A 72089-nucleotide genomic window follows, 5' to 3' on the forward strand; every position below is an offset into this window, starting at 1 on the left:
AGAAGTCAGAGAGATGTAGTAGAGGGCTTGCCTCTCTGACAGGAAGCTTGTGACTAGTGACTAGTGGTATCCCACAGGGAACAGTGCTGAATCAGCAAATTTGCAGATAACACCAAGATTGGGGGGTGTAGTGGACAGTGAGGAAGGCTATCATGGCTTGCAGTGTTATCTGCGTCAGCTGGAAAAAGGAGTTCAGAAATGGCTGATGGAATTTAACACAGACAAGTGTGAGGTCTTGCACTTTGGTAGGACCAACCAGGATAGGTCTTAGACAGTGAACAGAAGGGCACAGAGGAGTGTGGTAGAACAAAGAGATCTGGGAATACATGTCCATAATTCATTGACAGTTGGTAGGGTTATAAAGAAAGTTTAGGCACACAGGCTTTCATAAATCAATGCATTGAGTACAGGAGATGGGATGTTATGTTGAAATTGTAAAAGATGTTGATCTGGCTTACTTTGCAGTACTGTATGTAGTTTTGGTCACAAACATACAGGAAAGATGTAAATAAGTTGAAAGGGTACAGAGAAAATTTACAAGGATGTTGCCAGGTTGGAGTTAGGAGGAAAAATTGAATAGATCAGGACTACATTCTTCAGAACATAGAAGACTGAGAGGAGCTTTGAGTGAGGTATACAAAATTATGAGAGGTATAGATAGGGTAAATGCAAGCAGGCTTTTCCCACTGAGGTTGCATCAAACAATACAGTAAAATGTGTCTTTATCATCATTGCCCTGAGATGAAGTAGCCTGAAGGACAGAATTAGGCACCAGCTCAGGGCAAAGTAAAAGAATCAGAATCAGGTTTAATATCATTGGCATTTGTTGTAAAATCTGTTGTTTTGCAGCAGCAATCCACTGCAATCCCTAATAATAAAAAATATATAAATCACAGTAAGAAATATACATAAAATTAAATAAAGTAACTAGTGCAGAAAGAGAGCAATAAAAGTATGGTACTGTTTATGCAGTATTACGTCTTAATACTCCATACCAAAAGTCCTGGATGCATACTGTATATAAAGCTAGGATGCATAAAACTTTTGCACAGTGCTGCATTTGTCAACATGGAGCAGAGAGTGAGGTTGTAAACCAGGTAGGAGCAGAGGATGTTGGGAATAGTGGGGTTGAAGGACTATGGAGGGGTTGGAGGTTTGGGTCAGGTAGCAGAGAAGGAGTGCCAGGGTTGGGAAGTAGCACAGATGCAGACACACCCAACACGGAGACTCCAGGCTAGGTCAATTGGTTTATTGATTGTTACAGAACGTCCCTCTGATGCTTGCTGTCCCCTCTCTCTCCCCTCCCCTTTTCCAAACTAAGTACGTTATCCTTTCAGAAATCTGATGGAGGGGAAAATGCTGTTCCTGAAACACTAAGTGGTTGTCTTCAGGCTTCTGTACCTCATCCTTGATGGTAGCAATGAGAAGAGGACATGAACTGAGTGATGGGCATCACTAGTGATGAATGCGGACTTTTTGAGGCATCGTCTTTTGAAGGTGCCCTTGATGCTGGGGAGGCTAGTGCCCTTGATGGAACTGGCTGAGTTTACAACCTTCTGCAGTTGTTTCCAATCTTGTGCAGTCCCTCCATACCAGACAGTAAGAACGCTTTTGACTGTACATCTGTAGAAATCTGAGAGAACGATCTTTCAGAACCACACAAGATGCTGTTGAAGATTATGATTAATCTACAACAATGGCTCAAATCTAATTCAAAATATTAACATGGTGCCAAAAGCAACTGAATTACCTTAATGGAGCTGAACACGCAGTTGTCATGCCAACTCTGTGCAGATTAAACCATGATGAAAAGCGGATTAATTTTTCGAAGAACTGATTATACTAGTTAAGTTTGATAAACTGATTTGCCTTGAAAACCCACATGTTGAAACATGGGAAATTTGGACAAGCTGGGTAGGCACTGTTGTTAGCACAGCCTGATGGGCCGAATGCCAAGTAGCCCTGATGCATTACTCTATGACCCACACAAAATGCTGAAGGAACTCAACAGGTCAGGCAACATCTATGGAAAAGAGCAGACAGTCGACAGTTCAGGCTGAGGCTCTTTGTCAGGACCTGATGAAACATCAACTCTTTATTCCTCTCCACAGATACTGTCTGACCTGCTGGGTTCCTCCAGCAATTTGTGTGTGTCACTCTGGATTTCCAGAATCTGCAGCATCTCTTGCGTTTTTGATTTGCTCCGCAGTATGAGTTGACGTTTAAGCAACTTTACCAATCCAGCAGCAACCGAAACGTGTGTTACAGGTGATCTTTGGAAAACCACAGAGTCTTCTGTGCTAGAACCTAAAATATGGAACAGTACATCACAAGGACAACTCCTTCAACCTGCGATGAGCTTTTAACATGCTGTAAGGTTTCACTGATAACGTAATGGTTTCTCTGTAGCAGCAAGGTTCAGGTTATGACTGGAGATAACGGGACTTGGAATGCTGGGGGCCTTTCTTATGAGTCTGGGAGAGAGATTTTTGCAGTCTTTTGCTGCGGAGAGATGAGGAGAGAAGACGCAAATGGAGAGAGTTGGTAGACCGCTGGACAGAGAGGACGGAGTGAGGGTCCGAAGGGCTGTGACAATCGAAGGAGGTTGACGGTGGACGAACGGCTTATCAGTGAGCTCCAACATTGCACAATAAGTTGTTTCACAAGAGTGGGCCCTTTTTCTTATTTTTTGTTTTCTTTCCTAACCATATAGTCAAAGTAAGAATTATAAAGCTTAATCTCTTAACTGCATATTGTGTACTGTTTGTTAATTCGGAGTACTGATTTGTAACAGGGAACACATCACGTAGCATCCAACCAAACAAGATTTCTTAAGTTTGGCTGGGCTGGGGGCTATCACCCATTAGATTAAGCCACTAGCCAAAACGAGAGTTAACATGTTCAATGGATTAAACCAGCGATACCTTATCTCTTCTGTATGCTGGAGACCATATCCTTCCAAAGCAACACACACAAAAAGCTAGAGTTACTCAGCAGTGCAGGCAGCATTCATGGAAATGAATAAACAGCCGGCCTTTTAGGCCAAGACCCTTCTTCAGGACTGAGAAGGAAGAGGAATGATGCCAGAATAAAAAGGTTGGTGGAGGGGAAGGAGACTAACAGGAAGGTGATAGCTGAAACCATGTGGGTGGGAAAAGACAAGGGCTGGAGAAGAAGGAATCTGGTGGAAGAGAAGAGTGGACCATGGGAGGTAAGAAAGGAGGGAGTGACAGGCAGAAGAAGTAAATGGTCAGTGGGGATTAGAGGAAGTTGGGGGTGGTGGTGGTGGTGGAGTTTGTTTATCAGAAGGAGAAATCAATATTTACGCCATCAGGTTGGATGGTACCCAGACAGGATATAAGGTGCTTCTCCTCCACTCTGAGGGTAACCTCATCTTGGCACACGAGGAGGCCACGGATCGACACTCTGGAGCGAGAATGAAAATCAGAAATAGGTTGTTTGGAGGTGGAAATCCCTCCATTGCTTTTCACAGGGATGCATGGGGAGTACATGGAATGAGCTGCCAGAGTAAGTGGTTGATGCAGGTATCATTGTAACCAGCAGTTAGTGTGAAACTTTACATCCCAACTGTAAGATCAGTGATCAATTCCCAATGATGTCTGTAAAGAGTTGTATGTTCTCCAAACTTGGATTACTACTTGGATTTCCTCTGGGTCCTGAGCTTTTCTCCCATATCCCAAAGACATACAGCTTAGGATTAGGGTCCTCCTTCCCTTTATCCTATGATACACTCTTGTCTCCCTTCAGATTCCTTCTTCTCCAGCCCTTTACCCTTCCAACTCAGCTGGCTTCACATTATCACCTTCTATTTATCCTGCTTCCCCTCCCCCCACCATTTTATTCTGGTGTCTTCCCCTTCCTTTTCAGTCCTGATGAAGGGTCTGGACCCAAAACATTGAATGTTTATTAATTTCCATGGATGTTGAGTTCCTCCCATACTTTGTGTTAGGGTTGATGTGATATGATGGAATCAATGCATTTCACTATATTTTTTGATGTGCCTGTGACAAATAAAGCTGATCTGTTATCAGTTAAGAAATATCTGGGTAGAGAGATGGGGGTGGGTGGGGTGGGGGAGGGAGGCTGAGGAGGGATATTCTCCAAGCACAGGAAATTGATTCTAGCTGGGTGGGCACAGTGGTCAGCATGGTCTGGTTGGGCCAAAGGGCCTGTATCTATGCTGCATTGATCTATTACCAACCTGACAGAATGTATGTGAAGCATGTAAGCTAAAGGATGCTCTAAGAGTCTCTTGACATCTCTTGTTTTGTTTGAAATTTATTTGCTAAAGGATTCAAGATTCAAGATTGTTTGTCATTTCCTGTACACAAGGATAAAGGAGAATGAAATAATTGTTAATCTGGATCCAATGCAGCACAAATAAACAAAACACAATAAGACAAAGAACAATAATAAAGAAACCATATTATATACTGTTACGTACTCGTGACACATGACAGTGGTGCCCTTGTCATGTGACTGGGGTTGAAGCTGTACTGGACTTGAGGTGATGGTCTTGTGATGGTGGAATGACGTCATTTTCCCGCCAGTAGAGATCATGTGACGGGTTTTTTTTACAGGTTATAAAAGGTAGACCCCACCCTGTGAGGGGGGGCAGTTCGTGGCTGGATTTGCCAAGTTGACTTCATGCCACTGCGTGTTTGAAGTGATGACGCAGTTTAGTTGAAGGATGAAGTTTTTATTTAATGCCTAAAGTTTAAAAGGTTAATGCCAACAGGTTCTTTATGATTCTGTTAGTTTGAGAATTAAAGGAGAGTGAAGATTCAAGGTTGGAAGTTAAAGATCGAGGAGAATCGCTTTCTACGGTGAAACGGGGGCGACCTTTGTTTGATCCTTATTTGGAAGGATTTCGTTGACTATCTTCGTGTTAATCCCTAGGTTTACCTAGAAAGGATTGAAGGTAGTGGAGAAGGAAAGGTCAGTGCCTTTAAGCCGTTCTGTTTCGTAAATTCTTCGGGGGAATTTCGACGTCGGGGATCGAAGCAAGCGACGTGAAAGAGAATTTAAATCGTCCTGTAAAGTCTCTCCTTTTAAATGGACTGTGAGCATATCGAACTTTTGGCAATATCACTTTAAGAACTGTTTTGGAATATCACTTTACGAACTGTTTGAACAGCCGCTCAGCAGCTGTTTCCGGTTACGGTAGTGTTTGTTTACTTTTGGGGGGGTTTGTTTTCTGTGTTTAATAAACGTGTTGTTTTATTATAAGAAACCCTTGCCGAACTCATATATTTATTGTTGCCTGAATACGTAACAATACAATTTGGATGCTGTTGTGGGAGATGACCTCGCAGGGGAATGCCACAGAGACCAGGTTACTGGCACTGATCGTGGGTCCGTGGTGCAGAAGGGAAGGAGAGAGAAGAAGGGAGCGGTAGCGATAGGGGGCTCAATAGTCTGGGGAACAGACAGGAGATTCTGGAGAATGAACGGGACACCCAGGTGGTATGTTGCCTCCCAGGTGCCAGGGTCAGGGATATCTCAGATCGTGTCCACAGCATTTTGGAGAGGGGTGGGAGAGCAGCCAGATGCCTTGGTACATACTGGTACCAATGACATAGAAATGAAAAGCAAAAAGGTCCTAAGGAGAAAATTTAGAGGCTAGGTAGAAAGCTGTGAAGCAGGACCTCTCAGGTAGTAATTTATAGATTCCTAGCTGTGCCACACGGCAGTGAGGGTAGAAACAGGATGATTTGGCAGGTAAATGCATGGCTAAGAAGCTGGTGCAGGGGGCAGGGCTTCTTGGATCATTGGGATCTCTTCTGGAGAAGGTATGACCTGTTCAAAAGTGATGGGTTGCACCTGAACTTGAGGGGGATAAATATTCTCGTGGGCAGATTTGTTAGAGATGTTGGGTAGGGTTTAAAATAATTTGGCAGGGGAGTAGGAAATGGAGTGAAGGGCCTCAGGTAGGATGGATGCTTGAAAAACCAAGATAATATGCAGTCAGGTTGTCAGGAAGGACAGGCAGATGACAGAACAAAAATTGCAGCCAGCAGGGTGAGTATCAGTGCATTATGGATGCAGAATCAAAACGGGTAGCAAATACTGTACTCAAAGTGTCATATCTCAATGCACAGAGCATAAGAAATAAGGTGGTTGACCTTGTTGAACTTTTACAGATTGTCAGGTATGATGCTACGGCCATCACTGATTCGTGGCTGAAGGATGGTTGTAGTTGGGAGCTGAATGTCCCAGGTTACAGATGGACAGGAAGGTCGGCAGAGGGGGTGGCATGGCTCTGCTGCTAGAGAATGGCATCAAATCATTAGAAAGATGTGACATAGGATGTTGAATCTTTGTGGATTGAGTTCAGAAACTGCAAGGGTAAGATGGCAGTTATATACAGGCCTCCCAACAGTAGCTGGGAGGGGTAACAATGATTACAACAGGAAATAGAAAATGTGTGTCAAAAGAGCAATGTTATGTTAGTTATGGGAGATTTTAACATGCACGTAGATTGAGAAAATCAGATTGGTAATGGATCTCAAAAGAGATTGGTGAGTGCCTTTGACAAGGCTTTTTAGAGCCGTTTGTCATTGAGCCTATTGGGGGATCAGCTATAATAGATAGGGGATTATGTAATGAACCAAAGGCAATTAAGGAGCTTAAGGTAAAAGAACCTAAGGAGTCAGTGATCACAATATGATTGAGTTCAACTTGAAATTTGATGGGGAGAAAGTAAAGGCTGACATAGCAATATTTCTGTGAAGTAAATGAAATTACAGTGGTACGAGAGTGGAGTTGGCCAAAGTAAGGAGATGCTGTCAGGGATGACAGCAGAGCAGCAATGGCCTGAGTTTCTGGGAAACTGAGGAAGGTGCTGGATAGATGTACTCCAAAAACAAAGAAAAACTCAAATGGTAAAATAGTACAACCGTGGCTGACGAGGGAAAACAAAGCTTAATGTGAAAGCACCCCTCTATCACGGGAATATCGAGGATGGGAAACTTCTTAAAACCTGCAGAGGACAACTAACAGAATCATTAGGAGGGAAAAGATGAAATATGAAACCATATGAGCAAACAATATCAAAGTGGATAGTAAAATTTTTTAGTATGTAAAAAATAAAAGAGAGATGAAAGTGGATATAAGACTGCATGAGAATGAGGCTGGAGTAATAATAACAGGGGACAAGGAGATGGAAGATGAACTAAATGAGTACTTTGCATCAGTCTTCACTGTGGAAGACACTAGCAGTGTGCCAGATGTTGAAGGATGTGACTGAAGAGAAGTGGGTGCAGTTACTATTACAAGGGAGAAGCTGCTCAAAAAGCTGAAAGACCTAAAGGTACATATTTTACTCTGATGCAATGAACAGCATCCTGGGGTTCTAAAAGAGGTAGCGTTAGAGATTGTGGTGGTATTAGTAACGATCTTTCAAAAATCATTGGACTCTGGCATGTTCCCAGAGAACTGGAAATTTGCAAATTTTACTCAATTCTTTAAGAAAAGAAGAAGGCAGCAGAAAGGAAATTATAGACCAGTTAGCCTGACCTCAGTGGTTGGGAAGACATTGGAGTCAATTGTTAAGGATGAGGTCATGTTATACTTGGTGACACAGGACAAGATAGGACAAAGTTAGCATGGTTTCCTTAATGGAAAATCTTGCCCGCCTAACCTGTTAAAATTCTTTGAGGAGATTACGAATATCATCAATAAAGGGGATGCAGTGGTATTATATACTTGGACTTTCAAAATGCCTTTGACAAGGTGCCACATATGAGGCTGCTTACCAATTTAAGAGCCCATGGTTTACAGTAAAGTTACTGACATGGTTAGAGCATTGGTAGGAGACAACGAGTGGAAATAGAAACATAGAAAACATAGAAAACCCACTGCACAATACAGGCCCTTCAGCCCCCAAAGTTGTGCCGAATATGTCCTTACCTTAGAAGTTACTTGGGGTAATAAAAAAATCCTTGCCTTAGAAATTACCTAGAGTAATAAAAGGATCCTTTTCTGCCAGTGACTAGTGTATTCCGCAGGAGTTGCTGGCCGGACCACTTCTTTTCATTTTATGCTGTATGTCTCTGATGATGGGATAGACGTTTGCAGCTGATATGTGGATTGGTGGAGGGGAAGGTGGTGTTGAGGAAACATTCAGGCTGCAAAAGGCTGTAGACAGATTAGGAGAATGGACAAGAAACTGACAAATGAAATACAATGTTGGAAAATGCATGTTTATGCATTTTGTTAGTAGAAATAAATGTACAGACTATTTTTTAAACAGGGAGAAAATCCAACATTTGAGATGCAAAGTTCAGCCTGCAGGTTGAGTCAGTTGTGAGGAAGGCAAATGCAATGTTAGCATTCATTTCAAGAGGTCTAGAATACAAGAGCAGGGATGTGACGCTGAGGCTTTACAAGGCACTGGTGAGGACTTGCCTTGAGTATTGTGAATAGTTTTGGGCTCCTCATCTGAGAAAAGATATGTTGACATTGGAGAGGATCCAGAGGTGGTTCACAAGGCTGATTCCAGGAATAAAAGGGTTATCATAGGAGGAACGTTTGATGGCTCTGGGTCTGTAGTTGTTGGGATTTAGAAGGATGAGGGGGATCTCATTGAAACCTTTTGAATGATGAAAGTCCTAGACAGAGTGGATGTGGAAAGGATGTTTCCCATGGTGGGGGAGTCTAGGACAAGAGGGCACAGCCTCCGGATTGAGGGACGTCCATTTAATACAGAGATGCTGAGAAATTTCTTTAGCCAGAAGGTGGTGAATTTGTGGAATTTTTTATCACAGGCATTTGTGGAGGCCAGGTCATTTAAGGCAGAGCTTGATAGGTTCTTGACTGGACTTCATGCCGTCAAAGGTTATGGGTAGAAGGCCAGGGAGTGGAATGGAGAAAAGGACTAGCATGATTGAATGGTGGAGCAGACTTACTGGGTCAAATAGCTTAATTCTGCTTCTATGTCTTATGGTCTTATAAATACTTTAGATAACTCATATACATAGAATGATTTTGCATCCTTAAAGTGACACTAGGCACAGGAGTGTCTGTACATAAGGTGACAGCCAGGAAATGATAAAGTAGTGCTGGTGAGATTGTGAAGGGGTGGGTTAGTAGGTGGAAGTGTTTATCAACTTTACTACTTGGGGAAAGTAATTGTGTTTGTGTCTGGTGCTCCTGATGTGGTTTGTACCTGGACTCCTCCCAGATGGGAGTGGTATGAACAGACCATGAGCAGGGTGGGTGTAATTTTTCACGATGTTACTAGCCCTTTTCCAGCACCTTTGTGTATATATACCTTTATGACTAATAGGTTGGTGCCCAGTGATATATTAGTTAAAAACGACAATAGCATAATAAGAAACTTAAAGAAAATGGAGTAAACTACCAATTTATCTCAGTGGCTTCAAGGTTGAAAGTTCAAAGTAAATTCATTATGTAAGTACATATATGTTATGACACGCTACCCTGGGATTCATTTTCTTGTGGGCATTCAGAGTAAATACAAAAAAACCCACAATAGAATCAATGAAAGATTGCACCCAGCAGAAGAGATGAACAATCAATTTGCAAAATACAGCAAGCTGTGCAAATAAAAAAGAAAGAAAAAGAAATAATAATAATACCAGAAATAAGATGAATTAAAAGAGGAAATTGAAAGACTATGGAACATGAACAGGGTATACATGATCCCAAGAGTAATATCTACAACTGGAATCATCCCAAAGGCATGAAACAATTAGGGATACACAGTAATATCTGTGTAAATCTTCAGACAGCCACAATACTAAACACAACTAGAATAATCCAAAAGTTCCTAGCAATTAAGAAATGAGTATGCTTGGCTATGCCCACACCTCGTTTTACCAGCATAAGCTGAGAAAAATAATGATGATGATGATGATGATAATAATAATAATAATAATAATAATAATAAACAAATAGGAAATAAATATCAAACGCATGAGATGAAGTGCCGATGAAAGTGAGTTCATAGGCATTGGGAACAGTTCAGTGTGGGGGTGAATGAAGCTGAGTGAAGTTCTGGTTCAAGAGTCTGAGGAGTAATAACTGTCCCTGAACCTGATGGTGTGGGTCCTGAGACCCCTGTACCTCTTTCCTTATGGTAGCAGTGAGAAGAGAGCATGGCCTGGATGTTTTTTTTTCACAAAATTTCCTTTATTACAAATTTGGTGCTATACAATATATACAAAACAGTGACTAACACAATTACTCCATTACAAATACACATTAAACCAAAATGTTTCCATCTCTATCAATGATGGCAATTACACCCCATGGAGCCCAACTGTCTCAGAACGCCCCTAAGGTTGCCGTGGACTACACGTGTTCCTTTTCAATACGGTGGGTGCACTTGATGATGGATGCTGCTTTCTTGTGACAATGCTCCATATTGATGTACTCAATGATGGGGAGGGCTTTAGTTGTGATGGACTGGGCTGTATCAGTTACTTTTTGTAGGCTCTCTGTTGGAGCGCATTGGTGTTTTCATGCCAGACAGTGATGGTGCCAGACAATGTACTCTCCATTGCACATTTACAGAGTTCTGTCAAGGTTTTAGATGACATGCCAAATCTTCACAAATTTGTAAGAAAGTAGAGGTGCTGCGTACTTTTTTCATAATGGCACTTACGTGCTGGGGCTAGGACTTGTCCTCTGAAATGGTAACATCAAGGAATTTAAAGTTGCTGACCCTCTCTTCCTCTGATCCTCTCATCCTCTGAAGAGGACTGGCTCATGGACCTCCAGTTTCCTTTCCCTGATGTTAATAATCAGCTCCCTGGTTTTGCTGATAGTCAGTAAAATGATGTCGTTGTAGCACCCCTCTGGTATGTTTTCAATCTTCCTTTTATATGCCGATTCATCACAACCTTTGATTCAGCCAATGGCAGTGGTGCATCAACAAACTTAAATATGACTTCAGGCAATTAGAAAATTGAAATCTCATTCAATAACATGACTAGATAATGCAAGATGATACCTGAATTAATCAATTTTATAGCCCAGAGTGTCAGCACTGGCAACGTAATGGAGTAACAAGATACTAATCATTCTGCCCAAATAATCCCTTTCTTCCTTTTGGATACTCTCTCGCCTCAAACATGCAGAAGGTTTGCAGGAAGGTTAGCTCGTGCTGCACAGGGATAGGGTTGGTGTTTAAACTAGAATTGCAGGGTGATGGAGGGAGATGGGAACTAGAGCACCAGAACAGATAGTGCGGTGGTTTTGGGGAAAGATGTTTTAAATTGTTTTAAACTGTACGTACAAATTTAATAATCAAAAGGTTGAACATGGTGGGACGAATGTTCTGAGCTACGTACAAAGTTTGTATAATTCAATGCAAGGAGTATTGTAGGAAAGGCAGATAAGCTTAGGGCATGGATCAGCAGTGTAGCCATTAGTGAGACTTGACTGTAGGAGCAGTAGGACTGACAGTTCAACAGTCTGGAGTTCCATTGTTTTAGATGTGACACAGCAGGAGGGATTAAAGGGGAAGGGTTGGCATTACCAGTCAGGGAGAATGTCATAGTAATGCTCAGTCAGGACAGACTGGAGAGCTCATCTAGTGAGGCATTAGGCATGGAACTGAGAAATAAGAAAGGTGTGACCACATTAATGGGCTATATTACAGACCAGTCAACAACATAAGGTTGTTATAGTGGGTGATTTTTAACTTTCCACATATTGACTGGGACTCCCATGCTGTAAAAAGGCTGGATGGGAATGAGCTTGTCAGATGTGTTCAGAGAAGTTTCCTTCATCAGTGCGTAGAAGTCTCAACTAGAGTGTGTGTGATACTCGATCTACTATTAAGGAATGAGACAGGGCAAGTGACAGAGTTTGTGTAAGGGAACACTTTGCATCTAGTGATCATAATATCATTAATGTCAAAGCAATTATGGAAAAGGATATGGCTAGTCCTCAGGCTGAGATTCTGAACCAATTTAGAAAGGCCAATTTTGATGTTATCAGACCGAGTCCGACAAGTGTGGATTGGGACAAGTTCTTTTCTGGTGAAGGTGTTCTTGGAAAGTGGGAGGCCTTCAAAAGTGAAATTTTGAGAGTACAAAGCTCATATATGCCTGTCAGAATAAAAAGAAAGGATAACAGGTTTAGAAAATGTGGATTTCAAGAGATATTGAAGTCCTGATTAAGAGAAAGGAGACACATAGCAAGTATAGGCAGGCAGGAACAGAAGAGGCATTTGAGGAATATAACAGAAGCAAAAGAACATTTAAGAAGGAAACCAGGAAAGTTGATTTTGCTTACACGGACTTTAGCAAGGCCTTTGACAAGATCCTGCTTGGGAGTTGGACAGGATAGGTCAATAAAATTGATAGGTCAAGATTTTATTGCCTAGAGCGTAGAAGATTGAGAGGAGATTTGACAGAGGTATACAAAATTATTAGGGTATAGAAAGGCTAAATACAGGTGGGCTCTAGAGGTCACGAGTTAACAGGGAAAGGTGAGGGAAAACATGAGGGAAACTCCTCCACTCCTCCACTCAGCGGATCATGGGAGTGCGGAATGAGCTGTCAGCACACGTGGTGAATGTAGGGTTGATTTCACCATGTAAGGGAAATTTAGATAGGTACACAGAGGGAAAAGTATAGAGGGCTAGGGGCCTGGTGCTGGTCGACGTGGCTAAACAGATTAATGTTTTGGCACAGGCGAGATGGGCTAATGGGACCATTTTTATGCAGCAATGTGACTCTAAATGGGCCCGTAGGATCACTGGGGATCCAAGTCATCCCAACCACAATCTATTCCAGCTGCTAACATCGGGAAGCGGTACTGCAGCATAAAAGCCATACAGGCTCCTGGACAGCTTCTTCCACCAGACCATCAGACTGATTAACTCATGCTGACTTGAGTGCACTTCTATGTTACATTGACTGTTCTATTTATTATAAATTTCTATGATTGCATATTGCACATTTAGATGGAGATGTAATGTAAAGATTTTTACTCCTCGCATGTGAAGGATATAAGAAATAAAGTAAATTCAATTCAGTTATGTAGATGAGAGGCTTATAGTCTATTCTAAACAATAATTTAAGATAGATAGATTAGATACTTTATTGATCCCTGAGGAAATTACAGTGTCACAGTAGAATTACAAGTTCACAGATACTTAACATAAAATACTAGAAGAGAAGTAAGAACGAAAATAAAAAGTTACCTCAAACAGTCTACAGGAAGGGGTCATCACTTCCCTGGTTGTAGGTTGACTCATTATAGAGCCTAACAGCCGAGGGTAAGAATGATCTCATATAGCGCTATTTGGAGCAGTTGCTTATTCTGTTGCTAAAAGTGCTCCTCTGTTTAGCCAAGGTAGCATGCAGAGGGTGAACAACATTGTCCAGAATTGCCAGGATTTTCTGATGGGTCCTTTGTTCTACCACAGCCTCCAGTGTGTTTAGTTTGATTCATATAACAGAATCAGCCTTTCCAATCAATTTATTGAGCCTGTTAGCATCTCCCATGTTGATGCCATAGGCCCAGCATACCACCGCATAGAAGACTGTACTGGCAACAACAGATTGGTGGAACATGTGAAGGAGAGGCCTGCACACTCCAAAGGGCCTCAGTCTCCTCAGGAAGTAGAGGCAACTCTGGTCCTTCTTGTACACAGGGTCTGTGTTGACGCTCCACTCAAGTCTGTCATCCTGGTGCACCCCCAGGTACTTGATGGTCCTCAGCACATCCACATCCTCACCATCAGTAGTAACAGGTAACAGTGCAGGCTGAGTCTTCCCAAAGTCCATCACCATCTCCTTTATCTTACTGATGTTGAGCTGCAGATGATTCATCTTGCACCATTTGACAAAGTCCTCCCTCCACCAGGGCCCAGTATTCATTCTCCCGTCCTCCCTTTATACACCCAAGTTGCTGAGTCATCAGAGAATTTCTGCAGATGATATGACTCAGTGTTGTATCTAAAGTCTGACTTTATCTTGTACTAAATCAGATATTATCCCCGTGTAGTTTGATCAGCTGCCAAAATTTACATTCAAAGTTCAAATGTCTTGATGAAGGGGCTCAACCCGAAACATCAACTGTTCATTTCCCTCCAGTGATGTTACTTGTCTTTTTGAGTTCCTCTAGCATTTTGTCTGTGTTGCCTAGTTTTTCAGTATCTCCAGAATCTCTTGTATCTTTAAAAAGAAAACCGATTTTTTCCCCATGAAGTGGGTTAATAACGTTATTAGCAGATCACATGGAGGTTGGTGTGGATAATGTACGAAGTTGTTGTAGGTTACAAAGGGACATTGACAGGATGCAGGACAGGGCTAAGAAGCAGCAGATGGAGTTCACTTGCTTAGATTTCAGTGTGCACAGACACAGAGGCCTTTCCGGAGACAATCAAAGGTGTTTTTATCCGTTATGAACGTCTTCTTTTATGATTACAACACACTGCTGGACATTAAGTCTTTCAATTACTGCAGGTCTACCACATTAGTGAGTTGCTTGGTAGCAGAGTTGTAACAGGAGCTGGACTTGGTGCAGACCAAGTTACTATCTGCTACAGGGAGACATCAGAGTTGGTGCATGCAGGCAGTGTGCAATCTAACAGTGAGTGATTGTCTTGGACAGTTTTCTTGTAATCACAAGACCCTGTTAGATAGTGGCCACACAGAAGTCCAGTTGACTGGTTTATTGGAAAGAGTGACAACGGGGCGTGTATCGGCTCAGTTGTAGCCTACTGCAGCAGTCCAGGACATGGTGGCATTGGAGGTGGTGTGCCACTGCATCATGCTGAGTTGGGGGCTGCCCTCCAGTGTTTTCTCAGTGAGCTGGCCTCCACAGTCATCTGTGACAATGAATTCTACAGATTCATTGACCTGTGGCATAAGACATTCCTCCTTATCTCTGTTCTAAAGGGACATCCTTCTAGTGTGATGCTGCACTTTCTGTTCTTAGACTCTCCCACTACAGAAAACCTCCTCTCCACATCCATTCTATCTAGGACTTCCAATGTTCAGTTGACATCCAGGCCTTTCATTCTTCCAAAATGTCCAGATCCAGAAACAAGTCGGAAGAATTCATTGGATTTCATTTCTGTACTAGAAATGCCTAGTTTTTGGAGGTTGGTGTGGATAATGTACGAAGTTGTTGTAGGTTCCCAACTTTGATCTAGTATCAAGTCTCAACCTTGCCAGTGCCCAGTGCAAAGCACTTGTTTCTGGTAAATCTGAGGACAAAGCCACTGATTAGTCCAAGTATTGGTAGTTTCCAAATATTTGGAGATTTAGGAACAGTTATTTCTCTTCAACCATCAGGCTTCTGAACCAGCATGGATAACTTCACTTACCTCAACCCTAACTGATCCCACAACCCATGAACTCATTTACAATGACTCGACAACTCTTCTTAAAATTAACTATTACTTACTGTATTTATTAACGGTCATTATTATTATTTGTATTTACACAGTTTGTCCTTTTTGAACATTGGTTGTTTGTCAATTTTTGTGTCATTTTTCATTGTGTTTCTTTGTATCTACTGCAGATGCCCATAAGAAAAAGAATCTCATGCTCTCTCTCTCTCTCTCACACACACACACACACACACACACACACACACACACAGGTAATAAATTTACTTTGAACTTCGAACCTTAATTTTCCAGGTTTCCTGGCAATTTCTGAATAACGACATTAATTAAGTTCTAACTTGAATTTCTCATTCAATTTACGGTTGTAAGTCAAACCAATGTCAAGTGTGATCAGGGTGTGTAGCACTCCAACCAGTAGATGTGGTCAATGAATGAATCCAAGCAATGAGACATGACCATAGGAATAATATGAATACTAACAGTAGAACTGGAGTGTGGAGTAATATAAATCAAACCAATGGACATTGCGGACAATGCCATAGAAAACTGAAAAGAGCTTGTTTTGCTGTTGTTTGTGTTTTCTGTGGAACATAGTGGGCATGTTGGCTCCAGAATGTTGGGCAACACCTGCGGGTTGACCCCATCACATCCTTGGGTTTTGTTGGTTGTTAACACAAATGACATATCAATGTACGTGATAAATTCATCTGAATCTGAATCTCAGGGTAACAGAATCATAATTACAGCAGCCAGACCATTCTGTGGATGTCTCTATACAGGCTGGAGGTGAAACAGCTCATTTTCCATCTAGGTAGTCTCTAACCTGATTTCTCCAAATTCTGCTAATGTTTTCTCTTCCACCCTTGCCTCTTCTTCAAACCTACACTCTGGCCTCTTATTTCTTCTCCTCCTCACATGCCTATCACCTCTCCCTGGTGCCTTTCCTCCTTTCCTTTCTCCCATGGTCTTCTCCTATCAGATTCCTTCTCCTCCAGCCCTTTACCATTTCCACCCATCACCTTCCAGCTTCTAACTTCATCCCCTGCCCCATCCTCCTGGCTTTATCTATCATCTCCTAGCTTATACTCCTTCTCCTCCTCCCAACTTTTTATTCTGGACCCTTTCCAGTCCTGATGAAGGGACTCGGCCCTAGACATTGACTGTTTATTCCTCTCCACAAATGCTGCCCAACTTGCTAATTTCCTCCAGCATTTTGTGTGTGCCATTCTGCAGATTGCCATTTGTCAGTGTGCTACATCAGGCTCTCTCTCCTTCATCTCCATCTTGCAAATACTTCATGGCCATGCAGGAAGGCTGAACCACAGGACTGTCATGCTGAAAGCCCTTACTAGAAGCAAACAGAGGAACTGAGGCTGTTCACTTTCACACGTCAACTCTGTCGTGGTCTGTGCAATATCTGAGGGCAGAAAAAGACAGAACTCTAAGTAAATTTATTATCTAAGTTCCTATATGTTATCAACTACTGTACGTATTTCTCGCAGGCAAATTTTATTGCAGGAAAATAAAGAAATGCAATAGAATTGTTGAAAAACTACACGTAAATAAGTGCAAAAGTGAATAACCAACGTGCAAAAGAAGAAAAATTATGCAATTAAACAGTAATTAAATAAATAAAACAGAGAACACAACTTGTAGAGTCCTTGAGAGTGAGCCTGTGGGTTATGGAATCAGTTCAGAGCTGAGGTGAGTGAAGTTATCTACGGCACTTCAGGAGCCTGATCGTTGAGGAATAATAACTTTTTTTGAAGCTGCTGGTGTGGATCCTGAGACTCCTGTACCTCCTGCCCAGTGGCAGAAGTGAGGAGAGAGTATGGCCTTGATGGTGGGGGTCCTTGATGATGGATGCAGCTTCATTCTGGCAGTGCTGCTTATAATTGTGCTGCATGATGGGGAGGCCTTTGCCTCTGAAGGACTGGGCTGCATCCACCATTTTCGTACACTTTTCCATTCCTGAGCATTGGTGCTCCCTCTCCACTGAACATCGACGGCTCCTTGGTAGAGATAGTTAAGAGCACCAAATTTCTTGGTGTTCACCTGATGGAGAATTTCACCTGGTCCCTCAACACCAGCTCCATAGCAAAGAAAGCCCAGCAGCATCTCTACTTTCTGCGAAGGCTGAGGGAAGTCCATCTCCCAACCCCCATCCTCATCACATTCTACAGGGGTTGTATTGAGAGCATCCTGAGCAGCTGCATCACTGCCTGGTTCGGAAATTGCACCATCTCGGATCACAAGACCCTGCAGCGGATAGTGAGGTCAGCTGAGAAGATCATCGGGGTCTCTCTTCCCACCATTACAGACATTTACATTACACACTGCATCCGCAAAGGAAACAGCATTATGAAGGACTCCACGTACCCCTCATACAAACTCTTCTCCCTCCTGCCATCTGGGAAAAGGCACCGAAGCATTCGGGCTGTCACGACCAGACTATGTAGCAGTTTCTTCCCCCAAGAAATCAGACTCCTCAGTACCCAGAGTCTGGACTGACTCCAACTTACTGCCCTCTACTGTGCCAATTGTCTTGTTTATTATTTATTGTAATGCCTGCACTGTTTTGTGCACTTCATGCAGTCCTGTGTTGGTCCGTAGTCTAGTGTAGTTTTTGTGTTGGTTTATGTAGTTCAGTGTAGTTTTTGTATTTTTTCATGTAACACCATGGTCCTGAAAAATGTTGTCTTGTTTTTACCAGCAGTTATGGTCGAAATGACAATAAAAAGTGACTTGACTTGACTTGAGAATGAACTCCTTCAGTATAAGAGAGGATTGTAGGTTTAGGGTTAAGATTTACATTAACCTCCATTGAACAATGTTTGTGCACAATGACCGTGTCAACCATCTACTCCTATTTAGCACTACTTATTTTTTAATGACTCTGATAGTAAATTCTTTTCATGTATTGAATTGTACGGCTGCAACAAAGCAACAAATTTCATGACATACAGTACTGTACAAAAGTCTCAGGCACAGGTATGTAGCTCAGGTGCCGAAGACTTTTGCACAGTAGCATAGGTTAAAATAGGAAGCTGATCGGCAAACACGTAGCTTTGTATTAGCTCAGTAAGAGTACTTAGCTTTTTATTAAGTGTTAGATGGTGACTGGAAGGACAAAATATATGTATGTCAGTGATAATAAACCTGATTATGTCTCTGAAATTGTCTGTCCATGTGTCTTATTTTCTGAGGTAGTAAATATTTTTACTGGCTGGTTACAGTTTACTATTTTATTTTAAAAATTTATTTAGAGATACAGCATCAACAGGTCCTTCCGGTAAAATGAGCTGTGCTGCCCAGCAATCCACCTATTTAACCCTAGCCTTATTACAGGACAACTTACAATGAGCAATTAGCCTACGAACCCATACTGTATGTCTTTGGACCATGGGAGGATACCACAGTACATAGAGGAAACCCACACGTTCACGGGAAGAATATACGAATTCCTTACAGATGGTTCTGGAATTGAACTTTGAACTGCAATGCCTCAAGCTGTAATAGTGTTGTACTAGCAGCTAGGCTACCATGGCACCCTACTCTGCTCTTCTTTCATTCTCAGTCTGAGGACGTGTGAACTGGAAGTTCCAAATTATTACTTCTGTATTCTCCTGAATATTGGTTTGCCCATCCTCTTGCATTTCCTGATTTTAATCCATAGAGTCCTGGTCCCACTATTTTGCCTTGCCAAATGTTAGTTACAAATTCTGACTACTACCAGCCTCTATAGCAGGAGTTTCTCAAATCTACTTCACCCAGCTAAATGCAAGAGATTCTGCAATTGCTAAAAATCCAGAGTAACACACATCAAATTCTGGAGGAGCTCTGCAGGCCAGGCAACATCTGTGGAGAAGTATAAATAATTGACATTTTTGGACCAAGATCTTTCATTGTGGGTGCCACGGTGGCATAGTGATTAGTGCAATACTATTATAACTCAGAGCATCAGAGTTCAATACCAGCATCCTCTGTAAGGAGTTTGTACCTTCCCTCTGTGGAATGCATGGGTTTCCTCCATGTGCACCAGTTTCTTCCCACAGTCTAAAGCTGTACTGTTTAGTAGCTTAATTGGTCATTAGAAATCGTCCCATTATTAGTTGAGTGAGTTGCTAGGTGGCATGGCTCAGAGACCCCAAAGGGCCTTTTCTGTGCTGTATCTCCAAATAAATAAAATAAATAATAAATGAGTTCCGCAGTTTCACTACCCTCTGGCTAAATAAATTCCTCCTTATCTCCATTCCAAATGGACATTCTTGCTTTCTGAGGATGTGCTTTCTGATCTTGGAGACTCCCATGATAGGGAACATCCTCTCCATGTCCATGAGAGAGCAATTCTTCTGTTGGTGCTGCTCTTTAGTGCTGGGCTCCTGGAAGACAAGCTTGGTTACTTTTGTCTTTGACTGACCCAGCACGAGAGGAGGAACTTCTGCATGCTGGTTCTTTCAGAAACATCAGTCCATGCACCATCGATCTTCAAGCTATGACACTCAGGGGCTTGTGCTGATATTACTCTTGTGACTCTGTGTGTTATTGTATCTATATGTGCTGTATGTGACTGAATGTACTGGGGTTTGCATCTTGGCTCCACAGCAATACAGTTTTGTTCTGCTGTGTATGTGTGTATGTTGAATGACAATTAAACTTGAGGTTCATTAAACTTGAACTTAAATAAATAAAGTTGAGAACATGAGCTGTGGAGTCTTTGAAAGTGAGTCCATAGGTTGTGGAATCTGTTCAGTGTTGGGGTGAGTGAAGTTATCCATGCTAGTTCAAGATAAAAGATTGTTGGGTAATAACTGTTCCTGAACCTGGTGGTGTGGGACCTAAGGTTCCCATACCTTCTTCCTGATGGCACCAGTGAGAAGAGAGCATGGCCTGGATGGTGGCATACTTAATTGATGATGCTAGTTAATGTGTTCAATATTCGGCAGGGCTTGCTTTTGATAGACTGGATTGTTTCCTCAACTTTTGAAGGGTAATAACAATTCATAGCAAAAGGAACTGAAAATTAGCATTCAGCTATGTTTCGAGGCAAAAATCAATTTCCTGATTTCACAGTGAAGATCCAAAGTTGTGAGAGATAATTATCGATCTCTCCCAGAACTCGGTTAGCTCCAGAAGGGCATTCTAACTGAAGCAGTTTGCTTGTGTGTGAGAATTTTCACATTTTCTACAGTTATCATTGACACAGTACATTCTTGGGGGATTGTCCCCACCTCTTAACCCTTGAGCCTAGCAAGTGACGTGCAACTTTGGTGAAGGGACACGTCACCAGAGGAACGCTTAAAGAAAAAGAGTGCACAGACATGTTACATTCGCGTCTTCACTGTTCCCTCTTGTTTTAAGTTTCACTCAGCCAGCAGGTATGCTAGCAGATAACAAGGACCCCAGATATCATTACTCATTGATGGAACAAGATGTATTAGTGTTGTGCAATAATACAAACTTTTTCTTCAGATCTTTCATTGTATTACTGTTTAGTAAGCCAGAATCTATAAAAGAAAGCAACATTACTTTACAGCTCTTTGCCAACTCTCCATTCAGTCCTATCCATGCAATATTAGATCATCTCTCTGTCATCAACCTATTGAATGTTCAAAGGCCTCAACAGGGCAGATGTAGAGAGGACGCTTTCTGTAGTGGAAGATTCAAGGATCAGAAAGCACAGTCTCCAAATAGAAAGATGTCACTTTGGAACAGAGATGAAGAGGAATCTCTTTACCCAGAGGGTAGTGAATCTGTGGAATTCATTGCCACAGATGGCAGTGGAAGCCAAGTCATTGGGTATATATAAAGCGGAGGTTGATAGGTTCTTTATTAGTCAAGGTGTCAAAGATTATGAGAAGGCAGGAGAATGGAGTTGAGAGGAATAAATCAGCCCTATTGGCCAAATGGCTTAATTCTGCTCCTTTTTTTGGACTGATGGACTGGTGTGTGTTTTCCTAGAGCCTCTGTTTCTCAGAGAATCATCTCTTCTGCCTTTGGTAACTCTGGAGTATACAGGACAATTCTAGGACACAGTCTCAATCTGGTGACCCAACATCATCTCTGAGAAAATTATCTCCTCCCTTAAGTATAAGACCAAATCTGCACAGCACACCCGAAGTATGGTCTCACCAAACCCTGAACAATCTTATCATTGTATGGATGGACATAAGGATTACAAGCTTCAAGAGGCCATTTGGTCCCTTCATCATGGTTCGTGGATGCTCTGACTGCAACCTCAGCTCTGCATTTGGTCATGGTGTCATACAGCACAGGATCTGGATCTTCGGCTCATCTTTACTTTACTTCATTGTCACCAGTCAATTGATACTAGAGCGTACTATTGTCACAGCGATATTTGATTCCGCGCTTCGCGCTCCCTGGAGTACAAATCGAAGTAAATACAATAAAAATTTAAATTATAAATCATAATTAGAAAATAGAAAAGGGAAAGTAAGGTAGTGCAAGTCAGGTCCGGATATTTGGAAGGTACGGCCCAGATCCAGGTCAGGATCTGTTCAGCAGTCTTATCACAGTTGGAAAGAAGCTGTTCCCAAATCTGGCTGTATGAATCTTCAAGCTCCTGAACCTTCTCCCAGAGGGAAGAGGGACAAAAAGTGTGTTGGCTGGGTGAGTCATGTCCTTGATTATCCTGGCAGCACTGCTCCGACAGCGTGTGGTGTAGAGTGAGTCCATCTGGCTAATTTCTCTCCATCTGTGTGAACTCTTCACCCTTCTTTTTCTTAGCCCATCATCCATAGCTTACAAGAGTCCTCTGTCCTAGGCCATTCTTTCAAGTTGTCCCGGGGATTAATCCATCTTCAAAGATTCTTCGTCTCACAGGCATGAGCTTTGGAGCTTCAGCTGGGGTTTCTGTAGCTCTGGGTTTTTATGGGATGGTGTTACTAACCCCATGTCCAAACCTTCTGCTTTCACAGGAAGGCTTAGGACCATCCATAGCTGATTCTCACCTGTTGCTTTTCAAGACTCCATTAATCTTTGTATTAAAAGCCTCTTCAGATGCTCCTCTGTCGGAGAAAGTGAGTTCCAAAGACTCATAACGCTCTGACAGAGAAAAACATTGACACACCACTTCCTTAAATAGAAGTCAGAACACAGAACAGTACAGCACAGTACAGGCCCTTTGGTCCACAATGTTGTGCTGACCCTTTCACCTACAAAGCAATGATGTTATGTTGAGGCTTTGTAAGACACTGGTGAGGCCTCACTTAGAGTATTGTGAGCATTTTTGGGGCCCTTATCTAAGAAAGGATTTGAGGACATTGGAAAAGGTTTAAAGGAGGTTTATGAAAAAGAAAGGGCTATCATATGAGGAGTGTTTGATGGCTCTGGGTCTGTACTCACTAGAATTCAGAAGAATGAAGAGAGATCTCATGGAAACACATTGGACGTTGAGAGGTCTCAATAAATTGGATGTGGAGAGGATGTTTCCGATGGTGGGGAAGCTAAGACCATAGAACCCAGCTTCAGAATAGAGGGATGTCTATTTGGAACAGAGATGAGGAAGAATTTAGCCACAGAGTTGTGCATCTGTGGAAATCACTGCCATGGGCAGCAGTGGAGGCCAAAACAGATTTTTGATTAGTTAGGGCATGAAGGGATATGGGGAGAAGGCAGGAGACAGGAGCTGATAGGGAAATTGATCAGCCATGATGAAAAGGCAGAGCAGACCAGATGGATAAAATTGCTTAATTCTACTCCTAAATCTTATGGTCTTATCCTCAAGATCAATTTAACCTTTCCCTTCCACATAGCCCTACATTTTTCTTTTATCGATGCACCTATCTAAGAATATCTTAAATGTCTCTAATGTATCTGCAAGCCTAAATTTTTTGAAAGTAAATAGGTACAAAGTTATTTTAAGACAGTGACCCTTCGTGCAACACCTTCCCTAGAAGACTTACCGTAGATTCCGGACTACAGAGCGCACCTGATTAAAAGCCGCACGCTCTAATTTTAGAAAGAAAATCAATTTTGTACTTGTACAGGCCGCACCGGATTTTAAGCCGCAGGTGTCCCACGTTGTAATATGAGATATTTACACAGAAAGATATTACACGTGAGGATTTTTTAACTTTTAATTAAATCCGTATGGTAACATAAACAAATACATATTGCAAATGCTTTTTTTCGAACAGTGCCTGTAACACAGCTACTTTTAAATATACGTACGTATCGGTAACACACAAATTATGTTGCGTATACTTTTTTACTGAACAGTGCACGAACAACGTTCCAATGACTGGTAAAAAAATATATATATACTGCAGCCTACCAGGAAAAGTTATTGATCGCCTTCTTCATCTTCCTCCTGCGCACTAAAACCATCAAAGTCCTCTTCTTCAGTGTCCGAATTGAACAACCTCAGGATCTCGTCACTCACTTCAGTCTCTTTGCTGTCGCTCTCACTTGAGCGCACGCGGTCCTCTTCATCACGCAGCAGTCCAGCCTTTCGAAACCCGTTGGTGATGGTGGATGTTGTGACACGGCTCCACGCATTTAGGATCCACTGGCAGACTTGAGTTAAAGATGCTCTTCGCATGTGTCCTGTTTTGGTAAAGGATTTCTCGCCACTCGTCATCCAAGCCTCCCACTCAACGCGCAGCGCCACTTTAAATGCCCGGTTCACGCTGATGTCCAGTGACTGCAAATACTTCGTGGTGCCCCCAGGAATCACAGCTGGAATTGAGTTTGTACTCTTGATGGCAGCTTTCACTGAATCTGTTATATGGGCCCTCATGCTGTCCATAACGAGCAATGCTTTTTTTCTGTGAAAAAATCCCCCTGGTCGCTTGGCGTAGCACTCTCACAGCCAATCCTTCATTAGACTCTCCGTCATCCAACCTTTCTTATTGACTTTCACCATGATTTCTTTTGGGAATTTTTCCTTTGGCATTGTCAGCCGCTTAAAAATCACCATCGGTGGAAGCTTTAGTCCAGATGCTGTACAGCTCAGAACACAAGTAAAATGCGTTCTCTCATGGCCACTTGTTTTCAGTGTGATGGACGAGTCACCTTTTTTATTAACAGTCCGAGTGAGAGGCAGGTCAAACGTCAAAGGTACTTCATCCATATTTATGATATCATCTGGCCCAATGGAATTCTCCGCTATCTTTGTTTGAGTGAATGTGCGGAAGTTAGCAAGTTTTTCCTCGTGGTCGGGAGGGAGCTGCTGACACAGAGTCGTGCGTACCCTGACAGACAGGCCTTTTCGTCTCATAAATCTAAAACACCATGATGGCCTACCTCTAAAATCTTCAATTTTCATTTTGGTGGCGATTGCTTTAGCCTTCAGTCTGATCTGCATGGTGGAAACACCGCGGCCGCCTGCTCTCTGTGTGTTAACCCAGTCTTCAAGAAAGTTTTCAAGTTCGGGCCATCTGCTATGATTACCTCTGAAAGCTTTTGTCATCTTTTTGCATTGACTCAGTTCTTCACGCTGGCGTCTCCACCGTCTCACCATCGATTCATTTATGCCAAGATTACGTGCAGCAGCTCGATTTCCTTCTTCAACCGCCAGATTGATCGCCTTTAACTTAAAAGCTGCATCATATGCTTTTCTTCGAGTGTTTTCCATGTTGTTGAGGGTGAGTACAAATGACTGATTTACAATAATTTAATTGTGAAAGTGCGCTTGATTTATCGTACAATTTCATTGGACCTCTGTGAACTACTCATCAATTTTATTGGTCTACTGTTACAAGGCAAAATGATTTTGGCGGCATGAAAAAAAACATGCATTAGCCGCACCGTAGTATAGGCCGCAGTGCTGCCGCAGTGTTCAAAGCGTGGGAAAAAAGTAGTGGCTTATAGTCCGGAAATTACGGTATATCACATTACCCTGTCAAAGCTCCCCAATATTCTCTATGCTTTAATATCCCCTCTTCCTCTTTTAAACTCTGTCTGGGGGAGGTGAATGTATGAAATGAGGTGTCAGAGGCAGTGATTGAGGCAGATACAATAGCAAAATTTAATTGACATTTGGACAGATTGTGGTTGGGAAAGGTTGGCCATAAGTCCATAAGACTTTGGAGCAGAATTACACCATTCAGCCCATCGACTCTGCTCCAATATCCATCATGGGTGATTTGTTATCCCATTCAAGCTTAGACTGCTGCCTTCTCCCCGTAACCTTTGACACCCTGACTAATCAAGAACCTATCAACTTTAAATATACCCAATGGCTTGGCCCCTACAGTCATCTGTGCCAATGAATTCCACAGATTCATCACTCTCTGGCTAAAGAAATTCCTCTGTTCTGAAGGGACGCCCCTCTGTTCTGAGACTGTGCAGCCTGGTTCTAGACTCCCACTTTAGGAAGCATCCTCTCTACATCCAATCTATCTCAGCCTTTCAATATTCAATGAGATACTCCCTGTAAGATGAGAGAGGTATGGGCCAAAGAGACAAATGAGCTCAGTGCTCAGGCCGATATCGATAAGCTGGGCTAAAGGATCTGTTTCTGTTCATGTATAATTCTACAATCCTGAGGATATAAATCTCCCATATCCAACCTTTCCTCAGAAGGCAAACCACCCATTCCATGTATTAGTCATGTAAACCTCTGAATCATTGGCAATGTATGAGACACCTTCCTTAAATATGAATCGTAAAACTGTACATGGTAGTCCAAATGTGATTCATCGATGTCTTAAATAATTGATACACAACCACTTTCCCTTTGTACTGAATCCCCCAGTAATATGAATATACTTTTACCTCCTCCTAATTACCTGGCAGTTACTAAGTGGATGCCTGACTCACTGGGATACATAGATCTCTTTGTCACTCAGAGTTCTGGAATTTCTCACCATTTTTAGATGCTTCTACCTGCTATAACAACAATGTCACATTCTATGTGCCTGATCTTTGCCCACTCACTTATCATGTCAAGATGCCATGAGAGGTGAATCTGGTGAATCAAAGAATTTAATCAGACCCTGGAGGAATGACGGGCCCTTCACAAAGGCACGCAAACTATGCTTCTCTGAATGCGTGTAAATCCCGTCTAATGATTTTCTCCAATAATTTGCTCAGCACTGAGGAGAGACTCAGTAGTTTCTGCCTCCCTCTCCTGAACCAAGGAATAAATTTGGTGCTCCTCCTGTGATTACTGAGGGCACAATGATCATCAACAAAGAATAGCAATCTCTTCCTTCACTTCCTGCAGTAACCTGGGCTGTAACACATTTGACCCTGGGCACACATCTATCTTAATGTTTTGCAGAAGTTACAGCACATTCTCTTTCTTAACATTGACATGTTGTAGCAGATCAGCCTGTTTTACACTCTCCTCATTGTGGTGTACCCTCACGACTGCTGAGGATTACCCTCCTCGCATTGCGAACATCAGGGAGTAGGTACAGGAGCCTGAAGACACACACTCAACATTTTAGGAACAGATTCTTCTCCTCTGCCGTCCAATTTCAGAATGGACAATGCACATTACCTCAATATTAATTTTTATTTTATTTTGCTCTTTTTTTGCACTACTTATTTAATTTCATTTTAAAAATATACATAGTTCTCAGTATAATTTTTTTTATCATTCTGTATTACAATGTGATCCTGCTGCATATCAACAAATGATATTAAAACTGATTCTGAGGCTGATTATTTTTAGAGTTAAATATACTTTGTTGAATATTTGAACAAAATCCATGCTAAAGTTCTTACCATATACACATATATGTGTCAAGATATGTTCAAAGGAACATGAGATTCAGCCTTCATCCGAGGGCTGTGCAGAAAGTAAACGTTCCCTCCTTCGCTCTCCTCACTATTGAGCACATACACAGAGCAGTGTTGCAGGAATGAAACACCCATCATCAAAACCCCCACTATCCAGCCCATAATCCCTTCTCACTGCAGGAAACAGGTACAGGAGCCTCAGGACCCTCACCACCAAGTTCAGGAGCAGTTATTACCCCTCAACTATCATGCTCTTGATAACATCACTCGACCACTCTCAACCCATAACAAAGGTGTTCCCACAACTCATAGACTCACATGGAAGGGCTCTTCATCTCATGTTCTCAATATTTATTACTTCTTATTTATTATTATTATTATTATTATTTATTTTTGTATTTGCACAGTGTGCTGTCTTTCATTGATTCGATTGTGTCTCTTTCTACTTATTGTGAACACCCTTCCCACAGTGTATTCCTTCCTCAGTATCACCACTTATTTTTTTACAAAATTATAAATGTTTATTTACACAAAAATGGCACTAAGTACAAACATTAAGTATTTACAGGACAGTGAATACATTCAAATTAAAACATGATTATTTCTATCTATCCGTGGGGGGGCCCCCTCACCCGCAGATTCCTCACTGTGACTGCATGCCCCCGTTGGAAGGACAGCCGAGCACCAACTTAACCTCAGAAGAGCGGAAGGCAATCGACCTAGGCAGCACCCTCCACTTTCTGCCATCTAGACCCATGAATAGCCATCTTGGCCAGGGCCAGGAGCAAGCCCACCAGCAGATCCTCCTTACGGTCCACTTCGTTCTGCACTGGGTGCCCGTAAATGAGGAGCATGGGGCTGAAGTGGAACCAGAACCCGAGTATCAGCCCCTTCAGGCACTCAAACAGGGGCTGCCACCTCTCACACTCCATATAAGTGTGATACACTGACTCCTCCCGGACACAGAATGGACAGGTGGATGCAGTGCCAGTACCTGTTGCACGGCACTGCCCGATACCACACCGTCCCACCTAGGTCCCCAATGTACAGGGAAGGACCTCTGCAACCAGAGATTTCCACTGCCAGATGGTGAAGCAGACCTCGAAGGCAAGTCCGGTCATTAGACAAAGGCAAGGGAATGAAAGGTTTGCAGGAGCCGCCTGGAGAAGAAATACTTTGAGAGAACTGCCTTGCTTTTACCAAGAGCTGTTGAGCACATGGAGTCGCGTCTCATCCTGCGCCAGTGGGGATGCTGCTCTAGCTGTGACAGGGACTGGTCCCCGTCCTATCACGGTGGGTGTCGAGTGGACTCAGGGTCTCAGGGAAGTGGATAGATCCGGCTGCACCACCGCCTGACGGGTGGGAAGTGCTCATCAGACACAGGCCTCAGGATACAGTACTCGCAGGTGAGGGTCCCACATAACATGAGCTGTCTCCCAAGGATGCCCGCCATGCTGTTCCATGACACACCAAAGCATGTCTTCTACTGGCTGCTGGGCCGTACAGTACCCATCTCCGCACCCTTGTCACCCAGCCTGGAATTAGCATGAGGAGAGTGCCCTCCCACCTCACCCCTTAGGACACACTCCCTCTGATTAGCTGACTGAGACAGTGATCCAGAGTTATTCCACTTCCCCTCATGGACTAGACGCTCTCCAGCAGGGTACTTGGCCTCAAGTGGGGCAATAATCTAGGAAACCAATCCCACTGGTGGCCCTCCACCCACATGAGGTCCTGTGCAACGAGGCTTTGTCCCTTCACAAGGAATAAGTGCACAGCTGAAGGCTCTATAGTAGAGCCACTCACCAGCCCGGAAGACGCATGTTCAGGAGATGTCACCCCAGCAGAGGGCCCCTGTATAACAGAGCCATCCTCCAGCTCTGAGGGGACGTTCTCTGCACATATGGCTTTTATTAGGGGTAAATCCTCCTCCTCTTGCAGCCCCTGATCTCCAGGGTCAGGGACACGTCCATCTGCCGATTCAGGCCGCAGATATGCTGAGACATGTTGACCTCCATTTCAGAGGCGACCTCATCTTCCAGCGCCACTTCCCCTCCCCTGACTTCCCCAGGCTCTTACTGGGTTCAGAAGCCACAGGACCCTCAGCAGCAGCAGACTGCTCCTTCTCCACCTTTCTCACCTTCCTGCCTGCCACATGAGCCCTCCCATCACCATCATTCACGCTGTGCCGAAGCTCAACTTCCACAGCCAACGGCAAGGGTGGGGGGGGGGGCAGCATGGAGAGGAACAGCAGGAGGGGATCAGCGGGGGTAGGCACAGCAGTCCCACCCTGTGCCTCCGAGGCAGAGTTGACAGCCTGATGTTCAGGCAATTCCTCCAAATCTGCCCAAACTCTTTCCAGGCATTGCACCACAGGTAGCCCATAGCCCATGATATAATAATGCCCCTCAAATTATAGCTGAAGCTGCCCTTGACATCTCCACCCCACTTAGCTGCATCAGCAGGCAGCACTGAAATGAGAATAGGTGCTTATAACCCTTGTAATGTTTTGCACCTCCTCAATGGAGTGCAGAAAGGGGAAGAGGGCCTTGTCAGTGTTATGGGGGTGGATGTCAGAGTATAATCATCTGCACAGGGGCAAACACCAGCTCCACCAGCATAAACCACTCCCCCCCCCCACATTTAACCCCTGACTTCTGGCCAAAATCACACCCCTTGCCAACTTCAAATAGAAAATAATCTTCTGTTTTTAAACTGCTGACACAACAATGCCCTCGCGACCTTCAACGGTCTCCGCCATGGCTTTTATAGTGGCATTGCTACCGATGGAAGTTGGTGCAGTACATTGTACAGAGTCCTTTAGAGTCAGTCATTTGAACAAGTGGTTCTCTTCATGAGCTGATCCAGCAGCTTTGCACATAGGACTTCAGTGGAGCCATCTTCTGCCATGATGCGGTTCAGAGTTCAAAAGATCAACACCACTATTGGGTATTACACAGTCTACGGCCAGCGGAACACTAGTAAACAGTCAAAAAGAAAGCTCAGAGATGGGGCAGATGGCAGGGAATTCCATGTGGTGGTAAAACCTCAACGCTACCCATATGGCTATGAACAATGACAGCAACTCACCCAGCCAATCTGCTGTTCCTCTGGCTGCTCCAAGGTGCAAAGTCCTCTTCACCCAGTCACACTGGGCCAGGCACTCTGACTGGGAGGGAGTTTCTACTGTTACTAACAGAATAAATCTGTTCCCGCTCGCAGCAAAGTTAGACTCATAACTTTGGCAATCTGCCAGCCCAACCACCACCATTGCTCAGTGCCACAGAGACATGGACCGAAAAACTTCACCAAACAGAAGCCTTCCAGGAAAGAAAACAGTTTCAGTCCATTGCTGAGGTGATATTCCACACTCCCAAAGTCTTCTGGTTGTCTCCAAAACTGTTTTTGGCAATTGTACAGCACATTTTCAACTTTAGGAGACAGGGCTCCAACAGTGTGAGCTTCTCTCAGTATGCCCCTCCCACATCGTGACCCTCCCTCTCTCTTGCCCCACCAACAAACTTGGAGACTGGTGTTGAAAGCTCTGAAGCTGGAGCAAGCTGCTTGAGGGAGTGAACAAAGTGGGCACAGTCGTATCATTTGAGAAGTGCTCGGATCAGTGCATGGTTGGCTCAGGCTTAGCTGGGGAGCGAACGGGGCTCAAAAGGACATGGGTCAAATGCAGCTGGGTGGTCTCAGGGCTGGCATGGACTGGCACGGAGGGGATGTCTCCAGGCTGCGATGTTCTACGACTTTAATCCTGCAGCCTTTCCTAAGAAAACATGCCTTTGAGTCATGGTGAACACCCTACTTCATTATCCCTTACATTTTGTACTATTTATTATTTTGTAATTTATGGATTTCTATGTCTTTACACTGCAAGTCCCATTGCAAAGCAGCACATTTCATATTAGATGTAAGTGGTAATAAATCTTAGCACCGTAGTATTGAAGGCTAAACTGTAATCAATTAACAGACAAGAGGTGTCTTTAATGGCTCGATGCTCCAGAGACGAGTGTAGGGCAGGGAGGTGGCATCTGCTGTGGACTGTTTCTGTGGTAGCTGAGTTACAGACGGTTCAGGTTGGCTGGAAGTCTGGAGTTAATATGTGAAATGAACAGCCTCTTGAAGCTATTAAATGGTCCCTTAATACAATCAGGTGGCAGCCTCTTCTCATTGCTCCTGTACAGGAGCCTGAAGACTCACATACTATGCTTCAGGAGTAGCTTTTCTCCCTCCGCCATCAGATTTGTGAATGGACAACAAACCCAAGTACACCACCTCAGTATTTTTTGCTGTCTTTTTGCACTATTATTTTTTAAATATACTGTACATATTGTCAATTATAGGTTTTATTATTATTATGTCCACTGCCAGAAAACAAATTTCATGACATATGCCGGTGATATTAAACCTGGTTCTCATTCTGATTCTCTCTTCATAATCTCCCTTGTTACAACCTTGCACTTCATTGATTTACTGCACTGAACGTTCACTGTATCTGTTACACTTTATTCTGCATTGCTATTGATTTATCTTGTCCTACCATCAGGGATGGTGGAGCAGAGATGCGGCTGTACCAAGGGAGATGTAAGGCACTCCTTCCCTCTGCTGGCCTGCAGGTCACCCTTGGGCAAGGTGTAAAGCCTGCTTATCAGCTCTCCAACCCCTCCCCACCAATCAGGGCTACGTGAAGCCGTGGGAGCATGTGTCTGATGCTCCTGTGAGGTGTGAACAGCCGGTGCATATCACAAGTCCTGGTGATGTGACCACTGATACCAGGCAGACAGGGTCTGAAGAGTATTGATAATGGCTGGGGTCACTTGTCATCTTGTAAAGACACTGTCCAGAAGAAGGCAATGGCAAACCACTTCTGTAGAAAAATTTACCAAGGGCAATCAGGATCATGGAGACCATGATCGCTCACGTCATACGACATGGCACTTGATGATGATGATGACTCTGTTCTACCTCAACGCACTGTGTAATAATCTGAGCTATATGAACAGTATGCAAGACAGGCTTTTCACTGTATCTCAGTACATTTGACAATAATAAATCAATTCCAATTTCAATTCCCGGAAAATAATTCAGATTCCCTTTCTGATTATGAGAAGCATGTATATGGATGTAGTCTACCTATCTGCAAGTTCTAATGTTATGAGCCTGAAACACTTGGTGCATCCAGAAACAATTGAACCATCAATAGGGATGGAGTAAAGATAGAAAGAGGCCCTTCAATCCAACTCATCCATACTGATCAACGCATCAGTTGAGCTAGTCCCATTTACCTGCCTTTGGCCCAGATCTGTCTCAATTTTTCCTGTCCAAATCCTTTTCCATAAAACCACAAGGCAGAGAATCAGAATTAGGCCATTTGGCCCATCGAGTCTGCTCTGCCATTCTGAAGTTGTTGTTTTGTCATCCCTCTTAACCCTATTCCTTACCTTCTCCCAGTGAACTTTGATGCTCTTACTAATCAATAATCTACCAACCTCTGCTTTAAACATACCTAGTGACTTCATCCCTACAGCCATCTGTGGTGATAAATTCCACAGATTCACTACTCCCTGGCTAAAGGAATTCCACATTGAAACTGTATCTGCCTCTACCACTTTCTCTGGTAGTTCATTCTGTACACAGACCACTCTCTGTGTGAAAAATGTGTACAAGATGATAAGAGGCATAGAGGGAATGGACAGCCAGAGATCTTCTTGCAGAGCAGAAATGGCTAATACGGGGAGGGGGACATAATTTTAAGGTGATTGCAGAAAAGTATAGAAGGGGAGTTGAGGTAAGTTTTTGTTTACTGAGAGAGTGGAGGGTGTGTGGTAGAAGTAGATACATTTAGGATTTTTGAGAGAATCTTAGATAGGCACATGGATGACAGAAAAATGGAGCACCATGGGGAGGAAAGTGATAGATTGATTTTAGAGAAGGTTAAAAGGTTGGCATAATATTATGAGCCAAATGGCCTGTGCTGGGCTTTAGAGTTTCATATTCTATGCCCTGGTTTAAAATGTCGCCCCTCATGTCCCCTGTACATCTTTGCCCTCTCACCTCCAGTTTTAGTCTTCCCGATCCCGAGAAAAAGTCTGTGACAATCCACCTTATTTATGCCCTTCAGAAAACTTCAGGATGTCTTTTCGGTACAGACATAATAGCGTTTACTTAAGATACAAATAATCGTGAAAATAATCATGATTTAGTGTGGCAAGTTTTCTACGGAAGTGCTTTGCTGGCGCCTCCTTCTGGGCAGTGTCTTTACAAGCCGGGTGACCCCAGCCATTATCAACACTCTTCACAGATTGTCTGCTTGGCATCACTGGTCACATAATCAGGACCAGTTGCTCCTGACCATCCACCAGTTGCTCCCATGGCTTCACGTGAGCCTGACTGGGGAGAGGGGGTAAGTCACTTAGGTGGGTCTAAGTGGGGGAGCCCAAGGGTGACCTGCAGACTAGCGTAGGGAAGGAGCACCTTACATCTTTGGTGAAGATGTATCTCCACCCCGCCACTCACTTGATGTATGTACGTATGATAAATAAATGAATCCGATTTAGTTCCGTTCAGCAGAGCACCTCTATGGGTGATCATCGCACCATGGTTTGTGTTCCAATCTGATCATCGGACTGAAGTTCACTGCAAAATGCTAGACATTCTTAGCAGATCTTTCAACCTGACACATTAACTCTGTTTCTACTCCCACAGATGCCGCCTGACACGTTGAATATTTTTGGAATTTTCTGCTGCTGCTTCAGCTCTGCAACAACTGCAGTTTATTTATAATTTCTATTCTCTGAGTAAAGAAATCTCTCAACCTGTCAGAATTATAAACCTCATAGAATGATAAGCATGAACACAGGCCTTTAGGCCCAACTGATCCATACTGGCCAAGATTCCCATCCAAAATCGTGTTTTTTTGCAAGTGCTTAGCCCATAATGTTCTAAACTTTTACCATCCATGTAGTTGTTCAACATGTCAGGCACCCTCTATGGAGGAGAATAAAGAGTTGACGTTTCCACCTGAGTCCCTTCATCAGGACTGATGAAAGGTCTTGGCCTGAAATGTCCATTCTTTATTCCTTTCCATAGATTCTATCTGACTTGTTGAGTTCCTCTGGTATTTTGTGTGTGCTGCTCTGGATTTCCAGTATCTGAAGAATCTTTGTGTTTAATACTGACTGTCTTTAGAAGTTGTCGAGTCATAGATTCATAGAAAAGTACCACACATAAACAGGCCCTACAGATCATCTAGTCCATGTGGAAATCACTTAAACTGCCTACTCCATCAGCCTGCATTGGGACCATAACCCTCCATACCCCTATCATCCTTCTACCTATCCAAACTTCTCTTAAATGTTGGAATAGAGCTCGCAGGCATCACTTGTACTGACAGTTCATTCCATACTCTCATGAACCCCCGGGTGAAGAAGTTTTATACTATGTTCCACTTAAACTTTTCACCTTTCATGTTTAACCTACGACCTCTGGTTGTGGTGTCACCCAACTCAGTGGAAAAAGTCTGTTTGCATTTATCCTATCTATACCCCTCATAATTTTGTACAGTCTATCAAATCTCCTCTCAATCTTCCATGTTCCAAGGAAGAAATCCCTATCCTATTCAATCTTTCATTATAACTTAGTCCTGACAACATCCTTGTAATTTTTCTCTGCAGTTGTTATTTACCTGCCTCAACCACTTCAACTAGCAGCTCATTCAATATATGTAGCACACTGTTTTGAAAAAAAAATGCCTCTCAAGTTCCTATTAAAATCTTTCTCTTCACACAAGTTAGAGACTCGATAAATTTATGAACCTTAAACCTACAGTATACCCTCTAGCTCTTGATTCCTCAACATAGATAAGGACTGAGTGCCTTCACTGTATCTATGTCCCTCATGACTTCATACACCTCTCAGTCTTCTACACTCCAGGCAATAAATTCTTACCCAGAGTTGTTCCCTCTGAATTCTTAATTCTTCTCGTGTGACTATCCTGCCACATCCAACGAGAATGTTATCTCATGAAATGACTACTGTAGCTCAATGTTTAATTTTAATAATTCTAACATTAAAAATTCATGCCCAACGTGAGTTGGCACTGAACGACTAGCGGTAAGTCCCTGAAGCGGCAGTCCAGGCAAGCTGTCTAATTAAGTGTGGTCTCATATCTGAATTAATCAAACTGGTTTTCAATTAGACTCCAATAACAATGTGAAAGCCTTTACATTCTGGAGAACTGAAATTATTTTCAAAATCCCAGCATTTCACTCTTGGCTATCGTCGTTGATCAGAGGGGCTGGCTGGAGAAGAAATATTTTCTTGTAAAGCTTATTTCTCTTGCAAGATCAATGAAAAATCCAATCTCCGGATAAGTATCTCTCCACCAGAAAATGGAAATAGCCAATTCCTTTGAGGGTGAGCAGGAAATGCGGTCGAACAACAATTTTACCGAGTTACCCTAAAGCTGGAAATACTAATGGAGAAAAATTTAAGTTAATAACATAACTGGATAACAAAATAAAGCTGCTGTGAGAGTAATGTTTCTTGCAAGTTGAAATTGAGAAATGTATCATTTAAGAAAGAAATGCATGTTCAGAAAGACATAGAGAGGAGTCACAGGAGCCTGAAGTTACACACTCAATGGTTTAGGAATTCTTAGAGTCATAGAACACCACAGCACAGAAACAGACCCTTTGGCCCATCTAGTCCATGCCAAGCTGTTATTCTACCTAGTCCCATTAACTTGCACCTGTACCATAGCCGTCCATACCCCTCACATCCACGTACTTATCCAAACTTCTTTTAAATATTGCGATCAAACCTGCATGCAACAGTTCCACCAGCAGTTCGTTTGATGCTCGCACCACCCTCTCATCTACTGTAAGTTACAGTAATTTTAAGACATAGCATTGCTATAGATTACAAAAACAAATACTTCAACATTTTGAGTTAAGATCTTTCATCTGGTCTGAAAGAGTGGGGATAATAGCTTAAAGAGGTGGAAGAGGGTTCAGCACGAGCTGGCAGATAATGGGTGGATCAGGTGATGAGGGTCATAGACCGATGGAGGAGGGGAGAGTGGGAATAGTGACAGAGGCCAGGAGGTAATGGGTTCATCCAGGTGAGGGAGGGTTGATAGACTGATGGAGGAGGGGAAAGTGGAAATAGTGACGAAGCTGGGATTTAATCAGCAGAAATTACAAAGGGCTGCAGATGATGGAATCAAATAGAAGGGAGAGGTGAAGCTAATAATCACAGTGAGGAAGGCAGATGGGAACTGTGGGCAGAGGGATAAGATGGAATGTGTGAAGGGAAGAAAGAAACAGGGTGATAGGGACTGGAATAGGTGGTGGAATAAGGTAGTTCATAATACATTTATTATCAAAGTATGTATACATTATACAACCTTGAGATTTGTCTCCTTTACAGAACACATGAAAAATGACAGTGGAGAGACTATAGACAATAGACAATAGGTGCAGCAGTAGGCCATTTGGCCCTTTGAGCCAGCACCCCCATTCAATGTGATCATGGCTGATCATCCACAATCAATACCCCGTTCCTGCCTTCTCCCCATATCCCTTGTCTCTGCTATTTTTAAGCACTCTATCTAACTCTTGAAAGCATCCAGAGAATTGGCCTCCACTGCCTTCTGAGGCAGAGCATTCCATAGATCCACAACTCTCTGGGTGAAGAAGTTTTTCCTGAACTCTGTTCTAAATGGCCTACACTTTATTCTTAAACTGTGGCCTCTGGTTCTGGACTGAGTTCTGGTTCAGTCCAGTACTCTAGTCCTGGTTCTGGAGAGAGACAGAGGGAGATAGAGATAGAGGGAGGGAGAGGAAGAGAGAAAGAGGGAGAGATGAAGGGAGAGAGGGAGAGAGAGAGAAAGAAAGAGAGAGAAATCAAATTGTGCAAACAATTAAAGTAAGCAAATAGAATTTAAAACAAAAGTGTGTTTGCAGACATGAAGTCAAGTGCAGCTGGAGCAGGCTCACAGCCCTGGCCTCAGTTCAGTGAAATGCAGAGTAAACGTTGCAGAGCAGAAAGCAGAACTGGCCCAAACCTCACCTCCGGTAGGAGAGGAGATGGGAACATTGCATCTGAAGTACGATGAGCCTGATTCAGAGTCACTCACATATAGGTCATTAAACTTGTTGTTTTGTGGCAGCAGAGAGTGCAAGGATATAAAATTACTGCAAATTACATAAATAAATAAATAGTGGGAAGGAATTCTGAGGTAATTTTCATGGATCATGGACCATTCAGAGATCTGTTGGTAGAGGGAAGAAACAAGCAGGCTTTTACCACTGGAATTGTTTGAGACCAGAACTGCAAGTCATAGGTTAAAGATGAAAGGTGAAATATTTAAGGGGAACCTGAGAGAGAGCTTCTTCGCTCAGAAATGCTTCTTGACACACTGAGTTTCTCTATGTATGTGGCAACACAATCTGAAAAAATAAGGGACCTGGGCTGGATAAATCAGCATTTATCATCAAGCCTAACTCTGAAGATGAACATAGGAATCTAAATATTATTGCTGGAAACTCACAGAAGGTCAGGCGGCATCTGTGGAAAGAGATGATACGCAAGCCAGAGTAGTACGACATGGAGAGCAAGTTGTTGCCCATGTTGCAGGTTTCACCTCTCCACACAGCTGATGAATCCAAAGGAATGGCAGAAACCGAGACAGTTTGGCACTTGCGATGTCCCAGGATTCAATAGTGAACTCAGTGTAGAACTGTTGTAGGGACTTCAACTGCAGATTTTTCCTCACGGTTTACTCCGAAAGCCTTCCCCATGAGTGGGTATGGCCGCAAGGCAGCAGAGGTTTGAGATCAGAGTTTTCCTTCTTCTAGGTGAGCTGCCACCCACGGCTGACAAGCCCATCCACCCAAAGCAACTGGTTTTAAGGCAAAATAACTGATCTTTGCCCCTTATTAGTAGAAATGGTTTTGGCAGGCTTAGTAGCTAAGCCACACTTGAAGATCAGGAGCTGGTCTTGGTCTAAGTTAGATATGACCCTTGTGGCTAAAGGGATCAGAGGGTATGGAGAGAAAGCAGGTACAGGGTTCTGAGTTGGATGATCAGCCGTGATCATACTGAATGGCAGTGCAGGCTCGAAGGGCCGAATGGCCTACTCCTGCACCTATTTTCTATGTTTCTATGTTTCTCAGAGCCTATATGAGATGTATGTCATTGGGATCTTTTATAAGTAGTGGGAGCTAATCCTGATTACCGCCCCGGCTAGAAAAACCTTAAGGAGTCAAACGTCTTCATACTCAGTGTAGAAAACCAATGAAGGATAGCTCTTGTAGCTGCTGCTCAGAATATTATGAGAACAAATATAAATTAACATATATGTAAATGAACATAACTTATATGTGTACAAAATAAGTCACTACAGTAGTGTAGCATTTGCTTAACACTACTAGAATCCCAGTGACCCATGCTCAATTTTGCTATTACTTCTAAGGAGTTTGTACATTCTCTCCATGACCTTGTGGGTGCCTGCCAGGCGCTCTGGTTTCCTTCTTCATTCCAAAGACGAACAGGTTAATATGTTAGTTGGTCATGTGGGTGTAATTGGACAGAACAGCCTTGCTGGGCCAGAAGGGCCTGTTACTGAGCTGTATTGTCAATTAAAAAAAGGCAAACATATTGACACTGATGCAAGATCGAGAGAGAGAAAAATATATAGTCTAGGTCTGTGTAAGGGTTTTATAGGTGGTTTGAGAACCTAATGGCAGTGGGGGAGAAGCTCTTGTTGAACCCTGAGGTGTGGAACTTCTGACTCATGTACCTCTCTCTGATGGCAGCATCAAGACAGGGTCACAGCCCTGATTGCTCAGGTTCCCTGATGATAGGAGTTGCCTTCCTGAGACTTCACTTCATGTGGGAGCCCTTGTTACTAAGAAAAGCTATACCTGTGATAGAACTGACTGATCCAGAACTCTTGGCAGCCTCTTACATTCCTGTGGACTGGTCTTGACACTAATTCTACACCAATCTTACAGTATTCTCTCTCCACTCTCATCAATGGTTGAGGTTGATATATAAACATTTAAAAGGAATTTAGATGGTATATGGATTAGAACTGGGATCTCCAACCTTTTTTTTGTGCCACGGACCATTACCATTAACCGAGGGGTCTGTGGACTCCAGCGTGGGAACCTCTGGTCTAGAGTGACATGGGCCAAATGTGAGGAAGTGGGATAAGCCTAGATAAGAATTAGATCAGTTGGGCAGAGGGTGGTTAGAGTGTGAAAGAAGTTGCCAGCAGAAATGATGGATGTGCATTCAACTGTGAGATTTAAGAGAAGTTTAGATAGCTACGTGGATGGGAGAGGTATGGAGGATTATGGTCTGGGAGTGAGTAGATGGGCCAAGACAGATCAGGTTGACATGGACTTATGGGTGGAAGGGACTGTATCAGTGCTTTAGTGCTCCATGACTCGATGATTCTTTGTTCTTTACCTTCCTCAAACTTTGCCCTCCTGGAATCTTCTGAATGGCAGAGGACAAAACATGGAGAACTCAGTGCATTGCCCTCCAGTCTCTGTGCTGCACAGTAGCTGAGAAGTTCCCACACACGTAGCCTTTGTTGCTACACTGATGGAATTTTCTTTTATATAATGTTAACACTCTTTTGAAACCTGCGTTAATATAGTTAACCCTTATGTGTAAATGAATATAACCTATAAGTTTTCTAAATAATAAATGTACTACAACCTTTACTTTGAAATATTTCACAGCTTCACTGTATTTACCTTGAGGGTGTTTCAAGTTTCAACACTTGAAACGGTAAACACAGAACAGAAGTGATAGCTCATTGTTAATAAACAGACGGTCGGCTGAAAGTGAACACCATCTACTTAAAGTGACGTGCAGTTTTCAGGCCATGTAAAAATTTCCTGTTTAGAGCAATGACATACCTGTAAAATAAAGAGGGACATTGTCTCCAGTGTTCGCTTGGTGCTGCCCTCCAGTGGTTGCTCAGTGTTGCCATCCAGTGTTCACTTGGTGGTGAATAAGCTGGACCAGGACAACATACCATATATTGACAGTTAAGACACATGGAGACTTGGGCTAAATTATTTCTGCATTGTGACTGTGTATATTTTTTTCTGAATCATAACCATTTCTACTATTTGCACCATGTGCTATGTCCGGTACGTAATGCCATGGGGGATTTCAATATGCAAGTAGATTGGGAAAATCAGGTTGGTGCTGGGTTCCAAGAGGGGGTATTTCTAGAGTGCCTGCGAGACGGCTTTGTAAAGCAGCTCATGGCTCAGCCCATTTGGGGATCAATTATTCTGGATTGTATGTTGTTCAATGAACCGGAATGGGTTAGAGAGCTAAATGAAAAAGAACCCTAAGGGGCAAGTGGCCATAATATGATCGAATTCACCAAGAAATTTGAGAGGGACAATCTAAAGGGAATTACATAGAAAGAGGAGTTGGTCAGAATTGATTGGAAAAGAATACTGGCAGGGAAATGGCAGAGCACCAACGTCGGAATTTCTGGAAGCAATTTGGAAGGCACATGATATGTACATCCCAAAGAGACAGAAGTGTTCTAAAGGCAAGATGACATGACTGTGGCTAACAAGAGAAGTCAAAGCCAATGTAAAAGCCCAAGAGAGGACATTTAATTGAGCAAAATTTAGTGGGAAGTTAGAGGATTGGGAAGCTTTTAAAAACCAACAGAATTCAACTAAAAAGTAATTAAGAAGGTAAATATGGAATCCAAAAGTAAGCTAGCCAACAATATTAAAGAGGATACTAAAAGTTTCTTCAGATACCTGATGTATAAAAGAGATGCAAGAGTGGATATTGGACTACTGGAAATGATTCTGGAGAGGTAGTAATCAGGGATAATGAAATAGCAGATGAACTGAATAAGTATTTTGCATCAGTCTTCACCGTGGAAGACACTAACAGCTTGTTAGAAGTTCCAGGTATCAGGGTCATGAGGTGTGTGAAGTTACCACTAGTAGAGAGAAGGTTCTTGGGAAACTGAAAGGTCTGAAGTTAGTTAAGTCACGTGGACCAGATGGCATACACCCTAGTGTTCTGAAAGAGGTGTCTTAAGAGATTGTGAAGGTATTAGTAATGATCTTTTAAGAGTCACTGGATTCTGAAATGGTACCAGAAGACTAGAAATTTGCAAAGATCACTCCAATCTACAGGAAATGAGGGAGGCAGAAGTAAGGAAACTATAGGCCAGTTACTCTGACCTCAGCGGTTGAGAAGATGTTGGAGTTGATTATTAAGTATGAAATCTGAGGGTACTTGGAGGCCCATGATAAAATAAGTGGTAGTCAGAATGGTTTCCTCATGGGAAGATCTTGCCTGACAAAACTTTCGGAATTCTTTGAAGAAATAACAATCAGGATAGACAAAGGTTGATGTTGTGTATTTGGATTTTCAGAAGGACTTTGAAAGGAGACATAAATGAGGCTGCTTAACAAGCTACAAGCACATGGCATTAAAGGAAAGATTTTAGCATGGATAAAGCAGTGGCTGATTGGCAGGAGGGAAATAGTGGGAATAAAGGGAGCTTTTGCTGGTTGGCTACCAGTGACTAATCATGTTCCACAGGGGTTTGTGTTGGGATCAATTCTTTTCACGTTTTACATTATTGATTTGGATGAAGGAATAGATGGCTTTGTTGCAAAGCTTGCAGGCAATATAAAGATAGACAGAGGGGCAAGTAGTTCTAAGGAAGTAGAGAGGCTGCCGAAGGACTTAGACACATTAGAAGCATGGATGGAGAAGTGGCTGATGGAAAACAGAATCGGGAAGTGTACAGTCATGCATTTTGGAGGGAGAACTGAAAGGGATGGCTATTTCCTAAATGGAGAAAAAATACAAAAATTGGATGCGCAAAGAGATGTGGAAGTCCTTGTGCGGGATTCGGGAGTTCTGGTGCGGGATTCGGGAGTCCTTGTGCGGGATTTCTCAAAGATTAATTTGCAGGTTGAGTCGATGGTGAGGAAGGCAAATGTGATATTAGCACTTAATTCAAGAGGAATATAAAAGAAAGGATGTAATGTAGGGCCTTTATAAAGTACTGGTAACGTCTCACTTGGAGTATTACAAGCAGTTTTGGGCCCTTTACCTTAGAAAGGCTGTGCTGAAACTGGAAAGGGTTCAAAGGAGTTTCACAAAAATGATTCTAGGATTGAATCCTAGAATTCTCGCTTGTCATATGAGGAGTATTTAATAGCTCTGGGCCTGTATTCACTAGAATTTAGAAGAATGAGGGATGACCTAACTGAATCGTATCGCATGCTGAAAGGCCTTGAGAAAATGGATGTGAAGAGGATGTTTCCTTTGGTGGTAGAGTCTAAGATGAGAGGTCACTATCTTAGAATAGAGGGCATCCCTTTAGAACAGAGATGCGGAAGAATTTCATTAGCCATAGAGTGGTGGATCTGTGGAATTCTTTGCGACAGGCAACTGTAGAAGCCAAGTGCTTATGTATAATTAAGGCAGAGGTTGATAGATCCTCGACTAGTCAGGGCAGAAAGGGATATGGGGAGAACACAGGAGATTGGGGCTGAGAGGAAAATTGTAATGGTGGAGCACGCTTGATGGGACAAATTGCTTAATTCTGTTCCCATGTCTTATGGTCTTATGTGTGTGCTGTTAGTAATGTGTTTTGCACCTTGACCCTGGAAGAATGCTGTTTTGATTGGCTGTATTTATGTATGGTTGAATGATAATTAAACGAACTTTATAGCTTGAAACTGAGGGGTAACCTCAGTAATGAACTTTTTATCCACAAGCACAAAAGAACATAGGAGGTGCAGAATACCAGTCAGCCCTTCAAACCTGTCTCACATTTCCTTGTAGTATTTGATATAGTTGGCCGCAACTCTTCTTCTAAGCCAGTTCCCTGTACCCCTCATTTCCTCAATCTTTCCAATATTTATTTGTCTCTACTTTACACTCTGTGGCCACTTTATGCAGTACATGTGCTCGTTAATGCAAGTATTTAATCAGCCAATCATATAGCAAATCAATGCATAAAGACATGGTCAAGAGGGTCAGTTTTGTGACAAATTGTGGAACGGCTGTTGCTGCTAGGTGTGGTTTGAGTATCTCAGAAACTGCTGATCTCCTGGGATATTTGCACACAGTAGGCTCTGGAGGTTACAGAGAATGGTGCGAGGAACAAGAATCATCCAATAAGCAGCAGCTCTCAGTGCAAAACTGCCTTGTTAATTGGGTAGGTCAGAGGAGATTGGTCAGACTGGTTCAACCGAATCAAAAATATCTACCATGCTATTCCACACCCTCTGATCATCTGTCTCTACTTCTACTTCCTGACTATAGGCAGAGACTGAAGACCGCAGCACTAGCAGTGAGGATGAAGAAGGTATGAACAAGGGAAACACAGGTATGCCCACAGGACTGCTTTGAATTGGTGGACTGCACTGTATTCAGGGATTCATTTTGAACCTGGATGAGTACTGCATGCTGCAATTGTTATGGACTTCATTAAAACCTGTATGGCTGAGTGTGTACCCACAAAGTCTTACTGAACATTCCCAAACCAAAAGCTGTGGATGAACCAGGAGGTACATCGTCTGCTGAAGGCTAGATCTGTGGCATTCAAGTCTGGAGACCCAGGCCTGTACCTGGAAACCAGGTATAATATGTGGAGGGCTACTTCAAGGGTGAAGAGACAATTTCAAATGAGGTTGGAGACAACACTGGATGCTCGGCAACTCTGGCAGGGTCTGCAAGACATTACTTCCTACAAAGCAAAACCCAATAGCCTGAATGGTAGTGATACTTCACTACCAGATGATCTCAATGACTTCTATGCCCACTTTGGGAGGGAGAATACAACTACCGTTGTGAAGATCCCTGCTCCAGCTGATCACCCTGTGATCTCCGTTTTGGAGGCCGACGTTAGACTGTCTTTAGAGAGTGAAGCCTCGTAATGCAGAAGATCCAAATGGAGTGCCTGGTAAGGCTCTGAAAACCTGTGCCAACCAACTAGCAGGAGCACTCAAGGACAATTTCAACCTCTCACTGCTACGGGTAAAAGTTTCCAGTTGCTCCAAAAAGGTAACAATTACATCAATGCCTAAGAAGAATAATGTGGGCTGCCTTAATGACTATCACCCAGTAGCACTCACATCTACTGTGATGAAATGCTTTGAGAGGTTGGTCATGACTAGACTGAACTCCTGCCTCAGTAAGGAATTGGATCCATTGCAATTTGCCCATCGCCACAATAGGTCAACGGCAGATGCAATTTCAATGGCTCTTCACACGGCTTTAGACCACCTAGACAGCACAAACACGTACGTCAGGATGCTGTTCATCGTCTATAGCTCAGCATTTAAGACCATCATTCCCACAATCCTGATTGAGAAGTTGCAGAACCTGGGTCTCTGTACCTCCCTCTGCAATTGGACCCTTGACTTCCTAACGGGAAGACCACAATCTGTGTGGATTGGTGATAACATATACTCCTCGCTGACAATCAACACTGGCTCACCTCAGGGGTGTGTGCTTAGCCCACTGCTCTACTCTCTATATGCACATGACTGTGTGGCTAGGCAAAGCTCAAATACCATCTATAAATTGGTTGGCAATTCAACCATTGTTGATAGAGTCTCAGGTGGTGATGAGAGGGCATACAGGAGTGAGATATGCCAACTAGTGGAGTGGTGCCACAGCAACAACCTGGCACTCAACGTCAGTAAGATGAAAGAGTTGATTGTGGACTTCAGGAAAGTAAGACGAAGGAACACTTTCCAATCCTCATAGAAGGATCAGAAGTGGAGAGAGTTAGCAGCTCAAAGTCCCTGGATGACAAGATCTCTGAGAATCAAACCTGGTCCCAACATAATGATGTAGTTATCAAGAAGACCAGACGGCAGCTATAATTCATTAGGAGTTTGTCGAGATTTGGCATGTCAACAAATACACTCAAAAACTTCTATAGTTGTACCATGGAGAGCATTCTGACAGGCTGCATCACTGTCTGGTATGGAGGGGCTACAGCACAGGACCGAGAGAAGCTGCGGAATGTTGTAAATCTAGTCGGCTCCATCTTGGGTACTAGCCTACAAAGTATCCAGGGCATCTTCAGGGAGTGGTGTCTCAGTAAGGCTGTATCCATTATTAATGACCTCCAGCACCCAGGGCATGCCCTTTTCTCACTGTTACCATCAGGTAGGAGACACAGAAGCCTGAAGGCACACACTCAGCGATTCAGGAACTGCTTCTTCCCCTCTGCCATCCGATTCCTGAATGGACTCTATCAGGATTGATATGTGTTCCTTTGTCTTACCCTTCCGGAAGTCCACAATCAGCTCTTTCGTCTTACTGACGTTGAGTGCCAGGTTGTTGCTGTGGCACCACTCGACTAGTTGGCATATCTCACTCCTGTACGCCCTCTTGCCACCACTTGAGATTCCACCAACAATTTTTGTATTGTCAGCAAATTTATAGATGGTATTTGAGCTGTGCCTAGCTACACAGTCATGTGTATACAGAGAGTAGAGCTGTGGGCTAAGCTCACACCCCTGAGGTACACCAATGTTGAACGTCAGCAACACTTGGTTATCAAATTGGTTATCACCAATCCACACAGACTGTGGTCTTCTGGTAAAGCATTTCATCACTGTCAGTACATTTGCAGTACATTATTATATATTTAACTATGTGTCTAATAGGCACTTTTAACATTGACAAATGCTTTTTTATTATCCGTCTATATTACTGTGTTAATATTATTTTATGCACTGTACATGATACATGCACTGTGTTTCGCACCTTGGTGTCTGAGGAATACTATTTCATTTAGATGTATACGGTTGAATGATAATAAACTTCAACTGAATTATCACTGACATGTGTTGTGGAACACGTGCTTTGTGGCAGCAGCACAGGGTAATTCATAAAACTTATTATGTTCCAATAAATCGAGCAAGACAGGAACAATGGGGTGGCGTTCATGGGTTTATGGACTATTCAGAAATCTGATGGTGGAGGAAAAGGCACGGTCCCTAAAATGTTAAGTGCGTGCCTTTTGGGTCTTGTAACTCCTCCATGATGGCAGCAATGAGAAGAGGGCTTTTGTTGGATGGTGTGCGTCCTTAGAGATGGATGCTGCCTTCTTGAGGCATTGACTTTAAAAAAAATCTATTGATATACAACATTGAGAGGGTCGTTCCAGCCATCCAAGCCCCACTGGCCAGCAATCCCTGATTTAATCCTAGCCTAATCACAGAACAATTTACAATGACCGATGAGACTTCTAACTAGTACATCTTTGGATTGTGGGAGGAAACCAGAGCACCTTGAGGAAACCCACAGTCTTGGAGGAAAACTTACAAACTCCTTACAGGCAGTGGTGGGAATTGAACCAGGGTCGCCACTACTGTAAATGGTTTTGCTAACAACTATGCTACTATGCCACGACTGAATATGTTCAGAGATTATCTGCCATTCTCTGCGTGAGAAACCTACCTCTGACATCTCCTGTAAACTTTCTTCCACTCACCTTGAAAGGATGTCCTCTATTACTAGTTTTTAACCAGCCTTGGAAAAAGACAATGTCTGTCCAAAAGTTGGTTGGTAGTTTAATTGTACCTGTTGTGGAGGTGGGCGATGGAATTTAAGGATGTGTGGGCAGTTTCGGTTGCAGAGAAGATTAGCGGGGGATGGCTTTTCTTTGTGAGCGATCAGAGATTTAATGCATGGCACAGTGAGTGCCTGTGCTGGGCTGGAGGCGGCCCCATCCTGTCCATGCTGCTTTCCAGTCTTCACTCAGTGGAAGACAAGCTGGGTTCCATTCAGCTGCTGCTGCAACAGCGCAAAGTGAGGAAGAGCTGTGGGTTTGTTCTTTGCAGAAACATGGTTCCAAGACAACATCCCGTGAATCATCAATCTTCAGGTCATTCCACTCAGGGACTTGGGCTGTACTGGGTTTTTTGGGTCTGCATGTTTGACTGTTATCTTCACTCTGTGATTTAAACATAGCCTAACCACAGGACTATTTTCTATGATCAGTTAACCTACCAATTCGCACATTTACCATTATTAAGTTAACAGGACTATGGGAGAAAATGAAGCATCCGGAAAAAACCCATGCACAAAGAAGAAGAATAAAGAAACTTTCTTACAGAGAATGCTGGAATTGAACTCTGAACTCTGACGCCCTGAGCTGTAATATTATCATACTAACCATTACATTATCGTGGCACCAGTGATATTCGTTCATCATGCAGCCGTTTGAAACTGGGTTACACTTGATGCCATCTTATTGCTTTTCTTCACCCAAATTGATGAACAGATTATCATTCTGTTCTCTCTCACTTTCCATTCTGAATCCCCTCCTTTACTCATTGGATATCCATGACTGTATCGCCATGCACAGCTCCAGTCTACTAATTAAATTTGCCGATGACACTACATTGATTGGCCTTATCTCAACCAATAATGAGGTGGTCTACAGGGAAGAAGTCATCTCTGACACAGTGGTGTCAAGAAAACAACCTCTCCCTCAATGTCTCAAAAACAAAGGAGCTGGTTGTGGATTACAGGAGGAATGAAGACAGCTAACCCCTATTGACATCAATGGACCTGAGGTTGAGAGGGTGAACTGCTTCAACTTCCTCGGCATCCGCATCACCAAGGATCTCACATGGTCTGTGCACAACAATGCCTCTTTCACCCCAGACGGTTGAGGAAGCTTGGTATGGGCCCCCAAATCCTAAGGACATTCTACAGGGGCATAATTGAGAGCATCTTGACTGGCCTAATCACTGCCTGGTATAAGAACTGTACCTCCCTCATCACAGGATTCTGCAGAGAGTGGTGTGGACAGCCCAGCGCATCTGTAGTTGTGAACTTCCCATGATTCAGGACATTTACAAGGACGATGTGTAAAAAAGGCCCAGAGGATCACTGAGGACCCAAGTCACCCCAACCACAATCTATCCCAGCTGTTAACATCCGGGAAACGGTACCGCAGCATAAACGCCAGAACCAACAGGCTCCGGGACAGCTTCTTCCACCAGGTCATCAGACTGATGAACTCATGCTGATTTGAGTGTACTCGATATTTCATTGACAGTTCTATTTATTAAAATTACTGTTTAGATGCATATTGCACATTTAGATGGAGGTGTAACGTAAAGATTTTTACTCCTCATGTATGTGAAGAATGTAAGAAATAAAGTCAATTCAATTCAATTCAGTTCAATTCAAATTGTTCCATCTTCCTGAGCTACAGGCACCTCAGGAATTTTGAAAGATGCATTCACTATCCCTGAAAGGAAAAGGCTACAAATGCAGCTGATCCAAATAAAGGCAAATACACAGTAGGTGTCCTTGTCCCAGCAAACTGGCGCTTTTTCACTAATCTTATCCTTCTACTTGTAGAGGCTTACAAAATCTATTATTATATCACTTGCCAGTTTTCAGTCAGATTTAATTTTCTCTCCTTTTATCGATTTCTTTTATCATCCTGTGCTGCTTTCTAAAATTCTCACAGTTCTCAGACTTGCAACTTTATAAGATTTTTTTTATTTGGTAGGATTGAATCCTCGGCTTCCAGCAGGACATAAACTGCCCCCCACCCCCCCCCCCCCCCCCGGCACCAGATTAGATCCACTGCGCTCGAAAGCCCTTCACATTTGATTGGATGATAAGACTGTCAATCAGGTTGGCTCCTGGGAAAGGATTAACTTTATTTACCGTTATCATTTGCATGAATCTGGAGAATAAAGTACAGTAAATATCCATATGGATATGGAAATTTAGACGGACATAAAAAGGAGCGCAGTTTCTTTAACAGAGACCATAGAACATGAACATAGGATAAACACCATTGAAAGGTTTTTGCTTATTCAGGGCATTAAAGGTTACAGAGAAAAGGCAGGAGAATGGGTTTGAAAGGGATAATAATCAGCCATGATGAAATGGTGGAGCTGACTGGATGGGCAGAATTGCCTAATTCTGCGTTTATGTCTTATCATCTCATCATCTAATGGCATCAAATTAAGTACTTTGGCTCAATTCATCCACATCAATCATCTAAGCTAATCTTAGTTGCCCCCATTTTGCCCATAACCCTCTTAACCAGGACTTCCCAACCTTTTTTACATCACAAACCAGGACTATTAACCATGGGCTCTGTGGACCCCAGGTTGGGAACCACTGCTCTAAACATTTCCTATCTACTGTGTGTACAATAACTGTCCAAGTGTCTTGTAAGTGTTATTAAAGTACTTCTCAGCTATTTCTACTGGCACCTCCTTCTGTATACCAAGCAGTCACCTGCTGAAAGGGTAGCCCTTCAGGTATGTATTTGTCAGCGGGTTTGGATATGGCCCAAGTGTGAGTGAGAGACACTGAAGTATGTCGTTAGTTCACAGACTTTAATGTGAACAGAGTTAACAGGGAGATGAAAGCAATCATCACTAGGCCAAATAGGGCCATTAACTAAAACTCCCAAATGGAAAATGAAGCCAACACTGCAACTGAAGGAAATAATTAAATATAAAATGAATACCGCTAGTCTTCAGAGTCAGTTGACTCGACAGTCCAATTTCTCAGGCAAGGCCAAATGCGAACCAGCAGCGAAGCATTGCTGTGCTTTGCTCAAGTCTCGACAAGCGCTATGATGAAAAGAATGGAGTTAAATACCAACACAATGAAATAATAACTAGATGTCACGTGCTTATTTATAAGAGCAACTGCCGTATCTGCTGCACTACCAAATCCATGGTTGTGACATCATTACGTCTCTCTCACCTCACCTCAAACCTATGTCTTCTGGTTTTTATTCCCCATCTTTGGGTTTAACCAAGTTTAGAATATAGAACATTACAGCACAGTACAGGTGCTTTGGCCCACAATGTTGTGCCAACCTTTAACCTACTCTAAGATTAATCTAACCCTTCCCCCCTCTATAGCCCTCCATTTCTCTTTCATCCATGTGCTTATCAAAGAGTCTCTTAAATGTTCGCAATGTACCTGCCTCTGCAACCATGCTGTTCTCGGTGTTAGACTTTCATTTTTCACAGTAAAAATAAATCTTTGATGCAATTTGCAATATTGTTCCTCCTGATATGAAAAAGTGTGTACTTCGCAGCAAAGGCCAGTGAGATTGTAAAGTAAAAAAGGGATCCAAATTTCATGTGATGTACTGCATAACTGTACAAGAAAATGGATTCCCAATTTTTAAGCAGAACAAGTGAAGTGACACAGCTGAGCAAAGACCAGTACTCCTTGGGGATGGCATGGTAGTGTAGAGCACCAACGACCCAGGTTCAGTTCCTATCACAGTCTTTACAGAGTTGCTGTTTTCTCCCTGTGACTCCCTTGATTTCCTCTGGATGCTCCAGTTTCCTCCCACATTCCAAAGACGTATGGATTAATAGTTTAGTTGGTCACTTGGGTGTAATGACCCAGGGTGGGCTCATTACATCTTACCGTACCGTATCCCTAACATTTGCACAATTCCACTGAAGTAATCCAGCAAAAAATAGCAGTTACTTTGAAAATGAAGAAAGAATGTAAATGATGAAAATCTGAATAAAGTGTTTCAGTTCTGATAGAAGGTCTTCAACCCAAAATGTTAACTCGGTTTCTCTCTGCACAAATGCTGGCTGACCAGACTCTGGTAAGAATCATAGTGTGATAGAGTAATATGGCACAAATACAGGCCCTTCAGTCCAACCAGTTCAGGCCAACCACAACACTCACCCAGTTAGTCCCAATTTCCCGAATTTATTCATTAGTTTGTTTGTTTATTTATTTATTTACTTGTTCCACGCACGATACAGCATGGAACAGGACCTCTGGCCCTCTAAGCTGCACCTCCAGCAACCCTTGATTTACCTCTAGTCTAACCACAGACAACTTACAATGACCAATTAATCTATTAAATGATATGACAAGGGATATACATGGGGTTCAGATGAAAGGGTGAAATGCGTCTCTATTGTAGGAGGTGTAAGACACTTATTCCCCCTGCTAGCCTATAGGTCACCCTTGGAAAAGGTGTAGCTCCTGCTTAACTCCATGATCAAGGTCATGTGAAGCCATGGGAGCAGGTAGTGGATGGTCATATTTGCAGCTGACGCATATCACGTCCTGGTTATGTGACCACTGACACCAGGTAGACAACTTCTGAAGAGTTTTGATAATGGCTGGTGTCACCCAGCTTGTAAGCCCACTGTCCAGAAGAAGGCAATGGCAAATTACTTCTGTAGAAAATTTTGCCAAGAACAATCATAGGCACAGAAAGCGCATGGCATAACGAACAATTTGGCACAAAACCACTGCATTAATAGTTCAGGTTGTCTGACAAAAGTTCATCAACCCAGAAGATTAAGTCCATTTCTCTCATTGCCTGGATACAGACTATTACTGCTGGTTTCTGTCTTCGTTCGGTTTCTCCAACTGCTCAGCTTCCCTCCTCCATGGAAGTGAACTATTCTTTGTTCCTTTGTTCTCTGCAACTATCCTAAAATAAACCCGCTTTAATTGCTCTGAAGCCTTCATTAAGACTGTCTTTTTAACAATACCTTAGTGTTGTGAAAGCCTTTAATTACTTTGCTCCCCACTGTGACATTCATCTGCTTAATGAAAATTGAAAAAAAAGAAAAAAAATTAAAAGCTCTGTGGAACAGGTGTGGGAATAGAAGTAGATTTACATGATGATAAAAGCCCCTGTCTAAGTTATAACATTTAATGATTTCCATGATAAAACAGCAATGTAAATGTATGTTGGTTATTTGTCACCTGCCATTTTATTTTAAATCTAACTTCAGATAACCATTTATGATATGCACCTTGTTAACCTACAGAGAACCATTGAGAGATGAAGCCAGCAGTCACAAGGATAATCAGAGCCAAGAGGAACACAGGAAGCAAGAACTCCCTACGGCTTACACAAGGTAAAAGGATGTCGCCAGGACTTGAGGAGCTGAGTTATTGGAAAAGGTTGAGTTGCTTGGGGCTGTATTCCATCAAATAAAAGGGATTAAGTGGAGATTTGATGGAGGTATACAAAATTACAAAGGGTATAGATGGGGTAAATGCAAGCAGGCTTTTTCCACTGAGGTTGGTTGAAATAAGAACTAGAAGTCATAGGTCAAGTGTGAAAGGTAAAATGTTTAAGGGGAACTTCTTCACACAGAGGCTCGTGAGAATGTGGAACAAGCTGCCAGTGGAAGTGATGGATCCTAATTTGATTCCAACATTTAAGGGACATTTGGATAAGTACATGGATGGCAGGGATATGGAGAGCTGTGGTCCAGGTATAAAATTCTTTGAGGGGATTACACAAAGGATAGATAAAGGGGATGCAGTGGATGATATCTATTTGGACTTTTTGAAGGCCTTTGACAAGGTGCCACACATGAAGCTGCTTACCAAGTGAAAAGCCCATGGTATTACAGTAAAGTTACAGACATGGTTAGAGCATTGACCGATTGGTAGGAGGCAGGTAATGGGAATAAAAGGATCCTTTTCCAGTTGGCTGCCAGAAACTAGTAATGTTCCACAGGACTGGTGTTGGGACCACTTCTTTTTAAACTGTATATCAATGAGTTAGATGATGGAATACATGGCTTTGTTGCCAGGTTTTCACAGATGATCCAAAGATTGGTGGTGGGGCAGGTAGTGTTGATGAAACAGGAAGACTGCAGAAAGACATTGATAGATTAGGAGAAAGGGCAAGAGAGTGGCAAATGAAACACAATGTTGGAAAATGCATGATCATGCACTTTGCTAGTAGAAATAAATGTGCTGATTACTTTCTAAATGGGGAGAAAATCCAAAAATCTGAGATCTGACTTGAGAGTTCTTACTCAGAATATCCTAAAGGTTAACTTGCAGGTAGAGCTAGTGGTGAGGAAGGCAAATGCAATGTTAGCATTCATTTCAAGAGCTGAGGCTGTATAAGGCACTGGTGAGGCCTCACCTTGAGTATGTGAACTGTTTGGCTCCTCATTGAAGAAAAGATGTGCTGGCACTGGAGAGGGTTCAGAGGAGGTTTTGGGGCATGAACTATAAGGAGCAGCTGGACAAACCTTGATTGTTTTCTCTTGTGTGTCAGAGGCTGACGGGAGACCAGATAGAGGTTTATAAAGGCATAGATAGGTTAGAAAGTTCAGAATCTTTTCCCAGGGTGGAAAAAATCATAAACTATAGGGAATTGCATTCAGGTGAGAGGGGGAAAGTTAAAAGGAGGTGTGTGGGCATGTGTTGTAATAAGACAATGGTGGGTGTCTGGAACATGCTGTCAGAGGAAGTGGCGGAACTTATTTAGGAGGGATTTACAGACACACTTGGTCTGCAGAGAAGGGATGTACAGTGTATGGACCCTGTGCAGACAGAGTGTGATTATTTTGGATGGGCCAGTGAGCCTGTTCCTGTGCTGAACTGCACAGTGCTCTATGACCACACTATAAAGTTCCAACATCTGGGGGGGGGGTCACTATTCAAGGCCGAGTGGATTCATGAGTTCACTGATTTCTTTTCATCCAATGAAATCAGTAACTGAAGAAATCAAAGCCCAAACATCTGGTCTCCCATCACACACATTTTCTATTGCACCAACACCCCTTCCACCATCATCCCCTCCACCATCATCCCCTCCAACATTACCCCACCACCATCACCCTTTCCATCCATCACTCTCTCCACTAATCATCCTCTCCACCACCACCCCCTCTAGTAATCACAACCTCCGCCAATCAATCTCTACACCCACCTCCATCTCCACCCGTCAGTCTGCCACCCCTCATCTCCACCCATCACCCTCTCACCCATCAACCTCTCACTCATCACCCCTCCACCCATCACCCTCTGCACCAATCACCCTTTCCAGCAATCACACTGTCCACCAATAATCCTTTCCACAATCACCTTCTCCATCCATCATCACCTTCTCTTAACATCCCCTCCTCTCATGCTTCTCTCCTTCCCCTCCCCTCCACCAATCACCCTTCTTTCGACCTTCTATCCATCGCCCTGCTCTCAAACCCCCAATGCATCTTAAAATTTTTCATTTCCCCCCATCCTGAAGATGAATCTTAGCATTAAAGCTCTAATTCTGTTTCTCTCCTCATACGTTTTCAATGATTGAGTTGAGTTTCTTTTTGTTTCTTTTATTATCTTGAATTCAAAGGTTTTTACTTCAATTGTTATTTTTTCTGAAGGACCATCCTCTGAAATAAAAACCCCATACTGTGTGCTTCATTTTTTGCCCTAATAACTTGTTTCACAAAACCTTCTGGTTCTTCACTGTCAGTTACTGTATAATGTACATGTTATATAATTCATGTATAACTAATGTGCTATCTGTTGTTCCCTCAGTCTATGTGTCTGGTTTCGCATTGTATCTGTACCTCACCATACTTTGACTTTGATCTGCACTTAAAAATACCACCTTTAATTAGTTATTTGTCATTAAGACAGTAATAGAAGTTTAAGGCCATTCTTCCACATATAACAAGTGAGAACACGCAGACAAGGCCAGATTGAAAAAAAATAGCGGGCACTAGCCTTCACAGCATCCAATCACCATCAAATGGTAAAGCCTTAAAAAGGTAGCATTACACTAAAGGCCCCAATACCCAGGATATGCTCTCTCCCCATTGCGATCAGCAAGGAAGAAGTACAGGAGCCTGAAGACCATAAGACCATAAGACAAAGGAGAAGATGTCGGCCATTCGGCCCATCAAGTCTGCTCCGCCATTTCATCATGAGCTGATCCAATCTCCCCTTTAGTCCCATTCCCCCACCTTCTCACCATAACCTTTGATGCCCTAACTACTCAGATACCTATCAATCTCTGCCTTAAATACACCCAATGACCTGGCCTCCACTGCTGCCCGTGGAATCAAATTCCACAGATACACCACCCTCTGGCTAAGACATGCTCTTAATGTTTAAAGGACAGCTTCTTCCCCTCTGCCATCAGATTTCTGAATGATCAATGGGCTCCTGAACACTACCTCATACCTTGTTGCTCTCTTTATGCATTGCTTACTTAATATCATTTACATATATGTTTCTTAACATAAGTTTTATTTTGATTTTAATTATTTTCTATTGCAATGTATTGCTGCCACAAAACCACAATTTTCATGGTATATTTATGCCTGCGATATTAAAGTTGAGTCTGATATTTACAACTCCCTCTGCTCTGTATTCACTGAACTACTTGGCTTCATTGAGCTATCCAGTTCTGAAGTTAAGTTTTCTGTCAATGGGTTACAGCTCAGTGGGCTGATTCTTGCCAGAATCCTTGTCTCACTCTCGGTTCAATAACCTTCCTAATATACTGTCCTAATAGACCACTAACTCAGCATGAAGTCTCATATTAAACCCCCAAAACTCACATCTTTATTTTTCTCATTTGTCTCTTGTTCCACTTATAACCATATAACAATTACAGCATGGAAACAGGCCATCTCAGCCCTTCTAGTCCGTGCGGAACGCTTACTCTCACCTGGTCCCACTGACCTGCAGTCCGCCCATAACCCTCCATTCCTTTCCTGTCCATATACCTATCCAATTTCTTTTTAATTGACAATATCGAACCTGCCTCTACCACTTCTACTGGAATCTCATTTCACACAGCTACCACACTCTCAGTAAAGAAGTTCCCCCTGGGGTTACCCCTAAATTTTTGCCCCTAACTCTCAACTCATGTCATTTTGTTTGAGTCTCCCCTACTCTCAATGGAAAAAGCCTATTCACGTCAACTCTATCTATCCCCTTCATAATTTTAAATACCTCTATCAAGTCCCCCCCTCAACCTTCTACGCTCCAAAGAATAAAGACCAAATTTGTTCAACCTTTCTCTATAACTTAGGTGCTGAAACCCAGGTAACATTCTAGTAAATCTTCTCTGTACTCTCTCTATTTTGTTGACATCTTTCCTATAATTCGGTGACCAGAACTGTACACAATACTCCAAATTTGGCCTCACCAATGCCTTGTACAATTTTAACATTACATCCCAACTCCTATACTCAATGCTCTGATTTATAAAGGCCAGCATACCAAAGACTTTCTTCACCACCCTATCCACATGAGATTCCACCTTCAGGGAACTATGGACCATTATTCCTAGATCACTCTGTCCTACTGCATTCCTCAATGCCCTACCATTTACCATATATGTCCTATTTTGATTAGCCCTACCAAAATGTAGCACCTCACATTTCTCAGCATTAAACTCCATCTGCTATCTTTTAGCCCACTCTTCTAACTGGCCTAAATATCTTTGCAAGCTTTGAAACCCTACTTCATTATCCACAACACCATCTATCTTAGTATCATCTGCATACATACTAATCCAATTTATCATCCCATCATCCAGATCATTAATGTAAATGACAAACAACGTTGGCCCCCGTACAGATCCCAGAGGCACACCACTAGTCACCGTCTTCCAACCTGACAAACAGTTATCCACCACTACTCTCCAGCCACTGTTGAATCCATTTTTACTACTTCAATATTGATACCTAACGATTGAACCTTCCTAACTAACCTTCTGTGTGGGACTTTGTTTAATTTGTTTAATTTATATATAAGCTATATTATCTATTCGTATTTATTGTGTTTTTATTGTTGTGTTCTTTATTTTATTCTGTGTCTTTTGTCCAGCATCAGATCTGGAGTAACAATTATTTTGTTCCTCTTTACACTTGTATTCTAGAAGTGACATTGATCTTGGACCTCCTAAACCTGAACAAGCCTCAAGGGAGTGGTATACTCAAAAAGTTCTGCTGATGCTTGAAATCCAAAGTAACACATATGAAACTCTGGAGGAACTCAGCAGGTCAGGCAGCATCTATGGAGAGGAATAAAGAGCCCATATTTCAGGCTGAGACCCTTCTTCAGGACTCCCAGAAGTGTACAAGAAGATAAGAGGCATAGATAAAAGTGGATAGTCAGAGATTTTTTCTCAGGGCAGAAAAGGCTAACATGAGGGGGACATGATTTTTAAGGTGATTTGAAGAAAGTATCGGGGGGGGGGGTTTGTCAGAGATAAATTCTTTACGCAGAGGGTGGTGAGTGTGTGGAATATCCTGCCAGGGTCTGTGGTAGAAGCAGAAACATTTGATACATTCAAGAGCATCTTAGATAGGCATATGAATAATAGTAAAATGGTGGGCTATGTGGGAGAGATGGGCGAGATTGATTTTAGAGTAGGGTAAAATGTTAGTAGAACATCATGCATCGAAACGCCTGTACTATTCTCTAAGGTTCTATATTCCATGAATAACGAGAGCAAGGTTTTGTGGTCCCGCTATGTCCAGCCACAGAGAGCGGTTTGTAATTAAGAGGAGAAAGTGTCCTCAAGAATATCTGTGTCTACAGCAATGGTGGACCATCATGTAGGCCCAGTCCATTTCAGGTAAAACCTTCCCTAACATTGAGCACAACTACAGAGTACTGTCATAGGAAAGCAGCATTCATCAGCAGGGATCCCACTACCCAGCCCAGGCTCTCTGCTCGCTATAAGGAAGAAGGTACAGGAGCCTCAGGACACACACCATCAGGTTTTGGAACGTTTATTACTCCTCATCTTTGCACTCTTGAACCAGAGAGGATAATTTCATCCAACTTTACTCAGCCAATCACTGAGCTGTTTGCAGAACCTACGGACTCACCATCAAGGACTCTTGATCTCATGTTCTTGATATTTATAGCTTATTTATTTATTTGTTTGTTTATTTTTATTGTATTTTTATTTTTTTTCTCAGCACAAGCTGGCAAAATCTGAGATACAGGTATAGCAAAGCACAATAATTTCCCAAGCGCTAGAAACTTTTGGATTATTCTAGTGGTGATTAGTACTGTGGCTTTCTGAAGAGTTACATAGATATTGCCGTGTAGACCTAATTGTTTAATGCTATTGTGCAGTGTCTTAGGGATGACAAGTTGTAGATATTACTATTCAGTCAATGTATACCCTGTTCATGTTCCAAAGTCTTTCAATTTCCTCTTTTAATGCAGCATACTTCTGGTGTTTTTTTTTACTTATTGATTTCTGTATGTTGTGCACATTTAAAACAGCTAAATCTATTAAGTAAGTTGTTCTTGCTTGTTTATCATGTAATATTACATCTGGATGGTTATTACGAATTGTCTTAACTGTAATAATCATATCAGCCATAATGTAATTTGTGGGAATCTGACTGTAAAACTGGATTAGGCATGTATTTATAATAAGTTGCGATATCTTTTATGAGTTTGTATTTTAAAGCAAGATTTTGGTGAATGACGTTTGTCACTTGATTGTGCCTGTGTAAGTAATCAGATTGAGTTAAGCTGCTGCAGGATCCTGAAATGTGTTGGATTGTTTCTGGTTTCTTTTGAAATATTCTGCATGGATCATCTTATATCTGTTGATCTTATATGAAAAATATTTGATTTTTTTTGTGTTAACTACTTGGTCTAGCGTTGCCACAAGGAACCCCTCTATTTCTGAGAAGAGGTCTCCAACTCTGAGTCAGGTGTTCAATGCTTCTGTCGGTCTTGTCTGCTCAGATCGTAGGGATGTCTTTTATGCAGGGCCATGCTCTTCCGCTGTTTAATATTTTCTTCTGTAGTGATAATCACTGCACTTTTCTGGGTTGTGCTTTCATTTAAGATTAAGATACTTCTTATCAGAATTTCATATGTCCACATGGAGTGCTGAATCCTCTTTTCAATGATGAAAGTATATCCTTGGAAGTTTTATATGATTGTTGTGTAAATCCTTATCACTGTTATTCCTCTTCCTTTAAGGGAGTGTTATTCTAAGCACGTTTGAGTGTACAGTTTACTAAAATTTGTCCTTTCAGTTCTTATTTTTCTTTGTAAATTTTCCAGATTGGTGATTATTTTTATTAAATAACAATAATAGAATCATTTTATTTATTTATTGGGATACAACACAGAACATGCCCTTCTGGCCTTCCAACACACACAGCCCAGCCATCCCCTGATTTAACCCTGGCCTAATCACGGGACAATTTACACTGAACAATTAATGTGGGAGGAAGCTGGAGCACCTGTAAGAAACCCAGACGGTCACAGCAAGAATGAACAAACATTATTCAGACAGCAGCGGGAACCGAACCCGGATGCCTGTTCTGTAAAGTGTTGTGCTAACCACTGAACTCCACGCCGTGCACTGCTCCCCAAAGATGCTGCCCGACCTGCTGTGTTCCTCCCGCAGATTGCTCACAGCTCTGGAAATGGATGTTGCACTATGGTGGCCAAATATTCAGCTGAATAAATGTGTGTTAGGAAACTGGGAGACTCAATCCCAATGTGTTTGAGTGATAGTGCCATTTTTCCGGATGAAAATTCTAAAATATAGGCAGAGGATCAAAGGCGCAATGCCTCTTCAGCCTTAACAATTTACAGGCTGGCAGGAAAACAAAACCTTCTCCCAAAACACTCTTGGATAAACCTAGCCTGAGAACCACCCAGGGCAGTGAGGGGATATTCCCAAAGCTGACTTAATTTGATGGTTTGTCTCTGCTGCCTACCATTAGAATCAGAAGCAGAATCCAGTTTAATATCAGTGGCAAACATTGTGAAATCTGTTGTTTTGTGGCAGTACATTGCAATTTATAATTTTAAAAATGATAAATTACAGTAAGAGATACATATGGTGCTGGTTGTCTATCAAGTCTATAACACTCTATAAAACTCTGGTTAGGCCACACTTGGAGTACTGTGTCCATTTCTGGTCACCTCACTATAGGAAGGATGTGGAAGCATTGGAAAGGGTACGGAGGAGATTTACCAGGATCATGCCTGGTTTAGCGAGTATGGATTATGATCAGAGATTAAGGGAGCTGGGGCTTTACTCTTTGGAGAGAAGGAAGATGAGAGGAGACATGATAGAGATGTACAAGTTATTAAGAGGAATAGATAGAGTGGACAGCCAGTGCCTCTTCCCCAGGGCAGCACTGCTCAATACAAGAGGACATGGATTTAAGGTAAGGGGAGGGAAGTTCAAGGGGGATATTAGAGGAAGGTTTTTCACTCAGAGAGCGGTTGGTGCGTGGAATGCACTGCCTGAGTCAGTGGTGGAGGCAGATACACTAGTGAAGATTAAGAGACTACTAGACAGGTATATGGAGGAATTTAAGGTGGAGGGTTATATTGGAGGCAGGGTTAAAGGGTCGGCACAGCATTGTGGGCTGAAGGGCCTGTACTGAGCTGTATTGTTCTACATTCTATGTTCTAAATCTAATGATAACAGGAATCCTGAGCTGGAGAGATTTGGTGTCCGTGATGAGGCTGGCTGAGTCCACAGCCTATCAAATTCAAAGCACATGGGAATCAAGCAGCAAAAGCCTTTTCAGTTGTGAAATGATAAAGGAGGGAAAGGAGATGGGTGAACAGAAGTCTGGAACAACAGACGGGTGTTAAAGAAGGGGGGTGTTTGTGTGTGTGTGTGTGTGTGTGTGTGTGTGTGTGTGTGTGTGTGTGTGTGTGTATGTGTGTGTGTGTGTGTGTGTGTGTGTGTGTGTGTGTGTGTGTGTGTGTGTGTGTGTGTGTGTGTGTGTGTGTGTGTGTGTGTGTGTGTGTGTGTGTGTGTGAGTGAGAGAGAGAGAGAGAAAATGGTGTGGTTGTGCCAAAAGAGTCTCTGATCCTTAACAGCTTCCAGCTAAGAAAACCATCTCACAGACTCCCTGGACATTCTTCCATCTTTATCTCCTTTGGAGTAACTTGACAAATTACTTCACTTAACACCTCCCTGCTTTTGATATAATTCCCAGTCACCCCCTCTCTCACCTGCCTATCATCACCCCCCTCTCCAGATCCACCTATCACCTATCAGCTCCTGTTCAGTCCTTTCCTCCCCACCTTTACATACTGGCATTTTCCCCTCTTTCTTTCCAGTCCTGATGAAAGGTCTCGGCTGTCCATTTCCCTTCACAGAGGCTGCCTGACCCGTTGTGTTCCTCCAGCTCCCCTGTGTGTTGACACAGTATTTGGGAAAGTATTTGTGGTGCTCAGCACTGAGATCAAGGAAAGAGAAAACATTTCAAATGGAACAATGCTCACATTTAAAAAAGCACAGGGGTATAATTTAATATGAACATGCTAGGCATCTGGGCAGTAATACCCATTACAGCAATTCGCTGGCAGTTTTTTTTCATGTTTAATCTAGGTATCTAATTATTGAGAAAAATTGCATTTACCTTTTGATAAATGTAAACAATAAACAGCAGCTATCTCCCATTGTATATTTATTCAAAGTATGCCAAGTTAGTAATGGAATTGATCCACAATTTTAATTATTAAAGAAATGTGTTTTCTGTGCTTCACACAATCTTAGAATCTTTTCCAATACACAATATTTATTCCACACCACAGGTTTGTCATTGTACAGAGTTGTGTTCTGGGCATTGTAATCTTCCTGCTCTGTGAGTGAATTGATCAGAGGGAACAAAGACATGGCAGACCAATTGAATAACTAATTTAGTTCTGTCTTCTCTAAGGAGGACATAAATAATCTTCCGGAAATAGTAAGGGACCGAGGGTCTAGTGAGATGGAGGAACGGAGGGAAATACTTGTTAGTATTGAAGTGGTGTTAGGTAAATTGAAGGGATTAAAGGCAGATAAATCCCCAGGGCCAGATTGTCTGCATCCCAGAGTGCTTAAGGAAGTAGCCCAAGAAATAGTGGATGCATTAGTGATAATTTTTCAAAACTCCTTAGATTCTGGATAACTTCTTGAGGATTGGAGGGTGGCTAATGTAACTCCACTTTTTAAAAAAGGAGGGAGAGAGAAACCGGGGAATTATAGACCGGTTAGTCTGACATCGGTGGTAGGGAAAATGCTAGAGTCGGTTATCAAAGACGTGATAACAGCACATTTGGAAAGAGGTGAAATTACCAGACAAGTCAACTTGGATTTGTGAAAGGAAAATCATGTCTGACGAACCCTATAGAATTTTTTGAAGATGTAACTAGTAGAGTGAATAGGGGAGAGCCAGTGGATGTGGTATATTTAGATTTTCAAAAGGCTTTTGACAAGGTCCCACACGGGAGATTAGTGTGCAAACTTAAAGCACATGGTATTGGGGGTATGGTATTGATGTGGATAGAGAATTGGTTGGCAGACAGGAAGCAAAGAGTGGGAGTAAACAGAACCTTTTCAGAATGGCAGGCAGTGACTAGTGGGGTACCGCAATGCTCAGTGCTGGGACCCTCAGTTGTTTACAATATATATTAATGATTTAGATGAGGGAATTAAATGCAGCATCTCCAAGTTTGCAGATGATGCGAAGCTGGGCGGCAGTGTTAGCTGTGAGGAGGATGCTAAGAGGATGCAGGGTGACTTGGATAGGTTAGGTGAGTGGGCAAATTCATAGCAAATGCAATTTAATGTGGATAAATGTGAGGTTATCCACTTTGGTTGCAAGAACAGGAAAACAGATTATTATCTGAACGGCGGCCAATTAGGAAAAGGGGAGATGCAACGAGACCTGGGTGTCATTGTACACCAGTCATTGAAGGTGGGCATGCAGGTACAGCAGGTGGTGAAAAAGGAAAATGGTATGTTGGCATTCATAGCAAAAGGATTTGAGTAGAGGAGCAGGGAGGTTCTACTGCAGTTGTACAAGGCCTTGGTGAGACCGCACCTAGAATATTGTGTGCAGTTTTGGTCCCCTAATCTGAGGAAAGACATTCTTGCCATAGAGGGAGTACAGAGAAGGTTCACCAGATTGATTCCTGGGATGGCAGGACCTTCATGTGAAGAAAGACTGGATCGACTGGGCTTATACTCACTGGAATTTAGAAGATTGAGGGGGGTCTTATTGAAAGGTATAAAATTCTAAAGGGATTGGACAGATTAGATGCAGGAAGATTGCTTCCGATGTTGGGGAAGTCCAGAATGAGGGGTCACCGTTTAAGGATAAAGGGGAGGCCTTTTAGGACCGAGATGAGGAAAAACTTCTTCATACAGAGAGTGGTGAATCTGTGGGATTCTCTGCCACAGGAAACAGTTGAGGCCAGTTCATTGGCTATATTTAAGAGGAAGTTAGATATGGCCCTTGTGGCTAAAGGGATCAGGAGGTTTGGAGAGAAAGCAGGTACAGGGTTCTGAGTTGGATGATCAGCCATGATCATACTGAATGGCGGTGCAGGCTTGAAGGGCAGAATGGCCTACTCCTGCACCTATTTTCTGTATTTCTATGTGAGGAACTGGTGAGGCGTTCAAGATAATCAAGTGCTATTCATCCATCCATGTCAAAGCTAGAACTGTGAAATTCAAAACTGTTCAATTTCTTGTTCAGTTTATCATCATTCAACTGTGCACATGTGCACTGCCAAGCAAAACAACGTTCCTCTGGGCCAAGGATACAGTACATATAACAAACACACAGCACATGAAGCAATATTACCATAAACAAATCAAAGTACTCAGAGTTAGGTTGCTGTATCAGGGGACATCGGGACATCCTTTGTTTCATGGAAAGCTGGTTAATTCCTTCTCAACCAGACGCAGCGATTCAGATTGACAGGTTCACTATACACCGAAAGGGTAGGATTGCCAAATCTCTGAAAGTCAGAGCTGGAGGTGTATGCCTCATGATCAACTCCTCTTGGTGCACAAACGTATCAGTGTTGTCCCAGTTCTGCTCACCAGATCTGCAGTATCTCGCAATTAAGTGCTGACTATTTTACCTGCTGCAGGAGATTTCTGCGATCATTTTGGTTGGGGTGTACATTCTACCTCAGGCCAATGTCAAACAGGCTCTGGATGATCTGAGCAATGGGATCAATCTGCACGAAATATCACACTATGATGACTTCTCCAACATTTTAGGGGATTTTACCCAGGCCAACTTGAAAGAGTCACTAAATAATTACCATATTATCAATAAATTACCCGTAGTGTCAGAGGAAACAACACACTAGATCACTGATACATCACCATCAAGAATGCCCAGCATGCTATTTCATGGCCACACTTTGGAAAGTCTGATCCCAGGATGTACTAATCTCTGAGAATAGGCAGAGACTGTGGACTACAGCACCGGCAGTGAGGACTAAGAAGGTATGGGAAAGGGACAGCTTTGAATTGGTGGACTGGACTGTATTCAGGGATTCATCTTTGACTTCATTAAAATCTGTGGACGAGTGCGTACCTATAAAAACTTGCTGTACATTCCTAAACCAAAAGCTGTAAATGAACTGGGAGGTTCATCGCCTGCTGAGGGTTAGATCTGTGGCATTTCAGTCTGGTGACCCAGGTCTGTCGAAGAAAATCAGCCATAACTTGTGGAGGGCTAGTTCAAGAGCAAGGAGACAATTCTGAATGATGTTGAAGGCAGCAATGGATACAGATCAACTCTGGCAAGACATTACCTCCTACAAAGTGAAACTCTATAGCATGAATGGCAGCGATGCTTCACTACCAGATGAGCCCAATACCTTTATGCCTGCTTTGAAAGGGAGAACACAGCTACATCTGTGATGATCCCTGATGCATCAGTGACCTGGTGATCTCCGTCTCCGAGGCTGATATTAGGCTGTCTTTAAGGTGAATGAACCTTCTTAAGGCGTTAGGCCCTGATGGAGTACCCGTAAGGCTCTGAAAACTTGTGCTAACCAGCTGGTGGGAGTATTCAAGGACATTTTCAACCTCTTATTGCTGCCGTCAGAAGTTCCACCTACTTCAAAAAGGCAGCAATTATACCAGTGCCTGAGAAGAGCACGGTGAGCTGCCTTGGTGATTTTCATCCAGTAGCACTCACATCTACAGTGATGAAATGCTTCGAAATTGGTCATGTGTAGAACCAACTTCTTCCTCAGCAAGGACCTGGACCCATTGCAATTTGCCTTTCGCCACAATCGGTCTACAGCAGACACCATCTCAATGGCTCTTCACGCAGCCTTAGATCACCTGGACACTACAAACACTTACGTGTGGATGCTGTTTGTTGACTATAGCTCAGCGTTTAACAACATCATTCCCACAGTCCTGATCGATAAGCTACAGAAACTGGGCCTCAGTACCTCCCTCTGTAATTGGATCCTTGACTTCCTTATAGTAAGATCATAATCTGTGCGGATTGGTAGTAATATCTCCTCCTTGTTGACAATCAATGCTGGTGCACCTCAGGAGTGTGTGTATACTCCACTGCTCTACTCCCTTTATACCCATGACTGTATGGCTAGGTATAGCTTACAAGCCATTTGTAAATTTGCTGATGATACATCCATTGTTGGCAGAATCACAGATGGTGACAAAAGGGCATACAGGAGCGAAATATACCAGCTAGTTGAAAGGTGTGGCAGCAATAACTCAATGTCAGTAAGGCAAAAGAGCTGACTATGGACTTCAGGATGGATAAGACAAGGGAACGCAAACCAATCCCCATACAGGGATCAGAAGTGGAGAGAGTGAGCAATTTCGAGTTCCTGGATGTCAAGATCTCTGAGGATCTGAACTGGTCCCAACATACTGATGCAGTTATAAAGAAGGCAGAACAGCAGCTACATTTCATTAGAAGTTTGAAGAGAATTGGTTTGTCAGCTAAAACACTCAAAAACTTCTATAGAGGTACTGTCGAGAACATTCTAACAGGCTGCATCACTGTCTGGTATGGATGGGAGTGGGCTGCTGCACAGGACTGAAAGAAGCTGCAGAAAGTTGTAAAATTAATCAGCCATGTCTTGGGTACTAGCCTCCGTAGTTTCCAGGAGCACTGCCTCAGAAAGCCGATATCCATCATTAAGGACCCTCATCATCAAAGATATGCTCTCTTCTCACTGTTACCATCAGGAAGGAGGTACAGAAGCCTGAAGGCACACAGTCAGCGATTCAGGAACAGCTTCTTCCCCTCTGCCATATGATTCCTAAATGAATATTGAATCCAAGAACACTACCTATTTTTTAAAAAACAATATTATTTCTGTTTTGCACTATTTTAAATTTAACTATTTAATATACATATATAAACTTACTATAATTGATTTACTTATTTTTTTCTTTCTGTATCATCATGTATTGCATTGAACTGCTGCTGCTAAGTTAACAAATTTCACAACACATGCCGGTGATAATAAACCTGATTCTGATTCTGACATTAACAAGCAATAAGATGGTTTACGACACAAGTAAAAAATAAACAGCGTAACACTACTAGTAATTTATAAGTGATGAGGCCTGGATGGTGGCAGGGAGTTCAGTAATCTCCTGGCTTGGGGGAAGAAACTGTTTCCAATCCTAACAGTTCTTGTCCTAATGCCTTTATGGAACTCCAGACATTATTGTTAGCGACAGCTAGCGTCTTGTCATCTCCGAGCATCAAGGTTGCTCCTGCATCCTGCAAGCTTGTGCTACTCGGGGCAAACATTCATTCCTCATAAATACACACGATTCTGCAGATCCAGGGTTGTTTAATGTTATTCCCAGTACTCAAGTGTAAAGGAGAACAAAGTAATTGTTACTCCGGATCCAATGCAGCGCAAAATAGCACAGTAAGAAAAATACACAACAATAATAATAATAATAATGAAATTATAAATAATAAAATGCAACCGATATGAATACATAAGATAGCTCATATACATAAATTGATTGTATGCCTATGAAGTGATGTTAGCACAGGAGTTTCTGTACATAAAGTGACTGACAGGAAATGGTGGATAGGGGTATGGAGGGATGGGATAGATGCTGCCAGTCCAAAATTCTGGAGCAACTCACTCAGCAGATCAGGACGGTCCATGGAGAGGAATAAACAGTTGACGTTTCAAGTTGAGATCCATTCTTCATATCTATCCCATGGTTTTACCTCTTCCAAATATTCATCTAGTTCCCTTTTGAAAATTCCTTATTTGTTTATTCATTAATTAATCACATGTACATGAAAACACACAGTGAAATGTGTCGTCTGACCAGCCAGCACAACCTGAGGATGTGCTGGGAGCAGCCCATAAGTGTTGCCTCACATTCCAGCAGCAACATCAAATCAAATCAAGTTTAATTGCCATTCAAACCATACATGGATTCAGCCAAATGAGACATTCCTCAGGGGCCAAGGTGCCAAAACATACCCATACATTCAAAATAACAAGAAAGGAAAAAAAGAGCAGAGCCATGTAAGAATATGCATTTTAAGTCCGAGTCCCAGAGTAACAAGTCCTGCAAATTGATGCTTCCTGACAGCAGCCTGTAATTACATCACTAGAGGGCAGCACCGACAGGAGAGGCCACTGCCAACTGAACTCGGATGCCATGTGACAACACAAGCCTCGGGATTGAGGCTTGGTCCTCGCCACAACCAAGGTGACACTGCTGCCTCACCGCCTGTCCCACCAGCACACAAGGGTAGAAGGTCTGCAGCAATCAATGACCAAGATGGTCTTGCAATCACAAAAGGAGCACCCAAGACAGTCACTCATGGTTTCATTGCATTCCACCTTCGCACTAACTCAGGTGCCTCTGAGTAACAGGTAGCATCGTGGTCTGCACCTGTCAGCTGTTCCGAGCCCTATTTGGCTTCCCCTGTGGCCTAGTACCCTGACAAGAATCCCTCAGCCTAATGGCCCAACATGAGTCCCCTGAATCTTGAAGCAATGTCCCTAGTTCTAGTCTCACCTACCAATAGAAACAACTTTCCTACTTCTATCTTATCTATCCAAAGCAAATCATGCAAACAATAGAAGCAAGCAACAACAACAGCATTCCGAACCAAACTGAGTCCTTTGATCCCAATCCCCAGTTCATCATATTAGTGGGGCAAATTGTTGTAAAGCTTACAGACACGAAGTATAGCAGACAGGGGGCGTCTCACAGCCTTAGCGTCATGGAGAGAGGAGCCCCGAGTCTATCTGGGCAGGCATTCGATTGCCTCACACTAGGACCTGGCCCCACTGCAGCAAACTGCTCCGGGCCTAGATTTCACAGCCAGTAAAGCCACTCTCAACCTCTCCAAATCGGCTCAGCACTCAGAGTGATCCAACCTCACCTGACGCCCTGCCTTCTGGTGTATCTGGGCCAGCATTTAGGTTGTCCAAACAGCATATCCTACCTCAATTTAGGACTCGGGCCTCGACGTGATGAATCACTCTGGGCCTACAACACGCCGCCCAGTGATTCATTTTGGGCCTGGATTTCACTGCAGAGGAAGCCGTTCTCGACCTCCCTAAATCAGCTCGGCACTTAGAATGAACTACCCTCACACTCAGACTAGCTGGACAGGCATCAGAACTCCTCTGTCCTGTCTTCTTCTTGCACAAGGTTGTACCTTGTTTGAAAAGCAACTGAACCTCTTGACAATGCCTGCAGGCTTTTTTGCATTGAGCTGCTGCCACGTGATTGACCGATTAGATATTTACATTAACAAGCAAGTGTACAGGTGTACCTAATAACATTGACATGCCTTAGCATGCGGCGTAGCTCCGACCGACTAGGCAGATAAGATCAATTATGCAATCCAACGGCCAGGAGAAGACTACACAGCACACTGTGTGCAGCTCCCTTTTGAAACTTTCTTTTTTATTTATGCGTCTATTTATTTTTCTATGTATTTATTTATTTATCACAAATACACCAAAGCATAACGGTGAAATGTCTCATTTACATCAGCAATCAATACTACCTAAGGATGTGCTGGGGCATTCCAAGAGCATCACCACCATTCCGATATCGACAACATACGCCCACAGTGATTGGCAGAACTACTTCAACAAATCAGCAACCACCAAACCAGCCCCTTTCCTCAACCCATCCATCTACACATACCAACTGCCCTCCAAACCCAGGGCAGGATACCTCTGGGCCTCCAGCTTCTATTGGACTCACATACGTGTAGAGAACATGCCCATGCGGGCGAGGTTTTAAAAGTGAAAAAGCCATTTCACTGGAGCGGTTCCATTTTCTTGAACTCCAAGGCCCGGATCTAGTGGTACAGGTGGTCATCACAGCTGAGATCTTCCTTGGTTGTAGTGGATGATGATGACCTCCTTCTGTGCCTTGTCATGACCTTTGCTCTCCATGAAGCATGCCAGAACCACCTTCCTGACCATTGGGTCTCACTGAAGATCTCATCCACCCAGTCTGCCAGAGCTGACTTGGCATTTTGGGCCAGCCATGTCAAAACCGAGATCTTCCTTGGTAGCAGTGGATGACGATGACTTCTCTTGGGCTTTGAAATGCCCTTCACTCTCCAGGCAGTGTTGCAGGACCACTTTCCTGGCCGCTGGATCTCACTGTTGATCCTATTCGCCCAGTCCACTGGAGCTTACGTCACATGCTAGAACAGGCATATAACCATATAACAATCACAGCACGGAAACAGGCCATCTCGGCCCTTCTAGTCCGTGCCAAACTCTTAATCTCACCTAGTCCCACCTACCTGCACTCAGCCCATAACCCTCCACTCCTTTCCTGTCCATATACCTATCCAATTTTACCTTAAATGACACAACTGAACTGGTCTCTACTACTTCTACAGGAAGCTCATTCCACACAGCTATCACTCTCTGAGTAAAGAAATACCCCCTCGTGTTTCCCTTAAACTTTTCCCCCCTAACTCTCAAATCATGTCCTCTCGTTTGAATCTCCCCTGCTCTCAATGGAAACAGCCTATTCACGTCAACTCTATCTATCCCTCTCAAAATTTTAGATACCTTGATCAAATTCCCCCTCAACCTTCTACGCTCCAATGAATAGAGACCTAACTTGTTCAACCTTTCTCTGTAACTTAAGTGCTGAAACCCAGGTAACATCCTAGTAAATCGTCTCTGCACTCTCTCTAATTTATTGATATCTTTCCTATAATTCGGTGACTAGAACTGTACACAATATTCCAAATTTGGCCTTACCAATGCCTTGTACAATTTTAACATTACATCCCAACTTCTGTACTGAATGCTCTGATTTATAAAGGCCAGGGTTCCAAAAGCCTTCTTCACCACCTTATCTACATGAGACTCCACCTTCAGGGAACTATGCTCTGTTATTCCTAGATCTCTCTGTTCCACTGCATTCCTCAATGCCCTACCATTTACCCTGTATGTTCTATTTGGATTATTCCTGCCAAAATGTAGAACCTCACACTTCTCAGCATTAAACTCCATCTGCCAACGTTCAGCCCATTCTTCTAACCGGCATAAATCTCCCTGCAAGCTTTGAAAACCCACCTCATTATCCACAACACCTCCTACCTTAGTATCATCGGCATACTTACTAATCCAATTTACCACCCCATCATCCAGATCATTTATGTATATTACAAACAACATTGGGCCCAAAACAGATCCCTGAGGCTAGTCACCGGCCTCCATTAATATTTATTTTTATTTACTTTGAGATACAACTAGAACAGGTCCTTTTGGCCTTTGAGCTGCGTTTCCACTAACGCAATCACTAACTGATTTTACCCTTGCTTAATTATGGGACAATTCACAATGACCAATTAACCTACTAACTGGCACATCTTTCAGCTGTGTGAGGAAGCTGGCGAACCTGCAGGAAAGGCACACTCACATGGGAAGGAGCACACAATTGCTTACGAAGGACATCGGAATAGAACTCAGAACTCCAACGTTGTATTAGCTGCTACGCTACTGTGGTGTCTACATTCTGTATGAAACACTCCTCTTTACAAAACCAAACATCCCATACACTATTTTAACTTGAGCAGACTCCCCCAAAGATTTGAAAAGACCTCTGCTGCCCTTGTTATTATGATGATGTGTTGACATATGTTGTTCCATTGTTTAGTCTTAATGTTCAAAGTTCAAAGTAAATTTATTGTCAAAGTACAGATGTGTCACCATATACAATCTTGAGATACATTTTTGTGGACATACTCAAAAAATCCATAATATAATATTAAAAATAATGCAATCAATGAAAGGTCGCACCACTTGGACGTTCAACCAGTGTTGAAAAGACAACAAATTGTACAAATACGAAAGAAAGAAAGAAAGAATGAATAAATAAATAAATAAATAAATAGATAGATAGATAGATAGATAAATAAATAAATAAGCAATAAATATGAGATGAAAAGCTCTTGAAAGTGAATCCATAGGTTATGGGAACAGTTTGGTGATGGAGTGAGTGAAGTTGCGTAGTTATCACTTTTGATTCAAGAGCCTGACTGTTGAGGGATAATAACTGTTCCTGAACCAGGTAATGTGAATCCTGAGGCTCACGTACCTTCTTCCTAATAGCAGTAGTGAGGAGAGAACATGGCCTTTCAACAATGTTGCAACAATCAGTCCAAATTAAAAACAACTCAAGTTCAAGTTTAAGTTTATTAACATCTGTCACACATCCTGAAAGAAACAATGTCCTCTGAACCATGGTGCACCCACATAGCACATAAAACAAAATGTTACCACAAATGAGTTACTAAATACTATTCTAAGTGATAAACAAATAACCAGTAAATAGTAAACAGCTTGCTGTCCAAGTGACAAGACCTCGTTGGTGGCAGGGTATTCATTAGTCCTCAGCCCGAGGGAAGAACATGTTACTGTCTGGCAATGCTCGTGTACCTCCTTCCTTGATGTTAGCAGGTCAAAGAGATTGTGGGATAAGTTACAGTGACTCTCAACTAGGTTTCAAGCTTTTGTGTACAACACTCCCAGTAAATGTCACAAATAGTGTGGAGGGAGACCCCAGTGACTGCCCTCTGTCAGGTCATTCAGGCTGATACCTTGCAGCCAGACTGGACACTCTCGATGGTGCTCCTGTAGAAATTTGTTAGAATGGGGAGGGGGTGGAGTCTTGCATGCCTCAATCTCCTCAAAGTGTAGAGGGTGCTGTGCCTTCTTGACTAATGAGGGGGTTATTCATTATACATTACATGAGAGAGTGAGAGCCTGTGGAATCAGTGATGTTTTACAATGCATCGCTTGACTATAAATCCACATTTAGAGTTACAGCTTTCATACATAATGTATGGCTAGGAAGTTAAATCTCCAGTAAAATGCGGGCTAATTGTGAATAACCAATTTGAAT

The 72089-nt window shown here is 42.7% G+C and overlaps 1 long non-coding RNA gene across 1 annotated transcript; it reads left to right on the forward strand.

Moving 5' to 3' along the window:
• The first annotated feature begins 4462 nt into the window (after nucleotides 1–4462).
• LOC132397698 (uncharacterized) lies at nucleotides 4463–59345 on the forward strand. The gene is made up of 3 exons (XR_009513415.1): nucleotides 4463–4959; nucleotides 51931–52020; nucleotides 56802–59345. It is a non-coding gene; the product is annotated as an uncharacterized LOC132397698 (long non-coding RNA).
• The last annotated feature ends 12744 nt before the right edge of the window (nucleotides 59346–72089 follow it).

This window comes from Hypanus sabinus, chromosome 8 (assembly GCF_030144855.1).
Source record: "Hypanus sabinus isolate sHypSab1 chromosome 8, sHypSab1.hap1, whole genome shotgun sequence".
NCBI classification, from domain to species: Eukaryota; Metazoa; Chordata; class Chondrichthyes; order Myliobatiformes; family Dasyatidae; genus Hypanus; species Hypanus sabinus.